The sequence below is a fragment of the Apus apus genome, chromosome 3, assembly GCF_020740795.1.
Source record: "Apus apus isolate bApuApu2 chromosome 3, bApuApu2.pri.cur, whole genome shotgun sequence".
In the NCBI taxonomy this organism is placed as follows: domain Eukaryota; kingdom Metazoa; phylum Chordata; class Aves; order Apodiformes; family Apodidae; genus Apus; species Apus apus.
This window is the reverse complement of record NC_067284.1, coordinates 101,790,207-101,862,295: the sequence shown is the minus strand read 5'-3', so window position 1 is coordinate 101,862,295 and position 72,089 is coordinate 101,790,207.

Genomic DNA, 72,089 nt, shown 5'->3' with positions numbered 1-72,089 from the left:
TGTGCACAAGCAAGGACTTCTTAGTATTCTTTACAGTCATGCTAACAGAAACCCAGTAAAAAGCAAATACTTTGAAGAAAGTAATACGCTATGTTCTTATTTCAGTGGTTTGGTGTCTTTATTAAAGCATTGTGTATAGTTTAGATAGCATTGATGATGTCAATAGTATGCAGGCAGAATTGTGTGGTTAGAGGGAGATGATATCTACCAAAAATTATCTATCATGCTTTACCTGTTGCAGCCTACCATGCTATTTTGTTCGTTTTTTTTAAAGTACTCTCAGAGTCATTATGTCTTGACTGCAGCTATGAATCTGGACTCTGCTACCCTCAAAAAAAATCAAACCCTAGGTTTAATTAGCTCTTTACCCTTTACTCCAAGTTGAATTAACCTACATCAAAACCCATAAGCATTATGGAACAGAGTTCAGATATAATTTTAAATTATGCCTCTTACTTTTGCCATAGTCATCTAAGGCCTTTAATTACTGCAGAAATATGTACAAGAAGAATATATAAAGTACACATTTTTGCTAATATTACCAATAATGCTATTTTATAGGGTAGAACCTCTTGCCTATGCTTACTTAAAATAAAGCAACTAATATGCCAAAAGAACATAACTTCCTGCCTTACTAATATGGCTGTTCACTAAAAATAACCAAATAAATACCCAAATAAATATTTGAAACTGTTTTTGCATCATTTTTCTCCTGGGATTTGGAACTGTTAGGTTGGAAAACCTTCATATTCTTATATTAATTAGGTTCTAATTTTTTTGTAATAAAGTCAGCAGTGATTTAAAGAGGGATCCTTGTGTCTTCTAAATTAATTGATGTTTCAAGTAGAAAACAAGTAAGCAAACAAAGAAAAACTTTAGAAAACAGTGTAGGGAAAGTTACCAGCCAAATAAATGTGAGTTACCCCTTTGTACTATGGTTTAGCTGCTTTTTATTACACTAATAAAGATCTGAAAAAGATTGCTGGTCTGTTTCCCTACAGACACACCCAAAGACTCTGCAATTTAAGCAACTAAGAAAAATCTGTAAGAAGAAAAACATGGGGGTAGATAAGCTGGTTTGCCTGCGGGTGAATGACAGGTCCCATAATGAACACTGGATTTCCCATTCTAGTGCCCCTCCAAAGTTCATAGTCTGTTAGGTCTTTCATCCCTCACACTCCTTTAAAGAAGATTGAGAGGTGACTTGATTATAGTGTAGATATGAGTAACTTCACAAGGAGAAAACATTGCCTACTGAAGGGTTCTTTAACCTAGAAGACAAAGGCGTTACAAAGTATAATAGCTGGAATTTGAAGTCAGAAAATTGCAAATGAAAAATAAAGTAAGCATTTTTACACAAAAGGGATTAAACAGTGAGGGAAGAACGTATCAGAAGAGTTCTCAACTTTCCCATCAATTAAAGGTTTCTGTAACATTTTCAGATGAAATAAAAAAAAAAAAAATTCAAAAGAAAATTTTTGTCCAGAGACATGTATGTTTTTTGCTGAAAGCAGAATCTTTCATCTGTGAAATTTAGTTTTGTTTACAGTTGTTTAGACTTTTCTTTCACCAGCTATTGCATTCAGATTAAGGAAAGACAGACAATAAATATTGCAACTGCATTATCTGTTTTATTTATTAATATAGAAGATGGCCTCCTGGAGTTATAAAATCATGTCAGAAACCCACCTTCAGAGCAAAACCTTTCAAAAACCATAAGGTTCCAGCCTTTTTAACTAAAGAGAAGACTACAAAAGTGACTCAGTATGTCTTGAAGTCTCAGAAAACTAAAAACAACAAACCAAACCAAGACCAAAACCAAACAGAAAGAAAGAAAGAAAAATTAATGTTTTAAGTAATATGAAAATGTTGCCTACATTAGTGATTTCTTGAATACTTGAAATGTAAAGAAACCTTGCTTCCAGATAAAAGAAAGAAGAGGTTTGCACTTATTGCAAATATGGGCACTTTTTCTTAATTTAACATTTTTTTTTTTTTTTTCAAATAATGAAGAAACTTAGAATGCCTGTTGTTAGGAAACATTGAATTATTGTAAACTAAGAGAGATAACTGCTTTTACATGTCTTTCCACTGTGGTTTAAAATTTTTGTCCTACCCTCAGAAAATAGCAGCTTTGATCCTTCTGAGGAAGTTTTCACCTTCTGAACTCTAAGACTGGCTAGATCTTAAATACCACTAATGGAAGGTTTGCAGCATCAGATGGGCATAAGTCTTGCTTGTTCTATTTTAACATTTATACTTTTCATTGGACTCCATCCTATAGAAGATCAGTCTAAAGAAAGTCCCAGAAAAAGCCTGAAATGCTCCAATTAACTTCTGTTATACCAAGAAAACATTCGTCTTAAGTTTGATTGCTTCAGTGGCTCAGATAAACACAAATCAATCTAGCACAGTGTCCCGAGTGAAGGCGTGAAACTGATCCCAAGATGTCAAAAGGCTGCAGCTGCACTATTTGTTTGTGCACTGCTGGGTGAGGATGAGAAACTGGAGGTGGAGAGAGGGAAAGAGTTCTGTGGTGCCACTGCTTCCATTGTTCTCCTGTTACAGCCTTATCTCAGTGTCCAGATAAAATGTCAAAGGCTCCAAGAGAAATGCAGAAGCAGAGTGGTCTGAGAGTGATAGTTGTCCTCGGTGCAGGCAGAAGCTGAGGAGGGGTAAGGTCATTTCTTATTTTAGATTGTTTATGGTCACTGTAGCTGCCCACAGCCCCTCAGGCTTTGGTAAGAGGGTATATTTTTCCCAGCATTGTCAGACTTTTGGGGGAATAAATCGGCAATCCTTTTCTTATATAATGCCCTGCTTATACTGAATTTCAAAGAAATTCAGCTTGTTGTGCATGAAAACCTGGTGTATTTATCTTGCATCTGAAATTCTGGACTTCTGTTGGAAGGATTTAATTTAGGCTGCAAATCCTACCACTCACTTAGTTCTTCCTGTTCAGCTCTTGTTCCTGGTGCCATTTGTTTGCTCTCATAGGAAAGTATGGCTCTTGTGAACAGCTTGTTGTCTCCAGGACAGGATCCTAAGCACAAGGCAGTAGAACGAGGGTGTACCAGAATGGATATGTAGGAGATGACAAGTGAAGTATTTTGAAAATGTGCAGCTATCTTTCCCTCCCTATTAAGAAAAGAGTCATAAAACATTCTTCTGTCTTGCCCTGATGGACTTAACTGCCCACTTGGATCAATATTATAGAAATTATTTTCAGAATCAGCCTACAACGATTCCACTTTCTCAGTCAAAATACACCAAGCTCTGCACTCACAGAAAAGCTGACTTTACTTTATTGTCTAGTAAATTGCTTGTCAAACTGGTGTAGAATACAAGGCAGAATAAGAGTGCCTTTCTGTTCTGTCATATTAGAGGTCACAGTGTGGTCACATTGCCTATGAAAACAAGTTCTCAGTCCATGGCCAGGAATTCACAGGCATTAATAACACATGAATAAGAAGGCATAATCATCAGATGTTGATTGAAATGAATGGAAGAGACATTTACCAAGTGTTCTTTAGCTGGAAGAGAAGGGAAAGAGAAAGAGAGAGACATTGTCAGCTGCTTACCAGGGACTCACGTCAAGGATGTCACTGAAAGGCTACCAAAACTTGTACGTCCCACTGACTATTATTCACTCCTGTTGTTTAGTGTGGGTAACAGTGATATAGTCTGGAGCAATCTGAAGACCATGAAGCCCTGGGAATGATGGTGAAGGACTCAGGAGCACAGGTGGTCTTTTCACCAGTCCTTCTGGTCAAAGGAAGGGGGCTTGAAAGGGCAAATCATTTGGGAAAATTGATAAATGCTTATGGGAGTGGTGCCGCAGAGAGGTCTTTGGCTTCTTAGACCATGGGACTTCAAGAAATCTGGCCTTCTAGGTGCTGTTGGGGTTCATCTATCAGAGAAAAGGGAGAGCATCTTTGGCAGTAGGTTTGCCAATTTAGTAAAGAGGGCTTTAAACTAGAGTTGCTGGGGGAGGGGATCCTCAACCCATTCCACTGCCACCACGTTGAAGTCAATGTCTGTAACAGATGCATTGGGCCTGGAAAAGGATCATAGGCCAGCAGGAGAACATCTGAATGAAGGAGAACGCAATTGCAGCCAGTAAAGCAGCTTCAATGGGGGCCCAACTTAAATGCCTCTATGCAAATGTATGTAGCATGGGAAATAAGCAAGAGCAGTTACAGAAGCGTGCATAGATACAGGGCTGTGATGTTATTGGCATCACTGAGATGTGGTGGGATGACTCCTATGACTGAAGAGTGGGAATGGATGGGTATAAACTCTTTATCAATGACAGGCTGGGGAGAAGAGGAGGGGGTGTCACCTTCTACACCAATGACCAGCTGCAGTCCATGGAGCTTTGCCTGGGGATGGATGAGGACCTGACCATGAGCTTACGTCTGACATATTCAGTGACATTTTATGATGGGGTCAGAGAATTGGTGGACAAGGGGAGAGCAACTGATATCATCTACCTGGACTTGTGCAAAGTATTTGACACTGTACTGCACAACATACAAGTCTCTAAATTGGAAAGGTACGGATTTGACAGATGAACAACTCAGTCTATAAGGGATTGTCTGGATTGTCACACTCATAGATTTGTGATCAGTGTCTTGATGTCCAAATGGAGACAAGTGACAAGTAGCATTCCACAAGGGCAGATACTGGCACTGATGCTGTTTAACATCTTTGTCAGAGACCTGGACAGTGGGACTGAGTGTACCCTCAGCAAGTTTGCTGACAACACCAAGCTGTGTGATGTGGTCAATATGCTGAAGGGAAGGGATGCCATCCAGAGAGATCTTAAAAGGCTTGAGAGGTGGGCCCACGACAACCCCATGAAGATCAAGAAGTCCAAGTGCAAGGTCCTGCACATGGGTCTTGGCAATCCCAAGCGCAATTGCAGGTTGGGAGGAGAATGGATTTCCATCAGGCAAAGTCATTATCAATATAAATCCCACTCACGTCACATTTTGTAGTTACCAGTGTTAATAAACCACATTCTTAATCTGAAAGAGCCATATGTTTACACTGGATGCTACGCATCAATGGGAGCTTGCTATGGGCAGAAATGAACTGGTTCTGTCAGTGTCCAGAACTGAGAAATAAAATAAAATATTAAAAAAACCCAACACCTCAACCCTTAAGTGACCCATGTCAGTGCATTACTCAGCCATCTCAATATATTCACCATCAACGTAACCATCTCCAAGAGCACATGCTGCCTTTCAAGGTACTGCATAAGAGGTTCATAGTCAATACTTGAGTCTTCTAGACATCTTTGACTCAATGGATTGGGTTTTATTCCTCTGAAAATGTTAATTTCTTCTTCCAAAAAACATCTTCATACACTTATTTCTCAATTTCTTGGGACTAATGAGGTAACTCTTAGCACTGCACTGTCCAACACAGTGTTAGGAAGTCACAACGTGTACACCTTTTTGGCTGGCTGATACTTTTCAGTCATATTCAACACCCTATAGGTACAAGGCAATTACACTGTAGTTTGGTTTCGTATCTCATATTTGTGTGATATATAGTTGTACATTGTAATCTGGGGTGTAAAAAACACCGTAATTATTCAGCACTGTGATTAGGCTAATTCATCACTGGTATAGTAAACTTTGTGGTTTTGTTTGTTTGTTTGTTTGTTTTGTTTTTGTTTTTGTTTTGTTTTTTTTTTTAGTATGGTGTTATTAAGTATGTAGTCAGCTGTATTAAACCTGGATTTTAACATATCAGAGTGTGGGATAAACGCTAAGATATTCTATGTTGTGTTCCATTTTTATTAGTGGCAACTGTCATATAATATGCAGTGAAACTGTCACATAACTGCGCTCTACCATGAAGCACATCTTCTTTCAGAGTAAGTTCTTCAATGGTTTTCCATAAGATCTCTGTGCTACTGGTGGTTTTCTGATAGGCTTATCTCCATTCTCATACATTAAGTATATTATGGCAGAGAAATTTCTTTCACTGCACCATCCTGAAGAGAGAAAGGATTTTATATTTTTTTCCTTTCCTAGCATTCTCAAGGAAAATCTTCTCTTCAGTTTTCCTTGAGGACGGCTTCATTAGAAAAATATTTCTTCTCTTCTTTCCTACTGGGCGGGGGGTGATGTCTATATTTCTCTTTTCATTTAGCCTTTTATCTCTTCCTAAGCTTTTCTCTTCTGTCCCTCTTCTCCTTGCCTTTTTTTTACCTCTTCCATTTCTGTTTCTCTCCCAGTGTAATCTGAGCTCTCTCAGCTCTCTCTCCCTGTCTTTTCTTAACAAAAAGTGCTAAAAGAAAAAGACTGCTCATCCAACAGACTGCTGGGAGGAACTTGTGTTTACGTTTTAAGGCTTTGCGAAGTGTACCCTTTGTCTTGTTTCACTAAGCATAACACAAGGATCACGAGGAGAGCTTCCTTGTGCTACCAAATTACACATAAATAATGATAGGATGCACATATGAGATCTGTGGTTGAAATCTCCTTATCAAAGTGGGTAAGGGAGCTGATTTGAAAAACTGGAGGATTCACAGAGCAGGTGCCTTGTACTGCTCTTAGGGAAATGAGTTACTTCCTCATTTAATGACTACTACAGTTCACTCTCCAGTATTCAAGTCTGGTCTGTAAGGGAAAGATTAAATCAATCTGGCTTTAAGGAGGTGATTCAGGACACTACAGGAGCATTTAACAGTGTACCCTGGGCTAAGATGCTTGTCTTCAGCAGGGTATTCCAGAAGGTCTTACATACATATCTGCCAGATTGAAGTATATTTGTGGATTTATTAGATCATTTAAACACCTAAAATCATAGAATCACAGAATGCATTGGGTTGGAAGGGATCTTTAAAGGTCGTCTAGTACAACCCCCCTGCAGTGTGCAGGGACTTTTTTAACTAGATCAGGTTTCTCAGAGCCCTGTCAAGCCTGATCTTCACTGTCTCCAGGGATGGGGCCTGCACCACCTCTCTGGGCAACCTGTTCCAGTGTTTCACCACCCTCACAGTAAAGAACTTTTTTCCTAATGTATAATCTAAATCTACCCTACACTACTTGAAGGCCATTGCCCCTCATCCTATTACTACATGTCCTTGAAAATGGTACTGGGCATATATGTTTAGTGTTCTGAATCACTTCCTTTAATGAGTTTTTTGATCTTTTGATTTGGACATTTTTACTCTGTGCGAAGACTTGCAACCAGGATCGTATGTACTATTTCTGTGTACATATCAATTGTTTATTAGCTAATAATGGCTATCAAAAGCTAAAACAAAGATACTACTATGTTAATAATTTTTATTTTTGCCACCTGATGCAGATATTTGAGCAGTCTCTGTTGGTGGGGCAGTCAAGGGGAAGCATTGGCCTCCGTTGTGAATTGGGTTCATCCTTGGTCTTGCTAAATTGCTTTCTTTTTACTCTCCCCTTTTTTCCTCAAAGTTCTTTTCATGCCATTCTTTTCTCTTCTAAAACTGAATCCATAGTTTCTTATGAACACAGTCTCACTTCTCCACTCTGTGCTCTCTTAATCTGTACAACTTCATAGTAAACATATTCTCTTGCTCACAGATAAATGTTGACAGCTACAACTCAATGTTGGCTGGGACATAGCTACACAGCAGAGCTTCACACAGCTGGTCACACCCTTGATCAGCTAGCTAAAGTTGACTAGACTGTCTCTCTGCAATACAAGGACATGAAAAGCCTTTCTGGAAAGTAATTCAGCTGTTTTAGGGTGGAGATCTATTCAGCTTTTTTAGAAATTTTAAGTTAGGTGAGATAAATCCCAAACATACGGAACAGATATGGATATCTGACAGACAGATAAATGGTTAACACCCCCAAATCTACCTGACAGCCAGCCAGGTGCTTAGATGTATGAGGCTGGCATAACCTGTTGTGCAGGGACCCCTATTGTGAGTGTGTGAGGGCATAAGGATGTAAGTACTGTCTTACTATGTCAGATGAAAAATGCATCAAACCTGCCTCTGGAAATAGTCAGTAGCAAATCCTCATGGAAGACTACATGAATTAGGAGAGAGAGAAATGAAATTCAGTGTTCCAAATTCCAGCAAAGATGTCTATTCTCAAAGTGTTTGAATTTTCTGAAATTCAAAAATTCTTTGAAACTTAAGAAGTATTTACTTAATTGCATTCCCTTAACTTTATTCCCTTAAATGAAAATGTAGTCCCTTAATAGTAGGAATGTATGGCTTTTACATATGGTGTTTACATGTATTTATGCTCAGATTTTACTGAAAAACAAATTAAAATGGAAAATAATATTACTGCATCTCTCGGTGTCTATTGGTTATAGGAATACTGCAATTTGGCTTTGGTTCATGTATTTATTATTTATTTGCTTATTCCAGAGACTTAAGCAGCCGTGGAAGATGATCATATGCTTGCAGGGCTATGAGCTCTGTGAGCTTGCTGCTCAAGTTATTGCTTTCTGTCTCGAAGCAGTTCTTCCTAGCCCTGCTCCATTTGCTCCTCTCAGCCAGTTCACTACACTGGAAAGTGCTAAAAATTTTGCACAGTGTTTATTGTTCCCAGAGTAAAATTTCCCATTGATTCCCATGACCACTGGATGAGGACTGGAATGAATGGAAAAAAAAAATAAAAAAAAAAAATGCTGAGCTGATGGTTTATTCAAGAGAGCAAATTATAGATGAAGTGAGGGCAATTACTAGAATGAAGGGTCCTGACCCGTGCCCAGCCTTGACTCAGGAGTGACAAAGATTATCTAAACTGATCAGAGCTTGTGTTGGATTAAGGTATGTTGAGACTGGCTGTGGTTTGCCAAAAGGAAAAACAAGCCAACATGGAAATGATTTATACAAGGAAGAAAGATTATCACAACAAGCAGCAAATGAATGAATTATTAATTATTCATTCCTGGGAGGAAATTATAACAGTCTTTAAAGAAGCAAGCATGCTAAAGAAATGGAGCATTAAAGAAAGCTGCTCTCAAAGAAACAGCAATATTTATTTGACAAATCTGCCAAGGAAATATGAAGCCAGCCTCCTAAATTAAGGTAGAAAGTGAATAATTTGAATGGCACTATTAATACCATTAAAATTGATTGCCTTAAGATTTGTTGTTGTGCTGTTAGATTAAAAGATAGATCAATGTCAGTTTTGTATGGGAGCCCCTCCTGCACCAATCAATCAGTGACTCTACAGCTGCTGCCCTCCATCCCTCCCAGCACATTCTTATTTCTATTCCACCCCCTGAGCTGGGGGATGCTCCTGTCCCTAAGCCTTTGTTTTTCCATGAGTGCAATCTGCTGCATGTGGGGGATGGCAAATAATCCTTGCTATAGAGTCCTCCCACACAGTACTTACACTATATACGCTGTAGTTAGGTGCAAAGTTGCCCCATCTGTGCCCTGAATTGAAAGGAAAAAAGATACATGAAGGCATTAATAAAGTGGTGAGCTAATGAAAGCTGTTGAGGCACTGGGATTATTAGCACATGATGGGTAATGTACTGACATGGGTCACTTAAGGGTTGAGGTGTTTGGGTTTTTTTAATATTTTACTATATTTCTCAGTTCTGGACACTGACAGAATCAGTTCATTTGTGCCCACAGCAAGCTCCCATTGATGTGCAGGATGTGGTGTAAACATACAGCTTTTTCAGGTGAAGAATGTAATTTATTAACACTGGTAACTACAAAATCTGACTTGAATGGGATTTATATCGGTAATGGCTTTGCCTGATGGAAATCTGACCTTGAATCCTTAGTGTGTACTCCTAAAGCCTGTCAACAATATTGCTGTCAATAATATCCCTTACATTTCCGCTATCACAGGACTGGATTTGTGCCTTGCTACAAATACTCCATTAAAGTGTCTTTTTACATACCGACTGGATTCAGTCTCTTGGCTCCTCCATGTTCAAAGCTGTTCAAAAAACTTTGTACATTATGCAGGTGTAAACCTAAAAAATAAGAGCATGCAAAGCCATCCCCTGTGAACTCCCATGGCCAGGAGAGGCATTTGTGGCATTTGTAGCTGCCTCTGGGCTTGTTGTGTGCTGCTTAGAAGAGTTACCCTTGAGAGATTGCTTCTGTCTCCAGGATACCCCTGCTGCTGTGAATGCTTGGGATAGGAGGAAATTTGCCCTCTAGAGTTTTAAATCTACAGCAACATCTTCTGATGCAGCTTTAAGTGCTGGTTTCTATACTTAGTAAGCACAAATCCTATCACTAATTTGCAAGAAGGTGTCATGAAAGGTGTCTCAAAGGGCCAAAGCCACTGGAGAGGATATTTTCAGTGTAGCCTCAACAAGTAGCTTTGAAGCTGGATTGTAGACTGCAACTCAAGGTATGACTAAATTATGTAGGTATACCTGATTTATAGGAATTTAAGAACAGATTTTCTCTCTGCATCAGTAGTTTCCTACAGTATTGGACAAACCTGCCTTGAAGTTCACGCAGAAATAACTTTTAATGGTGCTTGTTCTCGATACAGCCACATTAAACATTTCAAGACTGAGGGACAGCAACAACCTTCCCTGATAATATTGTTGATTCAACCTGACAGAGAGCTGCAAAATCAGTGGAAAATTTGAGATATGACCACAGAAGACAGCAAAGCCTGTGGTCAACATCAAGAATTCTTCATATGAGTATCTGATCTCACCAAAATCTTTTAATTCCTGATAGTACTATTAAGGCTGATGATACAAACAGAATTACATGAAATCCTGTAAATTAATGTATACAGAAATGGAAAGAAATTGTGAATTCTCCACTAAAATATTCAACCAAAAATGTAATCCATTTTAAACTGTTTTTTTTGTTATTGTTGTTCTTTTTTTCCCTTGGAGTTTCCTTTCTCGTTGCACTACACAGTCCTCTAAACTGCTCCTAACTTCAGAAAGAAAGCTCAGGGTCAGTGCTCATTGAATTGCTTTATAATGCACTACATTTACATTAGAAGCAAAGTGATGGATTACATCCTTCAGAAATACTGAACTGCACAAAAGAGCATATAGATACATAGTCCACAATTCTGTAGGAGCTGTTGTAATGTTTTTCTCCAGTTAGGATATTTTGGAAATAGGAATACCTTCTTCCTAATGTTAATTCGATTTCTCTGATTGGACATAGAAGGTATCTGTACTGCCATATTCTGTCAGTGTTTTGAGAACTGGGTATGCAAGGTCTAATAAATATGGTGCTAAAATGCTGACAGAAGTCAAAATAGGTTTTCTAGTCTAGGTGTGAAATTTCCCCTAAAACATCCTTAGTGTAGACAAGGTGTGAAGTGAAAGGTACAGCCAGAGCATGGTAACAGACACCTTCAAGTTTTATATGTTAACTTTCTTCTAGAACACATACTTGTAAAAGAATTGGCCTATTTACAGGAGGTGGAGTTCTCTTGAAAATCCTCTGGGAACTGCCTGCAGTGAATGTGACAGAAATATAGATATTACTCAAAAATGAGAGGAAGAAAATATACCCCATCAAGAAGTTAACCAAAAAGGACACACTTTCCTCATCTTACACTGTAATTATTTTGTCTGTATTATACCTGTTATGGAGATTATGGCAACAAAAGAAAAAAGAACAATGTGACTGGCAATAAGAATAGGAATATTGTTGCTATTTTATCGTCCTTTAATATTAAGATCCACTCATCCTTATCCACAAAAGGAGGTAATACACAGGAATAAGTAAGGAAAAACAGAAAGGCATACTTACATCTCTGTTTGGCAGAAACACCTAATTAAATGAATCCAAACTACTGCTTGTTGCATATAGCATATTATAGTGAAGGACACTTATTTTCAAAGTACTATGCTAAAAGGAACATCCCAGAGAAGTTAAACATTGATAATAAATAGACTACTGTGTGTCAGAAAACAAATATATGTACATCTTAAAAGAAACCTTTCTAGTTAGATAGCAGTTAAAAATCTCTGCACCCAAAAGGTTTGTATGGTATAAAGTATTGAAGGTTTATTCTTTTATGTGTTCAGAAAACGCTGTTCTCTTGGTAGCTTATGATGTTATTTGGCTTATTGATTTATCTTTCATTGATCTGTATGAATCTAGATTTCCTGAGAATGTACTCAGTCTTAGGAGTTGTTTTGGAAGGTATTAAAATGATGAAAGCTTTTGTTGATAGCCTTGGGGACTGAAGACATCTATTGATGCACTGTTGTTTAAGAAAACCTGATGTAAATTTCCCCACACTAATCCATTAATTTGTTTCAAATCTTGCTGGGATGAAGATTTTCTGGGGTCATATTTTATCTTCTATGCCCCTTACATCAGTGAGCCTGAAGCTGTCATAAAGTATTTGTGATGACCAGACTTCTGATACATAAAAAAGGATTTTAGCATCACTACCATTGACCCTAAACATCCATCAGATTAAAAGATTCCTTTCAAAATATTTTTATAGATTCTAGTGATGAATTAAAGAAAACATTCTCCTGCTTTCAGAATATCATCTAGTTCTTTTTGTTGTGTTCAGCTGCTGATTTGGAAGTGGATGGTTTGGTAGCCTAGTGTTGTTCCCCTGAGTCATCTAGTCTCTGCATCTGTGAACCTCTCTAGAGCAATTCCATGGTCTGTAGCAAAACACTTAGAAGGGGAATAAAGCTGATTAGATACAGAGTTCCTTGCTCTGGAATTTAAATATAAAATGATTTGGCTTTTAAATTTTCTTCCCAGAAACACTGCTACGAAAAACCTTGGTATGTTTTCTGTAATCTTACTACGAATTTTATTCAGTAGCATATTATATTATTTCCATTGGTAAATACATTTTTTGCAATAAATGTGGAAGACTCCTTGACATGGTTTAGACAGTTGGTCTATCACCTGACTCCACCTGAGAAGTGGAATCAGGAAAAGGAAAGATGACCTCTGGGTTGCAGTGAAAATTTATTTAATAGAGTAGTAATAATGAATTAATATTAAGCCCAATACCAAAATAAGATACAAAGTTATGCTTAGCTCCAGATGGTAGTCACAAGATGTGCACTTCTAGCAGTGAATGCTGAATTTCCAACATGACAGCTCCAGAGAGAACGTGGCAGCCACTGCAAGTGGAGGAGCAGGATTCAGGTGTGGGAAGACCAACAAGACAGATGGGATCCTCTTGGGAAGGCTGCTGTGGTAGAAGCTTCCAAAACTTCCTCATATACAGGGAGGGTGATATTTGTGGTATAGAATACATTGGTTTGCCAGGTTGGGTCAGCTACTCTGGGCTTTGCTCCTTCTAGCTCACTGCACCTGCATGGTTTAAAACTATCCTCGACCTTAGTCACTACAAAATCCTGCATACAAGAACATCTTATATCTTCTGTTCTCACAGAACTGGACTTTGCAATCTCTGAACAGAAACTACAGTTTCTCTGAACAGAAAAATTATTCTGTCCCAGCAAAACCAGGACATTCCTGCCTCTATCAAACTTATTGAACTTTTGACATATTTCCCCAGGGAAATATTTGCTCTTTTTGCAGGAAGAAACCCCAGAATTTTTGCAGTTAAATTAGACTTCAAGAGTGAAAGGACAATTCACCTTAAACAATTGTGACAAAAACCAAGATTTTTTTAAATCCTGCCAAAATGTATATGTATTTGTATATTTTTAAACCAGCTTTTAAATTTAATATATAATCCTCTCCCCCTGCTCCCCCATAAAACTAATAATAAATATTTTTGACCTAAGTATCTAGGTAGAACCTGGATTACTGATCTATATGGTTTCATGTATCAGAAGTTGTTTTGCCCCTTAGGGCAGACCATGACTTAAAGAGTGAGAGGATATTGAGGACTAGGGTAATCATTCTCTCCTAAATTTCAGAATGTGAAGGACTTCAGGCTATCATAATCTCACTTTTGTCAGGTACTCCAGGTGGAGTTCCTAAGACCAGCGGTGTCCTTTAGAAGTTTTATTAAAACAGATTTGAAAAGGTTACAAACCTTGTTTTTATGGAAATACAAATATATTAAAAAGATATTCCAAAAACAGGTCTTTGTGATTTCCAAAATAAATGAACCCTTAAGAAAGTATGCTTGAGAGTCATGACTCAAATGGTATCTAAGAAAATGGATAATAACTACAGTGTCAGCATTTCTTTTTCCACTTTGCTACGATTTCATTTAGTTAACAAAGGATTTTCATAAAATATAATTTATCTTTGACTGTGCATATTTATTTTTTTTTATAATGAGGCTTCATTTGGTGACTCTTTCCTTCTCTGCCTTCACTCCACAATTTGAATGTGTGCTGCATATCATTTTATGTAATTAGCCCATATTTAGTTGTCTCTGTGTGATGGGAGGTTCTGAGACACATACTTTTTCCTAGAAAAAATATTTCTCTTTCAGCTTTTCTGAACTTCATTTGGACCTGATTTGTGAGCAGAGCCTAGATCTATCTATTGTATGATTTGCAGCACCATTCTGTGCAATTTTAAATTATCTCAGTGATTGAGAGTCCCTGGATGTGTTTTAACTAGAGACACATAAACAGCTTGTTTAAACTGACCTTCAGATGTCCTTTCCTTTACAGTCCTGAGCCAATTTCATTGGTGAACAATATAAACTGTATGCAGGCTGTTACTATCGGATACAGCAGGGAAGTGGCATTCCCCTTTCCCATCGTTGATGCCTGTCATGCTTCATCAGTGCTGACAAGCAATTATTAGTCTTTGTTTTTTTTATACTATATGTTGGCAAAACAATAATTGCAAAGGATTGTAGAGGTAGAAACCATTATCTTTGTACTGTAGTGGTAACAGAGCTTTTAGGCTTACTGAAAATATCCATTAGGTTCTGTTCTCTTATCTACAAATGTTTTCTATTTTGTTTTGTGTTATTCCGGCAGTTGAATCACCAACTTTTGCTGCACTAAAAAGGGATAACTCTATGCTTTCATTGGGTTATTTTCATTTTATACCAGTCTTTGTTCAGGGCTGAAGGCACTCTTAATTTGTTTTTAGTCCCACTATATTAAATATAATTTGGATGCCAGTTTTAGCCTCATTGACTTTGAAGATTTTGTTTTCCTCTTAGCAGTTGTGATGTGATATGACATTCCTGTGCAAGTTTAAAAAATAAACAACCAAAACACAAAAGAAAAGATGAAAAACCAGACTGAACTAATTTTAGTTTCTGAACTGGGAGGGATTATTTTGAACTTCACTTTGCCAGGTGGTCATATCTATTTGACTCATAAATCATTGTCTTCAAGTACTCTTAATAGCCTTCAAGAGCTTAAGCAGGATGCAGCCATGGACAACAAAGATCTTTTTTGCAGGTCTCTGAGCTACCAGCACACCACAGTTATGTTCTCCCACCTGAATTAGAACAGACACAAGTTATCAAAGGTCTTGTCTCCTGTAGGAATTGTTCTTGGTTGAAGACATACAGTTGCAATAAAACAAATTGTCAGTGCAGGGAAAAGAAACTGCCTTTTGTGCCCATAGAATTTACTTCTGCACAGATCTCTGGAGAAGTCCAATACTGGTTCTGGTGTTGGATTTTTATTTTCTCAAAAAAACCCAACATGACTGTGAAACATTTTCTACCATCCCCATCAGAAATTAGTTTCTTCTGCTTGCTTGTTCTTGCCTCCTAAGTGTCCCTGAAGTTTGCCCTGCTGCCGTTCAGGGTTATCTGTTAGTATATTTTGTCGAGTGAGATTGTTTTCAAAATATCTTTCATGCTGCCATGCTTGAAAACCTTCGGTAACCTTAAGTGAAAACTTCTTCACATCTCTCCTTGTGATTAATTAACATGGGGCCTACAAAATTAAATCCCATTAGTGAAGGAGGAACGTGGGAATACACACAGTAGAAGTTATTTAGAAAGACAGACGCAAAAAACTGTCTTCAGGAATAAGAAAACATTTTTAATGAAGATGGAAAAGGGGGAAAGTATACGCATGTTTCCTGATTTGGTAGCACTTACTCTGTACTACAGTGTTGCAAGAGTTACAGCTCGGTCACTGTGCTTAATGTTCATTCCAAATTTTAATCAAATTCCTTAGGTGTTACTTAGGATGAGGTTTTCTTCTTGCATTTGCTAAAGCTACCAGAACTATTCAACTCGTATAAAACCGAAAAATTGCTTTTCCACACCTCATTTTTGACACAGTGTATGGATGGTTATTATGAAAGTAGTTATAGTCACCCATTGTTACAGTTTTAAAGGGTTTATTCTCTTTTATCTCAACTTCTGTTTCTTTTCTCCTGATATAAAAGAAAGGTTTTATAATCCTATTAGCTTTTGTACTGGCACTTGACATCTTTGTCTTTGACATTGTCAGTGAACGAGGAGGGGTTTTATCCAATATATACCTCCAGTTCATCCCCAGAACGAAGAGGTAAGTTGTGCCTTTTTTTTTTTTTTTTTTTCCTGATGATTTTCTGCTGTCATGTTGTCTGACAGTAGAGGAGTGAAGAGACTTAGGCCCCTTCTGCTCCATACAGACTGAGATGAGAGCTGTTCCAGCAAGAATGTACTAGCTTGTCAGTACTTTCTAAACATTAATTATTCTGCCCCATCATTCCAATCCTTATGTGTTCGAACACCGGCTGCTCCCTGCTCCTGTTCCCAGGCTACTTTTACCTCCACATTCAATCCCATTCTCAGCCTGTCTCAAATATAATTTCTCATTTACACATAGTAGAAATAAACTTCTTCTGACTTGGGACAGACAGCTCTATTTCAGAAATAGCTATTATACTTAAGTCTCTGTCAGTTGCAAGGTACTCTTTTCTTATAGTTGCTTTTAGACAGGACAGGAGACAGCTCAGCTGATTGGGCTGTCTCTACTGTCATCCCCTTGTGTAATTTTGCAGGAAGACTACTGCCTGTCAAAGAAGGTTGTCCCTTTTTCTGGATCACACAGAAGAAGCCTGGAAGCTCACATCTAGTCACTTCTCCAAGACATCAGGCCATGCACTGAGCAGCTGCTCTAGCCTGTAACAGTCACCAAGTGGCTAGGGAAAGTTACAGACCTGCTTGTCATGAGCTACACATACAAAATACCTCTCAGACAACAGACAACTTTCTGTCCTGCTCTAGTCTTTTTCACCCATTATCTTTTTATTTTATTTAAGTAGCAAAATCTTATACTGCTGCATATCTCACTCCCTACACCAGTAAGTCCAGTGTCACAGAGGGCACTCCAAGCATTAGTATTTTACTACTAGTAAATACATGAATATGCTTCTTATATCAAAAAGAAGTATCCGAACTTAACTCCTTTAATGACATATATATTGCTTATAAGTATCTGACATAGTGCTCAGAAGCACTGAGCTCTAAACTTGTCCCTTTCTTTAAATTTTTTTGTGGAAGAGTAGGTGTTGGCTGCAAACCAGTTCCCAACAAAGCTTCCAAGTAGTATCTGGGCTCTGGTGAAGCTGATCACTGATCCTGCATGAAAAATAACATTGATATATATGTAAATATTATTTTAAATAATAAATAAATATTATTTTAAATATTATGTAAAAAAATTTAACAAATGGAGAGACTAAATCTACCTCTTATAATGAAGATCATGTACCGAGAACTCTTTTTACATATAAATGTCTCCCAAAGTAACTCCTTTGTATTAAACTTCATCCTGTTTTATTTGAAACTGTAAATCCATGTCAGCAAGGAAAGTGAAATCCTTTCAGTGTTATGTTTAAAAATCAGAACAGTTCCTGTTCATATGTATCAACAGAAAATTAAGATTAGGTCTGTGTTACGGGACAGGACAGTGTTTTCCAGTTCCCAGGTTTGTGTTTGCATCCATATTCCTTTGCACATTTCTGTGCAAAGGAAATAAAGACCTGTCCTGCTTTGAGCCAGAACAGAACCCATTTTCTTTTTAATTATTTTAATTTTCAGTAAAGTCTCTTCTCAGTGACTGCACTTTCTGAAATTAACAGCATGTTTTTCAGTCCGTGTCTGCTTCTAGGACTCATAACACTCAGTATTCATAGTTACTGCCAGAGAACCAAGGCCACTGCTTGATTCTGGTAAACTTCTTGTGTGTCAGAAATGAAAATGAGGAAAAAGAGTCACACCTGTGACCCTCCTGTGAGGAGGAGCAGAACAGAGATGTGACCTAAAATGGATCAAAGTATTCCATCCCATATGCGTCATACTTGGTGTAAAGCTGGGTGATCATGAGGGTCATGCTCTCTTTGCCCATGGCCAGCATCCCTGGAGGACTCCATTCCTTATTCTGCCTTTGATCCCAACCTGTACTTTTCTGAATCTGTGTATTCGTGCATCCAGCTCTCATCTTCTGCTGAATCCAGAAGCCCAGACCAAGACTTTTCCAGGTCTTGTCCTGCAGCTTGGGTGGTGATGTGAGTGTTATCAGGGGCAAGGGGAGCATGATATCGATTTTAAATATATTTGTACATATTTCATTATTATTTTTTTTCATCATTATTGTTTCATTAAAGCTGTGTAGTTTAGTTTCCAAAATGTAAGGGTCTAATAGAGAGCATCTGTCACTTGTGTTGTTGCTAGCCCAGTGTTAAACCTTAACAAGACCAAAGAGAATCAGGGAGCACTCGTTTGTACCAACTCCTACCTTCACAGATCTCAGTCTTTATTCCTCACAGATTTTTGGTTTTGCTTTAAACATCAGCCTTTGCAGTACTTCTATTGCTATGCTGCGTGTGTCCATGCAATTAGTCCAAGTACCATTTACTTACTATGAGTCACTGCCCATCTACTGACTTAATTCTAGGTCACCAGACTACTTTTTAGCCAACATGTTTTCTCCATTTTTCAGACTGACTTTTGTTCATATCTTTCTTCAATTCTTGTTCTAGAAGCAGGAAGGTGAAGAGAACACTGAGACTGTTAAAAGTACAAACAATGTGCAAAAACCAACCAAACAAAAAAAATTCTGCTTTCTTGCTCACTGTGTTTTAAGATTAATATTTGATACTTGATGAACCAAAATATCCTAAAAATTCATGAGAGAAAAGCAGCTGATACAGAGATTTTCAAATATAAAAAGGGCAGCTATGCATGATGCACTTACCAAAATCTATCAAAGTTTTATTGCCCTTTGTGTTTTAGAGAATCTCTCTATAGGATCCTTTTTTTCTAAGTTTAAACCTGAAATCTATTTTTATGGTCATATATGGTTATATGGTTATATAAAACCTGTGAGCAGGGACTTAAACTAAGAAAAGGCGACATTCCCTCTAACTCCAGTGGCAGTAGCTAGCAGATGCTGCTGTAATAAATACTTAGAAATGTGTACTAGCAGCCCACATTGAAGTTTTGAGAAATCTTTTGTATTAATTCCCATCTGCTTTTCAAGCAGAGGGGGTAGGAATTTATTACATTAAGATGTTCCCTGCTGGCTCCTGCTGTTGTCCGCCAGGTGATTGTATACAATGTACACATTCACCTCACTGCTTCCAATTACACCTTTTCTTGAAGCCATTGGATGCACTCTCATTCAAATATTTTCTCTTGATTTGGCATTGCAGAATAGACTGTGGTCTACTTCGTCGTTATCCTACATTTGATTTAATGATCTTAGAATTTTATGAACCGTAAGGTAAAGTTTAAGATAACTACTGGCAGAAGCAACTTGGGCTTGTATATGTAATTTTTAACCTTCAGCAGTGCAATCATAGAATCATAGAATCATAGAATCCTAGGGGTTGGAAGGGACCTCGAAAGATCATCTAGTCCAACCCCCCTGCCAGAGCAGGGTCACCTAGAGTACATCACACAGGAAGGCATCCAGGCGGGTTTTGAATGTCTCCAGCGAAGGAGACTCCACAACCTCTCTGGGCAGCCTGTTCCAGTGCTCTGTCACTCTTACAGTAAAAAAATTTTTCCTGATATTCATCTTAAACCTCCTATGCTCCAACTTGTATCCATTACCCCTTGTCCTATCACTGGTCTTCACTGAAAAAAACTTAACTCCATCGTCTTGACACTCACCCTTTACATATTTGTAAACATTGATGAGATCCCCCCTCAGTCTCCTTTTCTCCAAACTAAAGAGACCCAGCTCCCTCAGCCTTTCCTCATAAGGGAGATGTTCCACTCCCTTAATCATCCTTGTGGCTCTGCGCTGGACTCTTTCAAGCACTTCCCTGTCCTTCTTGAACTGAGGGGCCCAGAACTGGACACAATATTCCAGATGTGGCCTCACCAATGCAGAATAGAGGGGGAGGAGAACCTCTCTTGACCTACTAACCACACCCTTTCTAATACACCCCAGGATGCCATTGGCCTTCTTAGCCACAAGGGCACACTGCTGACTCATGGTCATCCTCCTGTCTACCATGACCCCCAGGTCCCTTTCACCTACACTGCTCTCCAGCAGGTCAGCCCCCAACCTGTACTGGTGCATGGCGTTTTTCTTCCCCAAATGCAAAACTCTACACTTGCTCTTGTTAAACTTCATCAGGTTTTTCCCCGCCCAAGTCTCCAGCCTGTCTAAGTCTCTCTGAATGGCAGCACAGCCTTCTGGTGTGTCAGCCACTCCTCCCAGCTTGGTGTCATCAGCAAACTTGCTGAGGGTACATTCTGTGCCCTCATCCAGGTCGTTGATGAAGATATTGAACAACACCGGTCCCAGTACCGACCCCTGAGGGACTCCAGTAGTCACAGGCCTCCAACTAGATTCTGCCCCATTGACTACAACTCTCTGACTTCTTCCTTTCAACCAGTTCTTGATCCACCTCACTGCCTGATCATCAAACCCATACTTGATCAACTTATCTACAAGGATGCTGTGGGAGACGGTGTCAAATGCTTTACTGAAATCAAGATAGACCACATCTACCGCTCTACCATCATCTATCCACCTAGTAATTTCCTCATAGAAGGCTATGAGGTTAGTCAAACATGACTTACCCTTGGTAAAACCATGTTGACTGCTCTTGATGACCCCCATCTCCTTGATATGTCTAGAGATAGTGCCAAGGACAAGTTGTTCCATTACCTTTCCAGGGATGGAGGTGAGGCTGACCGGTCTATAGTTACCCGGGTCCTCCTTCTTGCCCTTCTTGTAGACTGGAGTGACATTTGCTATCCTCCAGTCCTCAGGCACCTCTCCAGTTACCCATGACTTACCGAAGATGATCAGTTTATATAAGTGACCTACACACTGGTCAATTTGGAAATATAAACAACAATTTGCTTTAAAATTTCATAAGCACAAACCTCATATTTTACCATGGTAAACCTCTGACAACTTTTAGCTGTATGATGTTTTTCTGTATTTCAGCCATGTAATTTAGCCCAAAGTGGCCTAGGTTACAACAGTAGCATGATATTATTAGAATAGCGCTCTGCACAAAGATATAGTTAATGGAGCGAATGTAGAGGTACTTGACTTGTCCTTATGAATGTTTTGAGTATTATATTCACAAAAAACTGTTTTTAAAACATACTATCTATTTTCCTCCCACAGTATCTGTGTAAATTCCACCAAAATGGTGATGAAAAACTGGATATCCAGCAGGGAATGTCAAAGTAGCTGGTAGACAGACTACAGAAAATTGAGAACACAATAATATCGATGATTTTCATTTTATACACTGTAAGATATATATATGTATATATTTGTGATAGATAGGTGATTTTTCTAAGCTGATGGTAAATTTTTAGTAGCCTCCCTACTTTTCAAGTTTTCACTTCGACAGCAGTGCATTAAATGGCAGAGATTATAATAAATTCCTATGGGAAGAGTTTGCATACTTATTCCATTTGCCTTAAGACAACAAACAAAACTGATAAAACGATAATCCATATTTTGGTAGTAAAATAATGAATGAATGGGCTGAATTATTCATGGTCATTCTGCCCTTTGAAACAAAATTAACTTGAGGAGCACATAACTGTTCTCAAGAAGGTAATCAGTAAAATAATAGACATATCAAACAAATACTTCACTTTGAATTATTCACTGTACTCTAACATTTAATTAGCAGATGAACACAATTGTCTATGCTGATGTCCAGTTATAGGAAACCTTTATGTGTTCTCTACCATGCCTCCTCATTCAGGCCTACCTGCCTGCACTGCAGAAAAATCTGTATTGTGAGGAAGCTGAAGCCATCGATGTTTATTAATTCCTGACTGGTGCTTGTAACAGTGACCACAGAAATAAAGCCATGAATTTGAGAAGGATCTGCCCATGTGTTATAGCTGGCCCTTACTGACGGTTTGGTTTTTGGCACAGTGTTTCTGTCCTCTGCAGACTGATGGTGTTTTTTAAAAGAGAAGCTACCATTTAGAAATGGAACAACCCAGCTGTCTGATTGCTTTTTGGATAATTCCTTTGATACTTTGTTACTGAACAAAGCAGTCAGGTGTATGGGCTGTGAATAAAGACATTTCATTTAACACATTGTCATGTTTGGAATTTTTGGATCCCTGGAATTTGCTTTTTCTTTGTCAATGATTCCTCACTTCTGTCAATTCGTGTTGTCATCTACTGCAAATGAATTCCATTTCATCCCAACAAAATTGTAACTGGTAGATCTAATCTGAAAAGTCACATTTTGAACTCTGGACCATTTGCTTCTGAATTGCCGCAGAAATGACACACACTCATTCTAAACTGAGAAAAAAAAAATGTTTTAAAGGCTTGAAAAATATTAAGCCTCAGGCTACTTGTCCTTTATGTATCTGGCAATAAAAGGAAAATACTTTAGGGGATGGTTCTTCCTGCTTTTTCTACAGACTGACAATTAAAAAGGAAATAAACTAGAAATACTGTAGAAATAGCTCGAACCAGGCTTGTGGTGTGTTTCAAAGAGATACTATCTTTAGGCTAGTTATGATGAAAGTTTACAGCTATCAGGTGGCAGTTCAGCTCAGCAATCCGTACAGCCTCCCTCCTTTAGACATCATACATAGTCTTTTTGTAAAAGTATTATTATTATTGATATTGAGATATCTGTGCACCTTTAAAACCACTCAACTTCTCTTCTTCACACTTTATTGGCAAGTAGTTATGATGCCACCTCATTTGTGTCCTGGGTAAGCAAATGAATGAACAATATAAGGACCCTGTTGGTTGGCACTGGGGCAGTTAATCAGTGATAGCAAGCAATGCATTGCAACATACTTTATCATGTGTATTTTAAAGGATCTTATTTTACTTTGGCAGAAACACTGCAAGCCTATGTAAAACAGAAGTCAGTCTGGACTCAGTGCTGTCTTGGGAAAACTTTATTATATTTCGGTCTCATTCAACTGTGAGTCAGCTGCAAAACACAGGCACTGAATCCATTGGTCCATGTGAGGAGCAACCAATGTGGAAATTAAAGTTCCTTTATCCTGATAAATGATCATGAAACCCCCATTTTAGTTTGCTTTAAATTAAAACTAGAGTATTTTAACTCAAAATCTCTCCCTGCCAAGACCCTGGGAGCACATGTAGGGCTGATGTGGCTCTGCTTGTCCACAGCCCCTGCCATTTGCATTAACCTTGGACTTAAGACCTTACTTTGCTTTTGCCAGAAGATTCCTGGACAGTCAGTAGGAGCTGCTGCCCCCATCATCCTGCCCTGCTTGCCCTGCTCCACTGCTGTGGGACTGTCCCCCACTGGCAGGGGCTTGGCTCTGCCTGAGCAGGGGCTGCTCCTGCCCCTGCTGCCCTCTGGAAGCCACCTGTTCTTGATGCTCCCTGACAATTCTTTCTTACCTATGCTTGTTTCCTTGCCTAATAAGGAAATATCTTATTTAAAAACTTTTAATTTTCTTCCATTTTTGTTTTTCCAAAAATGAACACATGGTTATTGCATGTTAAAAAAAAAAGTTATATGGTACAACTACATTGTTGATATTAGTGAACAAATGCAAGTTCTGCTTTTGAATGGATGGCCACCTTCATGTTTTCCTATGAGCTCCATAAACTCTTTCCAGGATGAATTTGGCCATTAGTTCCTGACATGCTTTTTATAGAGTTTGGAAGATAGATGATGAAACAGCAGGTGAGTTTGTTTTGCATTAATAGTCATAGATTTTCAAATCCAGAAGGGACTGTTGGGTCACCTACTTTAGCTCCCAATGGTACTGCTAAACTGTAAGTTACTGCCTGGGTCCTACCTTTGTATCTTATGATTGCCATTCTAAAACTCACACTCCAGTTCAGGAGTGTGATTAAATTGGTACAGTGTCCTTCATGTCCCTTTAGTTACATTGGTTACATGGTGGGCAGAAAAACTTACCTGCAAATCCATATGCGTATGTATTTTCACTGCTTTTCACTCAGACTGATTCACCACTGACAGTTTTGCCCTCTAATCCTCTGCAATGGACTAGCAGTGCAAAGGTGTCACATTTCTTTAGAAGATGTCATCCCTAGTCAAGTTCACATTTGATGAAGCTGGACATGGCATGATGAAGTGCCAGTGTTAGGTGACTAAGACCCCTTCATGAGCTCTTTGATATACTAGGACAGAAAGGAATAAGCACTCTTGAAAGACTGTGATGCTTAATGGGCTTTTTAGGAAGCTGGAAGCAAGAACTTCACCAAATCTCAATGTTTAAAGAGAGTATAAAGACAGAAATTCTTGTTCTGTGACCTGTGCTGTGTCTTCTCCTCCATCTGCCTCCAACAGAACTCTATAAGATGCCTCAGAGACCAGTACTTGAGTTTCGATGCTGGTCCTTCCTGGGAAGCAGACTTTAAGGGCAATACTTAACAGAAGCTATGAAGGAGCTTAGGAAACCTTGGGGAAGGGTGGTGGGTTGATTTAAGCTGGCCTGGAAACAGTTTGTTTCATGCTGCACAGCAGCTGTTTTGCATCCTCACTAACACTGTCTTTTAGGTTCTACTGCAGACTAGTAGACTAGAAGTGGTGACTGGTTGAACCTGAACCAGAGGCTTGTCAGTCCCATATTTGTGAAGGGTGAGACAGAACAGTCTGGGCTGGCAAAGCTGGTTACAGCCAAGACAGACTGGCAGGTACACCTGGTAAAAAATGTTCTGTCATTGTTGTAATCTCAGGCCCAAACAAACTTTGGTTGTGCCCCTTGGCATTCACCTGGCAGTGGCAGAGCTGGGATCCAGGATTCCACCCCTAAAAGTGGGACATGGATTAGGCAGCTACTTTGACCTTTTCAGGCTGATCTTTACCCAAAACTGTGACTGTGCCCATGAGGTCACACTTAATTAGTGAGGGGTTCCTCTTTGCTGTGATCAGCATCTGTTCTGCAATGTGTATGGGTGCTATTGTGGTAGAACAGCAGCCCAGGAAATGGTGTTCTATGTGCCTGGGTGTTTCTGGGTATCAGCTTAGACAGCTACAGCTGAGCTGTAACGTAGTCCTGATGATGGTGGTGTGGTGTATGCTTTATGCAAATTCCCCAGGAGAGGGATTGTATTTTAAATTTTTCCACTGGCACTTTAGGGAAAGGATCAGTGTCCCGTCAAGCTAATCAATATGGATAGCTGAGAAATTTAATGCTCGTGGTGTACCAAAGTGTCCTCTTACAGATCAACTCAGGCCCAGCTGTCACACCAAACTCATAGAAAGACATCTAACAGGGTTAATGAGACTTTTCCCTATTTAAAGAACAAGAGATTGGGTTAAATGTGCAACCACCAGCAAAACAAAGCAAAACAAAACACAGACTTTCAGGCTAGGCTTATTGCATTACACTAAAAGGTATTAGGACTTGTATCCAGGCACTGGAAGAAAATCTTCTGCACAGACACATTGCTAGAAAAAACTCTTTGGATTCTGAGTTCAGCCAATTTGTACTCTAGTAATTTCTGGGGGTAACATTGGGAATTAGCAGAGACCACGGACCGTTCCTGGTACTAAACTACAGAATGGAAAGGATCAGACAGACTATACCACTGACCTCAGGGCCAGGGACTAGGCCGTGTCATCTCCACTATGTTTAGAAAATAAACATCTCATGGATGGGTTTGAACAAACTGTTCTGAACTCTCTCAGTCTTTCAGGTTTGGCAAGATGAAAATACAGTATAAATATTTTTTTATGGTATTTTGTAATTTTGTTTCCTGGAATTTATGCAGAAAAGTAGATGTAAATAACTTGCTGTGAATGTCTGGCCTTAAATGGAAGGGGTTAGCAAGCATTTGCAAACTGTAGTAAGCCTTGCTCTGATTCTCAGTTAAAGGGGCTCGATCACTTCTCAGTTTCTAACAGGCCTATCCTACCCAGCCTTCTTCACACTCATAATTATAACACCATACTGGTTGAAAATATTTTAAAAACTAGATATCCAAATCATAATGGAAATTTAGTGGTTTTTTTTTACTTTTCATTCAGTCTCTAGCAATCAGGTTTAAACATGGGTGCAATGGCCTCACTGCATTGGGATAGTGCCTGTCAATAGTTGATACACATAGTACAGCAAGAACAATAATATTTTGTTTAACCATAGGAAGTATTTTTGCCTTCAAAGTTTAGGCTTTGAGTCACTGTCAGATCTGCTTCAAGTTACCAGATTGTCTGTTTCTCCTGGCAAAGACTGGTTCATTGGAAAAGTAAACAAATGCTACATATGGGTTTTGAAAAACATTAAATGGCACAAATCAGTTTAGCCTGCCATCCCAATGCAAGTGTCTGGATGTTAAACTACAGTGCTAGGAAGAGGTTTTTTTGGGTGAATCTGGAATTTACCTAATTTTACAATAATACGGTTAAGCTTTATCCATTATAAAATAGAATTAACAAATGTGGTCTTGTGGAATGCTTTTCCTTCCTTTTACTGAACATAAATCATTAGGGACCATTCTGTTTAAAAACTGGAGACATAACAAAGTGACCAAAGCACAACACCAGAGTTACCCAAATAATGTAATATTGTGCTCTGTGGTCACTTTCATACAGAAACATCAGAGGAGACTGATGTTATCATGCAGTGCTTAATCTTCAGCAGAGTAGGCTGCTCAGATGAGGATGGTGCACTGCATGTCAGCACCAGTCATCTCTGCAGATTGTGCTGAAGTGCTATAAAAGAGGGCAGGTATAAAGTCTTTGTTATTGAATTCCTGAGAAGCTTTCAGTGCATCAGTCTTTTGTAGGAGTTTTGGATAGAATATATCCCTTTAAGGCAAACACATTCCTAACTGAATACCAGCTAAAAAGATTCCCTGTCTGCTAGCTCTGGTGCTTGCAGTGGTGGTTCCTGCTGCTTTGCCTGCTTCTCTCACAGGATGTGTGGAGGGGATCTCCATGAGTCATGAGGACTCCTTTTGGGAAGCCCACTTGAAGAGTGGGCTCCCAGAAGCGGTGGTCTCTTTGGGATCTAAAAGAGGTTCTAGGGTGGTAGAAAACTCATGAAGTAGCGTATGGTAATTAACACTATAGTGCAGTGAGAAGGATTTTGCTTCCCATTAACCCTTGAACATATTTCACAATTGTGTTTAGTAACTGTGTCTACATAACCGCAATTTGGTGTGCATTAAGCAATAAGTTTCTTTTCAAATTCTTTGAATGGTGTGTATTTTCAAAACAGTTTACTAGGCGCTCAGCTTGGCCTTATAGCAGCCAAACTTGTGGTGTATCTGATATAAGTGGAGAGAGAGAAGGAAATGGAAAGCTTGCACAGCTGGACAGTTCTAGTCCTCTGCTGGCTGTGACCCACTTTAATTTAGTACTTGCTTACAGGCCAGCAAATTTACAGAAAGGAATGGTATTTTAGGTTTGTGAAGATAGCAAGGTCACCTCTTCTTGTCTGAATACCAAAAAATGTGTAATGCAAGGAACACCAAAGCTTACTATGTTATCTGCCCTTATTTCTCTGAATAGAGTAAGAAATGCTGGGTGTAAAATGGTTCATATTGTAATTGATAAACTTGTCCATCATTGACTTAAGATACTTAATTTTCTGTATTTTATTTCTAGGTGCCTTCTTCACCACATTGTAAAACAGTGCTCCAAAGAGGATCTTGATACTTCTCTCAGGAAATTACTGCAGATTCAGCAGGTGAAGCCTATTGTGCATGACTCTTACAGTACGAAGGCGAGTGGAGAGGTGCTCTGAGCAGCTGAAGCTCGGAGATATGGGTAGGTAGGGTTGAGTTCCACCTCTGCTTGCCCTAGAGAAAGCCAATGTACCATGTATCTCGAAAGTAGTTCAACTTGACTTACTTTTAGAAACATTTTGCAGTTCTCCCCCTCTACTCTGCTCTTGTGAGACCCCACCTGGAGTACTGTGTCCAGCTCTGGAGATCCCGACAAAGAAGGACATGGAGCTGTTGGAGCAAGTCCAGAGGAAGGCCACAAAGATGATCTGAGGGCTGGAGCACCTTTGTTATGAAGACAGGCTGAAAGAGTTGGGGCTGTTCAGCCTAGAGAAGATAAGGTTCCAGGAAGACCTTATAGAGGCCTTCCAGTACCTCAAGGGACTACAGGAAAACTTGGAAGGGACTTTTTACAAGGGCATGTAGCAATAGCACAAGGGATGATGGCTTAAAACTGGAAGAGGGGAGATTTAGATTAGATATTGGGAGGGAATTCTTCACTATGAGTGTGGTAAGACACTGGGAACAGGTTGCCCAGAGAAGTGTTCAAGGGCATGGTGAATGGGGCTTTGAGCAAACTGGTCTAGTGGAAGGTGTCCCTGTCCATGCAGGGGGGTTGAAGCTAGATGATCTTTACAGTCCCTTCCAACCCAAACCATCTTGTGATGATATAAATGTTGCTTACTTAAAATCTATTAGTTCCACCTATTACCACTGAATTCACAGAAAATACCAGTGGGGTTGGGTGAATTGAAAGTGTCAGTATATCAAATATCCTACTCATTAGATCTATTATAGGATGCTTAAGAACAAGAAATAAATTTTACTTGTGACCAATTAAACCCTGAAACAGTGACAGGAAATGAGGGTATCATCTCCACCAAAGTCTGCTTTCTACTGCTTTGGATGAAGCGCGAGCTATGCATATTTTTAACAAATACCATCTGCACCTCACTTTTCCTAATTGTTACTGTCTTGCTTGACTGCAAAGGGAAACCCACATGAAAGAGAATGACAAAGTCTCAGGAAAATGTCCAAGGTCCTTGTGGGAACTAATAGGAAAGCTCTGAATTAGAAATTGCCTCTGCCAGAGACCAAATTGGTGGGCAAGTTTACCCTTTCCAGGCCAAAGCAGGACCCTAAAGCTTTTTAGATGCTGATTCAAGAGAGGAAGTGAGGTTAAGTGGGCTGTCAGCAGCTGCACAGGAGGGAGATGATGACTGACTCTGAGGGACACATAAGCAAGCTGAAACAAAACAAACAGTCTCACCTATCCCCACCTAACCTCGAGATGGAAGTACCAGGATAAAGGTGAATTTACTGAGGCTCAAATGGAAAGATGAAAGCTGAGGTAAGGGTCTTTTGTTTGTTTAAGGCCTTTTCTCTGTGTTTGAGTGAATAATGTTTTGTTTTGGAGAAGCTGGCTTGGGGTCACTTCAATTCATCTGCTGTCATAAGCTCTTGGAAGAAAAGGCGTATTGATGACAAACACAGTTGGGTCTGTCAGTTCAACATGAGTAGTAAATGAGATATTGCCGCCAGGATTTCCAGTCTGAGAGTGGTGGAACCATATGGCTCTATTCACAGAAATCTGAAGGTAACAAACCTCTTCTCAGGAAAGCATGCTTGAGAGGTACAAAAAGGCACTTCAGTGTCTCTTATTTGTAGTTGCAACTGATCTTACCATACTTTCCATTTAAGAAAGCAGAATATTCTCTACTGGAAATCTTTTCCTCTAATTTAAGCAATCTAAAAAAGAATGTAAGCAATCTTAAAAATGTGCAAAATGCTAGCTTCTTTGGCTTCCTGCCAGCAGTTGATGTGCACAACAAATGATCCAGAACTTGCACATCTCAGTTCAGTGCTCAAAAAGGAATATTTGGTAGATATATCACTGTACGGAGTTAAGTTTTGCTCCAAATAGCTGGATTTCTGCTCTCATGGTTTAAAAATATTTGAAGAAATGTGATTTGCAATGGCCTTAAAAGATGAAATTTTTATATTTATTTAAGGATATTATCTTCCTTGTAATTTTCTTTGAAGCATGACCTGTAAACACCTAGTAGCCAGTATCGATTACATGCTCCAAATTAATGGAATGCTTCTGAAATCAGATACCAGCCCTGCAGGCAGAGGTGGGTGTGTGATCCAGTAAGGTTTCAAATCACTCAAATCACAGACCAAGATAAACGTCATCATTTGAAATGACATGTAGGAGAATCTTTTTATTTGTGTCAGTAAACAGAAAGAACAGGAAGATACGTGGAGTCCTCATTAACATGTATGAGGCATTAGAAAATGCAGCAAAAGCAGCAAAATTGTTTCAGATTATTATTAGTTGCTGCTGGAAAGCCACTGATTGGATTATGGGAAAGAAAAGGCAAAGAACTTCATTCCACTCTTACTTTCATATTTCTAGTTATAAGGGACCTGCATTCTTGACTGTTATAGAAAGAAAATTTGATCTCATTTTCTTAACTTTGAGTTGCTCAGTTTGTTTCACTGAATCTAGAAATAGACTGTTTTCCTTTTCTTGATAAATGCACTGTGAGTAAATGTTTAAACTGGAACCTGCAGGGATAGAAATTAATATTTAATGTTTTTGCAGGTTCATCAGTGTATCTCTTATTCCAGGGTTGATATGCCAGATAGCAGATTTTTCTTTCCTTCAAAGAGAGGAAGTGAGGTGTAAAAACCAGAAAAAGTATTTTCCCCCTGAAATACGTTTTAGAGTTCATGATTAATCATTAATCTGAAAAAAATATTTAACAGCTTCAGAAGGGAATAGATCTAAGGTCTGTTTAGAATTAATGTCCTACCACCTTAATAGAGAGGAAGGGCCACAGACCTTGAAATACGAACAATGCCAAATTTTTGTAGATCTCCTTGGTGTTCTTTCTTTTGGTTTTAGGTGCCAAATAGTGGGAATTATAACAAAAGGGTTTCTTGCTGTTGAAAATTGTTGAATAATTTTCTCCTATGCATGTATATATATTGTCATGTCTTGATAATGAAACTCGTTCTTCAGACCCACTTAATTTATTGGAAATTATATCTTTCTCCAATCCTCTATCAAGTTTGGCTGAGTCATGAGATACAAAATCTAAAATTCACTGAAGATGGAGAGAATTCAAGGCAAACTCACATGCATGTGAACGCAGGAGTTTCTAGGGTGATCCTTTGGCCTTTGCTAAATTAAAAGAGCTATAAATGTGACTTGTATTATGCACCTGGCTGTTTATGGAAATCAGACTTGAAGATCCTTTTTCAGACATCTCACTGGTGTTCAGTGTTTCCTCAGAGAAAAGAACACCTAGAGGATTCTCTGGAAACCATCTGTGGCACTTAAGGCAGATCCAAGTTCTGACCTGATGCCAGAGCTCAGACAAGTCCAGCTGTGTGAAGATCCTTTCTTGAAGACTGTGAGGACGTACTGTCCATCATCAGCCTCTGACTTCCTGGAACTCCTAGCTCTTTGTCAGGAAGCAAAAGATATTTTCCTAAACATGTGTGATTTTAGAACAAGGGTCTTGAACCTTCACATTCTGAAAGTTTGGTAAATTTGCAACAAAGTCCAAAATCTGCTATTAGATTATTTTTTTATAGTGTATAATAATGCATGTTAAAAAGTATGGTTTCTGTTTTCCCCTCCCCTTTATTCTCATCATCAGACTCTACTGATGGTACATTATACTATCCTTGCATTTTTCCATTGTAAAACTACATTAGAATACCAAAGAAAGGATCTTCTTTGCTCATGTCACATTCAGTTCTTCTTTATTATGGTACATCTCAGACATGGCGTGTCACTGGGGTGAAATAAAATGTCAAAAAATCTCAATCCCTTCATCCATCAGCCTGTATAGATACTGGGAACTTCCCTGGCCCAGGTGCAGGACCTTGCACTTTGCCTTGTTGAACCTCATGAAGTTCACACAGGCCCACTCCTCCAGCTTGTCCATATCCCTCTGGATGGCATGCCATCATTCAGATGTGTTAGCTGCACCAGTCAGCGTGGTGTTGCCTGTAAACCTCTTTGTCCCTTAACTGCAGTGCTAGTCATATTTTCTGGAAGTGACTTGCCTGCTCCTCTGCATTTTGCCAGCATGAGTTGAAGTAGTAATTCAAGACAATCCTTTTTTCTTTCCTTTCTCACCGAACATTTAAACAATATTTCCCAAGGAACCAGTTGACATCCTGTAGTCAGCTCATGTGCTTTCTAGGCTGCCCAGAAAGATCACCAAAGATGTCTCTGAATGTCTTCTTCCAAACTTCGAGTCTTATCACAGCTGTTTGTGAACTGGCTGTTAATTTGTTTGGTTTGGGTTGTATAATCTTATTTTCAAACTCTGGAGGTACTGTTCTGAACTGGGTTGAGGAAGAACAGCCTTCTTTCTGGGTCTCAGAAAGAGAGAGAGGCATGATAGCAAGAAGAAGAAGGTAGAAGTTAGGAAGAAAAATAGAGATAGCAAGCTAATCTTATGTTCCTTCAGATTATAGGAACACCACTTTTATGCAGCATCGGGCAGTCCTGGCCCTTGGCATGCTGTGCAGGACTCTCATTTGTGTAGAGGTTTGACCTTCCTCTATATGGTGGCTCCTTATATCTGCAGTGGCAAAACTTCCTAACAGGTAGGAATGTTACCTCTTTCTTAATGTTCACTAGAGCAAATCTATCTACACACACCTAGGAACTGTATTCAGGAATTCTGTATTCCAGAATATGTTCTGTATTCCAGAACATTGCTATATGCAATATAGCAATATATGCTATATACTGTGGTCACTCATGCTGGCACACATATTTCTCAAGCCTTAAATGGAAGGTTCAGTGTAGCAGATGTGGTTTGCTCAAGATCTCTAGTTCCCTGAATACACTGCCTTCTACAAGACTCCTAGTCCAAGTACTTACTTGTATCCTGAAGAGCTGGTTTCCTCAAGTTAATAGAAACAAAGATTGCCATCTCTGTCATTGCAATGTAGCAATAACAATGGAACTATTATGTTATTGGAGAATAGAGGCCTTCATAAATTTATAAAAATAATTCTATAAAGGTTTTCAGTCTTCATATAGGCTGATGATCAAAACTAATGTCCTTAAAAATATCCATTAGAGATTCTGTGTTTTGGAGGGAGTATCATTCTCCACTTTTATTTACCAGTAGAACAATCCATCAAATACCTACTAGCAAGGAAAATTCTCATTCTTCCTTACCAAATAAAGAAATGAATGATATTTAGAAAAAAAATATCAGGACCTTTATAAATTGTCACATTTGTTTGTGGTGTATTTGTGTGTGAGGTGGCTGGGAAAGAAGAGACTGTCAAGGTTTAACACTGGGCTGGCAACTAAACGAATGCGAATGACAGATGCTCTCTATTAACTCCTCTCCCTTCCCAGAATGGGAAAGGAAAGAGAATAAGCAAGAGAGGTTTATGGGTTAGAAAAGTAAACTAAACAGCTTTAATGAAGCAATAATGGTGAAAAAGAAAATAATGAAATATTTACAAATATACAAAAATATATACAAACCCTCTATCCTGCTCTCCCTCATTTACACCCAAGTCACCACTGAAGCTGCAGGACAGGCCCTAGAAAAGTTTCAGACTGGGCTCCTGGACTCAGAGGGAGACAGGAGCTGGATTTACGAATGCACAGATTCAGGAAAGCACAAGTTGAGATCAAAGGTAAAGAATGGCTGGAGTCCTCCCAGGAATCTGGCCATGGACAAAGAGAGCGTGACCCTTGTGATCCCTCAGCTTTATACCAGGTATGACCCATATGGGATAGAATACTTCATTTGATAAATTTTACGTCACATCTCTGTTCTGCTCCTCCCCACAGGAGTGTCAAAGGTGTAATCCCCTTTTGCTTCTTTGCATTTCTGGCACACAAGAAAGTTAGCAAAACCAAGAATTGGCCTTGGTTCTCCACACCATTCCCCAGCAATATCTATAAACACTAAGTGTTATCAGTCCTAGAACCAGACACTGACTGAAAACCATGCTGTTAATTTCAGAAAGTGCAGTCACTGAGAAGACATTTAACTGAAAAGTAAAATTACTGCCAACAAATTTGTTCTGTCCTGGCTTAAACCAGGACAGACACATATGAGGTGAATAAGAGATGACCTGTTTTCTGTGGAGTTACTTCCACTGGTGAGATCAAAAAGGGTGATTTTTGAGTTTTTTACCTTTTTTTCCCCTGTCTGCTTCAATTGTATTTTCAACTGGATGCCTTTTGGCAATTTCACTGTGTTACTTGTTTCTGGTACCACAAGGTAGAGAAGAGGTGATCCACTAGATAAATTCAGTCCTTGAAGGAATGCAGTTTTCTGTTATTGCAGGGTAGTTAATTAAAAAAATACATCTTTCCGTAGGCTGGTACAGGATATGTTTGTTGACAGGGGCTTGTGGGAGAGGTGCACTTCAAAGTGAAGGCTTGTTCAGATCAAGAAAATCTGCCTATGAGGACAGATACTGTCAGAGCATAGGGCTTGTCGCTTAAACTCAGCTGAACTTTCAGCTGGCAATTTACAACTTTACAAAAGTGAGGGAGGTCAAGCCTCTTTCTTCTTCAGGGGTAGGAGAAGAGCAGGTTGGGTTTTTTTCTTAATTCTGAAAACATTTTTCACTGAATGACTTTAACATTTAAAATAGTCTGAAAAGTATTATTTTCTTCTTTTCTATTCCCATGCCCGGCTGTGCTACTAAATATGATAAGGTATTTTAAAGTCAACAGAGAATTACTTACCTGCAGTTTTATCAAAGGGCATAGCTGCAGAAAGTAATGACAGCTTCACATTTTGATACACACTGTCATATTTCCTTATTGGTTTTGATACATCATTGACTTAGTTTCATATTGCATTTCTGTGGTTTATAAACTAATTGACTATTCCTTGGAATGAAGCAGGTAATATTTAAAAAAAAAAATTCTAACATATTATAAGCTATAGTGTGACACTATTTGTGTATCTGCATGCAGTGATAATGACTGAGCTGTACTCTGCTAATTTACAAGATTGCTTTTGGATACGACGGGTGCTTTGGTCCACCTTCTGCTTGGACACTCTCCCTCCGCTGTAAAAAGTAACCTACGAAATAATATGCAATATTTTGCTTTTTGATACACCAGGTAAAACTCAAACTTAAAAAAACCCACAAACTTCTGACTTAAACAGGTTCCACTTGTTTAAGTGAGTTCAGAATGATGTCTTATGACATGACATGAGGCTATGAGGAGACCTTATAGCAACATTCCAGTATCTGGAAGGCCTTACAGGAAAACTGAAGAGGGACTTTTTCTAAGGGCATGTAGTGATAGGACAAGGAGTAATGGCTTAAAACTGGAAGTGGGTAGATTTAGGTTTGACATTAGGAAAAAATTCTTCACTATGGGGGTGGTGAGACACTGAAACAAGTTGCCCAGGGAAGCTGTGGATGCCCCATCCCTGGAAGTGTTAAAGGACAGGTTGGATGGGGTTTTAACAACCTGGTGTACTGGGAAGTGTCCCTGCCCAGGTAGGGTGTTTGGAATTATATTATCTTTAAGTTCCCTTCCAACACAAACTCTTCTGTGATTCTATGTATGTAGCAAAATCAGAAGTTGACTTTTCTGTAAAAAAACCCAAAAAACTAACTTATATTTAAAACAAAATCTAGAGTAAGTGTCTGGATAGTATTTTCTTCTTCTCCCCATAAATACTGGTGTTTTTTTTATATTATTGCAAATTGTGCATTACAAAAGAGTGTGACAGTTACAGGTAAAGGTAGAACTTGTTCTCTTCTCCCAGGGTCCACAACTTCTGAAAAACATGAAGGAACTTCGGTTGTTACTGTAATATAGGATGCTCAACACTGTAAATGATAGAACAAAATACACATTTAACATCTCTCCCTCCTATGTGGATTAGATTTCTAAAGCTAGAAGGAATAATTAAGCTGACCTAGTGTATAACAAGGCCATTTAATGTCACCTGGTAATGACTACACAATTTTCAATAACTTGTCTTCTAGAATAAGCCACTACACTAGATATAAAAACTTTAAAGAGATACTTATTTTACCACTGATAAAAAAAGATTGTCTTTGGGTATTCCTGACTGGTAAAGTTTCAGAAAGATAGAGAAAAATAGGTAATTTCCATTTAGAGTACAAAGAACTTTGGTTTTCTTGTCTTTGTTGATTTCTTGTACATTGCAACAGCTATCAGCATAAGAATTACCCACCAAAAATAAAAAAATACTTAAAGGAACTTGATAAAAGACCTGTGTTAATTTTAGACTGAAATTGCTTTTCTAAACTTCAGCCTGTAATACATATATAAGAATGACTTATTAGCTACCATAATCACTGAAGATAGTAATTTAGAACAGAAATGCTGACCTAATCTTAGCTGGAAAAATATGAATGCCTGCACAGGAACCTGCTTGCAAAGACTTTTTAGGGTGAAGAGAGAAATGTATGGGTCTTAAAGTAAAGGAAATGAATACTCTTATTTTATTTAAAAATATCAACATCGCTTTCTTGCTATTACACTTTTCAGGGAATTTAATGAATAAACATTTATAGCAACAAGTGCACACATTCTCATGGCCTTTTCGGATTATCTAAAGTATTAAATGATGTTCAATTGAAGTTGTAAACCCATATCCACATTTTTAATAAATATCTACTGTTCAGAACCTTGGAAGGGCAAAATGAAAACTTTTCTAGTTTATTATGTGGTCAGATTAAGATGTTTATCAAAGCTTTAATTCCCACTGACTGTTGTTCTCCATTTTCACACCAATTAGAACGTGACACTCAGAGCTGTTAAAATAAATGAAATCTAAGCATTGTACATAAAAGCAGACTTGCTTGTTTTGTTTCATTATGTTTCCTGCATTTAAAAAAAAAATAAAATTATTTGCTCATGTACATCTTGTAATCAACAAAATCATACCATACATGATCTTCCATAGTTTTTCCACTATCTATTAAAAGCTGTGAGATGGGACTGCAATGTAATGTGAGCTTTGTTGTAATAGGCACACATACATGTAAAATGTTTGTTTTGAAGTCTTCATAAAGGTACTTTGCTCACCACCAGAGGAAGTTTTCAGTGATGCTCACTGTCTAACTCCCATTGTCTGGGTGCCAATAGTACATTTGAAAATTGACATTGTAAGTATCGTTATTACACAATTTTAAATAAATGAAGTATAGCTGCCATCACCTTTAGTTCATCTTCCAGTCTTGCAGTTCTGAGTCTTTCTGTCTTTTGCCATGTTAATTTTTAAGTTAATTTTGTCAGTACATTCACAATTCATGGATTTAACATTGTTCAAAGTACAAAGTGAAATGTTCCTTCTTGTCTGAAATAAGTGAAACAGTATTAATACATTTACAAAACATTTTGTTCTTGAAATTAAGTGGATTTCAACAGATAGGAATGGTGGAGAGGGATTTCATCTTCACTTGTCTTTCTATGTAGCAATGCTGAAAGTAATTATTTAAATGCTTTCCTGATCAATTGAAGTTTGTCTTGTTTTCTTAGGATCCTCTTTCAACTGTCTTGGCACATGCTTTAGAGATTGCATGTCACCTCTTATTTAAGAGGCAGAAGAGTCTTTTAGAAGCCTGTGAATGGGTATTAATTTTTCCAGTTTTGACAATGCTCAGTCGTGACTTTTTGGTCTTTGCTGTGGTCAACATAGAGCTAGATCTGGTAGACGAAAAATCGAGGAGATTCTTCAAATATAGGAGAGTCTTTTTTCAAGAAGGATAAATCCATTCAGAAATTCACAAAGGACAACTGACATACAATCAAGATTGTCATATACGCGTACCCAAATATTTTCAGGCAGTACTTCCTGCAGAGATCTGTGTGCACAGAAGCTCTACATATGGAATCATAGAATCATAGAATGATATAGAGTATAACACAATCAAGCTTGCCCTTGAAGGAAGGAAAAAAATATCAGTTCTTAATTTTCCTTGTGCAAAGCAGATCTTGTCATATAGTGTAGTGAAACAAAAAAAAGTCTCTAAGACACTGAACATGACTAACTTTCATGCATTTCTAATTTCTTTGCTTGTGGATAGAAATGTAATTTTTTTGTCTTAATAGTATTTTCTGTACCAATTCTTGGATTTTTTAACCATGTCTACTTTCACCACGTCATAGTTTCATGTTGCTTATAATACTGCAGAAGAACATTATATTCCCTAACTTAAATAATCTGTAACGTCTATCTGTGTTAATGTCTGGCAGGAGTCGTTGATCCTATAGTACTGATAAATTGTTATGGAGCTATGTAACCTAAGGCTGCCAGTGTAACTGCAGTACCAACACTTCCTTCGAAAGGGTGCTAGAGTACAGAGAAGGTGTGTTATCCTTCTTCCCTGGAGGTATCAGTCTATGTGTGATCTCATGGAGTTGAAAAATACCAGTTTTCCTTTGGTACTGACTTTCCCATGAACAGAATAATTAAAATGCAGTTGATTGGTGGTTGAATAAAGATGCAAATATCAATTTATTGAGTGTCACTGTAACTTTCCAAGGACTGTCAGTGTAAGGAAGCCATAGAAATTTCCAGGCTGCACTGTGAAGTCTACTGAGCTCATGCCACAGATGATACAGAGTTACTAAATTTCTCCTTGCTTTATATCCACTTTAGTAGAAGTTTACTAATTTATGATTCCTTGTAGTCTATGGAAAGCAGGCACTGCATGGCTATACAGCTGGTTTATTATCCACATGTATTATATACACATTTCCTCAGATACTGAGAAGTGGTAGTTATCACTAGATCCATTTGAAGCAATTCTCACACAGAAAAAAGAATCCAAATGCCATTAATGAAGTAATATTCTTTAACTGGAAAATATCTCCCTGTTTTCTCTTTCATGAATTCAATTTTTGTCTCCTTTGCTGCACTGTGTCTGTTTGTGCAATATTCAGTATCTGTAATGAGTTGTTAATGAGCTGTTGATTATGAATGCAATTTATAGACAAGAGAGATTGAGGACTTGAGGTACTCTCTCAACAAATAGTTCTGTATCTGAGCTCCTTCATGTACTTTTCCTGTTACAGCATCTGTTATACTAAAATCTTAATCTGTGTCACTCTGACTGTAGTTATACATTTATTGAGTTTCCTTTAATGATATATTGACTACATCCTGAATATTTTCATGGACAAAAACTACAGCATAATGAAAACTCTGTTATGCCAAGAGCAGAGTCAAAGTATTATGCTTGTTAAACTGTGATCCCTAACCAATGAATTTAATGTGAAATTTGACATAAAATTCTGTATTAACAGAACCAGAACCTAATTTCTTAAGGAACTCAGAAATATGGTCTTTAAAAACAGTTTTTGTAATACATCATGTTACGAAGAGAATTAGCTACAAGCAATGTAATTATACTGGAGAATGAGTTGGCTAAAGCTCTGTACACACAGCTAGGATTCCCCTATGCAGAAAACTTGAAATGATTTGCATAGTCTGAGTTTTTTTCTCCTTCTTTCTATGGTCAGGATTAATTGAGGCACGCATGTTAAAGCAAAAATCAAGATTGTGTATAAACAATGGCAGAAATGAACCCAGATCTCTCAGCCGCTAACCTGTATAATCATGTTGAACACAGCAGCAAATCCTAGTATAAGAATGGGCATCAGGTGGACTGAGCAGTCACTGAGGTCTAGTAACGCCATTACCATTAATTACAGTTTTAGTGATCTGAAATTGGGGCAGCTCATGAAACAGAACTTTTCATGAAGAACAAGTTCATAGACAGATTACCTAGAATGAACCTTGAGATTTTATGAGCTCCATTCCTTCTCTGAGTAGAGGAATTCCAGCATGAGCTTTTTCCACTGTCAGAGACTTAAATATTTTTTAGAGACTGGATAGAGCTGCTTCAAGCAAAATCAGTTATTGATGGTTAGAAGAGAGACGCAGAAATCCTAACTTGGTTACTTAAAGCAGGAGATTTAGCCCTCCAAACATCCGAAGCAGTCAAATGCCAGTTGGGTGTGTTTTCTTTTTCTTATTTACTTTATTTTCATGGATATCTTCCTGCCAGGTCAGGAAATATTACTTATGCACAGTAATTTTCCAGAGCTGAAGCATCACAGATTTTATTTATATTTATTTGTTTGTTTTGCACTAGCTATTATTCATCCATGCTGAGGTTTTGGAAAGCCTGGTACTTTTTCTCCTGTCAGGATCAACATCTGGAAAAAGCAAGGTTATGGAGGCTTTTAAATGTTTGCACTGAGTTTGAGAAATGCAGCTATGGTACTATACTTACAGCCCTGCATTGCTCTTCTGAAACCTGAGGGGAAAAAGAAAGGAGAAAAAAAAAAAATTAAAAAAGGAAGCTGTTTAAAATCGTATGACAGGTTATTATTTTGTTTAATGTGAAATGTTCATCTGACAAACTTATTGAGCTTGATTTGTGTATGGAAGCCTTCTGAAAATCTACAGTCTATCTGATTTCCCTTCCCCCTCTCCTTTGCTCCTGCCTCTGCCACTAGCACTCACATCAACCATTGTGCCATCTGAGGAAAAAAAAGGTACCTGGAGTATTAAAGTGATTTAACCAGTTTGATTTATGTTAATGGTACAGAAGAGAATATTTTTTGGTCCTCAAAAACATAACAGGCAATTGATGTGCCATATTGCAGTATGGTTTTAGCTATCAACATGTCAAGATTTAGTTTTGCTGTTAACATTTTACGATTTAGAAGGCTATAAGAATATGTGCAGCGTAGCAACAACTCAGGCATCATTCCCCCAGCTATATTTATTGGGCTTTCATTTTTCCCTTTTATAGAAGAAATTGAAAAATAAAAAGAGGAAGGGGGAAAAGACAGACATTTTCTGCCTTTCATTTTCTTCAGCCTGTCAAGTTGTGGGAATAAAGAGAAAGAAAACTGACTTCTAATGGTTTGTTTTCAGACCAAAGTACATTCAGGGCAAAAGAATTAAAATGTACAGTATGTTGATTTCTCCCTAAACTAAAGCTAAGCTGTGCATAAACTGTAGCTTCGCTTCTTCTGCCCTCTTTATTTATCCCTATAGTTGAAAGCTGCATGTTTAACATGTAGAGATGGTGATCCACATAAACTAATCGTTTGAAAAACTGGAAGTACCATATGCAGTGTCCATGGTCACATAAGAACCTGTTTCTCTTCCGAACCTTCATTTCCTTCTGCTCTGCTGTGGAAAATCAATATGTTGTGCTTCTTGGTGTCTAAGTGGGAAACTAAGGTTTTCATACTAGAAGAACGCCACAGTGGCTAGAGTTGGTAAGGTGAAATTTAAATTTCTCTGTGATGCTTAGTGTGTATTTTACTTCCCCTAGACTTACAGTCTCTGGTCACTGGATAAAAATTGTTGCTAAACATTTAAAACTGGCACTGTAAAATAAATAAGGTGCATAATAGCTGAAATTCACCTCCTGAAATTTCCATGCTGGAATTTCCAAATTAAAAAAGCGACATGAAGCACAGATTATAAGTGACAGTACAGATTTTCAAAAACATTTCAAACTATTTCCCATGTAAATTTCAAAATTAAAACTCAATGTCAGGAAGGTATTGAAATTCTCTGGAAGGGTCTAATTAATATTTTTTATTTTTCCAGCTGCTCTGAATGATGAAGAAATGGCTAGTATTCAGGACATGACACTGTATCTGTCCAAAGCTGTGTGAAAGGATGTGAAAGTAGCCCAGAACTTTGTAGACATGTGAAGTTTGGTTTCAGAGAACTGAACTTTTGTTTTCAAACAGTGATGATGATTATGTCATATTTCTTTTATGTGATGATCTATGAGCTAGAGTTGTTATCTACAAGAGGAAGATCTGGACAGGCTCAAGTCACTTTTCCCATAATCCAAGTGAGTGAACTGCTTTATATTTTTTATCTTTCCCTTTGAATCTGAACTATTGTCAAGCTGAGCTGCTTTGGTGAAATGTTAAAAAATTAGGCAAAGGTACAGAAAACTGCATGTAAGATTGGAGAAAAAGTCTTCTATCTCTGGTGAAGTTTAAACTGTGGAACCTGGGGTGCAACTTGATCCCGCATTGAAGGGGGCCTAGACATAAGCCACTCCTCCACTTCTTCTCTCCCATTCTGTGGTTTTGATGGAAGTCTAAGAGTAAGACCCAAAAGAATGGTCAGGAGAAAAGACTTTCAAGTCCTGCCAGTTGTTCCTGAAGCCTTAGTTATCCAAAGGTTTTACTTACTGAGGATGAGGCGAAGATGAATTATTTGCCTTTGATCCCTGTTGTGATGACTTCACAAATAAGTCTATTGAGAAATAAATATTATTCTGCTGAGTGAAGTGACTCTGGAATAAGTAAGGTCAGAACTACGCAATAAATGGGAGGACAGGAAAAAATATTGATTAGCTGCTCAATGAAGAGAGAGCTAGTCATCTTGTGCATCATGTTGAAAAATACCAGGTAATTACCTAATTAAAGGTGGCATCACCAGTGCATATAAACAGCACAGTTGAATTAATACTGTACAGGCAAAATTCAGATGTTAAAGTGGATAAATATGAAAAATTCTATAAGATCTGCGAGGATTTTGGTATTCATATTGATTTTGTATGCAAGATATTCAGCTCCCACAATGAGAGATTTTTATTTAAAATATAAATTAGAAAAAACCTGATTTCCAACATTTTTTATTATTTAAGGGATTAAATTGCCATCTTTAATGTTCATTGAGTAAAGCAACATCTTTCTAATGCAGAAGAATGTGCACAGCCTTTTATTTGAAAAATAATTTGTATGAGGAAAGGTAAAGTAGGCCATGGAAGTTTTTTTTTTACTAGAACGTCAGATGCCAAAAAACTTCTTTTATTATTTATAAGAGCAATTACTTTCCTTTCAAAAAACTGGACCTTTGCAGTTATTTAACATTAATATTTACTGTAAAGAAACTGGTGTACTTTGACTCAGGTGTGTGTTTGAAGAGGGAAGTTTTATGGGGGTAAAATAGTCTGTTCCTTATGCATCAAAAAGTTTGTCCTATTCCACATCACTCAACTGAGCTAATGCTTAGGTTTGAAAGGCAGGATTTTTAGTTGGTTGATAGTTTTTGGAGTAAGTGATGCCATGAGGCAGGGTTTTCATAATAGTTTTTGTTTATAAAAAAATTAAATCACTCAAACATATCACTCGAAATGGAGTAAGTAATAAGTCTAAATGGGCAGGTGACACAATTGAGATTGCAATCAGATTGGCTAAAAAAACGGTGTGATCTAAATTTTAACTAGAAGTCTGATTTGATTTCTCCTTGGTACCAAGTTACAGTATCTTCTGTATAATTTAAAAAAAAAATACAGAATAGGTAAGTATGATAATCTAGAGAAGTTCTATTAACAGAATATATTATTTTGTATGGAAATTAGATTGTCTGTTTTGACTTTATGCATGAGGATTGGTACTCTTGGGTATTCTTTAAAGAACAGGAGCAGCTGATTTCTTCATTTGCAAGCCAGAAACCTGACAGGCACAGATGCGAACTAGTCCAGCTTAAGATGTGAAAGCTGTTTTATAAAGTCAGAATCCAGGCAATTAAGCAGGTTCACCCCCTGGTAGGCTGGTATTTAGCCAGTCTGTCAGTACTGAATAAGCTGCTCCAGGAACAGAACACCTGAAGCATATTCTTGGGAAAAAAAAACCCACAAATAATTAGACATTGAGATTGCATATTATTATAAATACATTTGTATCTTTGGTTCCTCAATATTTCCACCAAGATCCTTAGAGGTATACTGCACAAGTGACACAAACATGTCGAAGTACCATGTAAAACAGATTCTAAATTGAGGCTGTTCATAGGGTATCAAGTTGTTTAGTCAGAGGTGCATGACTAATGCATGGCAAAACAGTCTACTTCAGTCCAATTTCGTATCAATCTGGCTTATTGAGCAAATGCTTGCTCAGGTGAATGTGTGGTTTGATAATAGATTTTTGTGTGTGTGTAACAGCTATATACATAGCCTTTATTATGTTTGTTTTAAACATGTATTAACCTTTTCTGACAAAAGCATTGAAAAGTTGACATTCATACCTGGGAGAACTTTCTGATGGTTGGTCTTGTATGCTGAGTGGCTCCCAAACCCTTTCTGTGCCTTTGGCCCTGGGTCCGAATACATACTTAGAATATATTCCTCTCTGCTCTGATGTATAGGAAAGTGCTCTAATGAAAAAGTCTAATGGTGTTATGTCAATGTAAAACAGACGTACTGAGTGGAGTACCACTAATTAATTTAAGGCCTTGATTCTCAGTTCAACTTAACCCTTCCGCTTATATTGCATGTATAGTATTACACCTCCTAACTTAAACCTAAGATTGTGAGCACAGTTGTTCTTAGAGTGCTGATTTTCTGAAGTCTAGCTGTCTGTGAGTTTATGCACTGCATGCTGAGGTTTAAGAAAAGGATTTCCCCATGTGCAGTGTCATCTACTGGAGACAACTCCAGTCCTGGATTGTGTGACAGGTCAGCAGTGGATTGCACAGCAGACAGGCATAAAATTTTGAATGAGGAGGGTATCTTGCTCCTTGTGATGACCCTGGCTGGGGGATACATTGCCTGATTGGAACAGGGAGGGTTTAACTCCTCTCTTATTTCAACCTATTGCTGCCAGTGTGGCACTTGGCTTCCAAAGTGAAAGACAATGACAATTCTGTCCTACCCCTTACATGAAGTAAGAGGCTTTAAACAAATCCCTGCAGGATAGCTGACCAGTACACATTTAGTCTTTTGCCTTATCTAGGTGAAGTCAGGTAGGAAGTCAAGTGCATGACTCCCAGTGCTAGAGGTTAAAAAAACCATGAAGCCAAAATTAGAGTGTAAGCATCCAAGTTTTTGTCTGGCAGGCTTTGCAATAATATTAAAAAAAAATAAATCCAATTAAATTGGATAAAATAAATATTAAAAAAAATTAGGAAAATAAGCAGATTATCTGTGTGGTATAGCAGACAGAATAAAATCTAATCCTGTCTCATATTTTATATATATTAGTATATAAGTGTGGGTATCTATCTATCTATCTATCTATCTATCTATCTATCTATCTATCTATCTATCTATCTATCTATCTATCTCTTGAGTCCCTGCATAAACCTTTTCCAAAATAGCCTGAATCAATCACCCATGCAAGAATCTATTGACAAGCCCATTTGGTTTCAAAATAGATGAGATAACATTTTTGGATGTCGATAGAGGTTTGTTATCTGAATAGAAATGGATCATTTAGCAAAACATGTACATAATTTTTATTGCAGTCTCTTTTTCAAGAGCCCTATAGTGGTTCAGAAGCAGCATATACTTTTGTTGTGAGATTAAGGAGTTAATTGTTTCAAAGGATATTAGAATGTAGTTTACTAGATCTAAGATTTCGGTCATGTATTTTAGAACATCCTTTGAAATTTTAGAATTTTAGAACTTCCTTTGAAACCTGTCTAATAAACCTACCACTCTCTTACACATACAGAACATTCTTTTCTGGAGCTTGTTTCTGAAAGAGGACAAGGCAACCTGCAGACAAGCTTTCAAAGAAGTTTTATTTTTTTGCTGAGAATTCCTTGAGGACAGACAAAAATTTGGTGGTTAACAATGTCTACTTACTCAACCATCTTAATGTGCATCATAAGCAACCGATGGCCTCTGTGTGTATCATCTCCCCTTACTGAAAGTATGTTTTCAGTGTAAGAAATTCAGTGGACTTTTGAAAGGATGTAACTCATATATTGTCCAAATTATTTTGCAGCTAATATATATGATTGATGAGGAGTGTGGTGACAGACAGATTTTATTACTGTGGGTGATTTCTTATTATGAACCTGGAAACAAGTTGGACAAACCTCTCGCAAATTGATCTTGTGATGTAGAATTTCTTTTTCTTAGGGTGAAAACATTGTTGTCGGGGATCTGTGCACATAAGCAGCTTGAGGAATGGTAGTGACTCATGCTTATCAAAGAAGGCTCCGTTGTCATTTCCTAGTCTGAAATTTGAATAAGAGCAATCAAACAAAAAAGCTTGTTGTAGTAAAAAAGACTGCACTTTGTGATGGCTTTAAAAAAAATATGGTTTAGTAATAGCAATGTCTGAACTGCTGGAAACGTGCAATAGATCTTTTGAGAGTATAAACTGGCATCGTTCCCCTTATTGCTCTGCCACTGTGAGACAGCTAAGGTATAATGCTATTTTAACCGTTCTGTTGCTTGACATTTTCTTGTTTTAATTGTGTGACCTCTGTGTTGGATTGTATTCTGGCATTAAAAGCCTCACCATACCCCCTTTTGATTGCTGCTTTTTAAAGCAAGAGGAATAAAATTAATTGCCTCTGATCCACCACAATGGTAATTACATAGTCCCAATTGGGACCTGACCAAGGATGAGCTGCTGTTGTTGCTTTTTGGCTGGAGTCTCTAAACAGGGATAATAAAGAAGTATGTCTGTTACAGACCACTGGTTGTTTCCTGCAGCAGAGAATGATGGAAACCTCTTGCTTCACAATTATGTGCAGCATTTGCAGGTTGCAATAGCATCCAACAAAGACTGAAAAGGAAAAAAAAAATTCCATTGTTGTATATCTCACTTTGCTAAGTGTCTCAATGAAAACAGTTGGCCTGCTGCCTCTTTACTCCTTGAACCTTCATTAAAAAGTCATACTGGTACTACGAACCCAGCAAAATGATGAAAAACTCAGCTTGTTTTACACCTGCACATCTCAGGATGAACAGGAGGAATTTTGCAGATTTTTAAAAAACTTTAACACTATATTTAAACAGAAAAAAAACATCTATCGAAGCAGTATTGTTAAGTGTAAAATTAAAGCATCACATTGAGTTAGGTCCCTAAATTCATGCTGCTGACTTAGAAATGGTAGGCTATTAAAGAAAAAATATTTCATTTAACTTTCTGATTTCTGTACCCACAGAGTACAGTTTTTTGTGTTGAGCAGTGGTGGTCAGGAATTTTTTTATTATTTTTTTACAGCTGATTTTCTTATAAGGTCTATTGACTTAAATAATCCAAACTTCTGAGACTTACCATTAAATTATGTGGTTGAGCAACAAGAATATAACAATTACTGTCTCGACTATGGCCAAAACTGGAATAGTTCCTTACTTCAAATACGTGAGTTTTGCCAAGAAGCTTTACAGAATATATAAGATGTAAATGATGGTGTGAAATATTTTGTTGACATACAGTCTTCAGAGAAAGTACAATATAAAGACATCTAAATGCTTCTGTATTTGAACTAGGGCTTTACACGACATAACTGCATATGTTTTCAGATACATGTCCTTTGAAGATCTTTGTTTGGATTAGTAAAAATATGTATCAAATGGAAGGTAAATTTTATATAGGAAAGAGTATAAAAGGATTCCACAAAAATCTTCAAATTACTGTGTAGATGTGACTGAAGTTCCACAGCTTTTAGTCTCAGCAACCTAGCACTGAAATAAAATTTGCCAGTTTATTTTCTTCTTCCTTTCCATGAGATTTTGAAAAGTAATTTTATTTTATTAGATTTCTGATTTAGGCAGTTTCAAAGTGCACCTCAGGAATAAATTCAAGGTTTTCACTGCAACATAAAGTTAGAAATTTACTTACAAAAATAAAACCTGATTTTTCAATGCATTTATTTATCCTGGAGGTTAAGACTGCAATCAAAGTTGCAAACATTACTGAAGCAAGTATTATTGAATCTGATACTCATCCTTCAAGGTGACAAATTTCACTCAATGTCTGTTTTTAGCATTTGGAAGCTGTTTTTGTAGTCTGTGTTGTTCTCATCGCATGGTCTGCAGTTACGTTTTTAGTCTAACTGAAGCTTCAGTTAACAAAGCAAATACACTGAAACACTGTAATCTAACAAATATCAGACATTTTATCAAAATGGAATTCTGGAGAAACCTGATTTTCATGCCATCATAAAAAATTATGAAGTGAACAGTGACTGCTGTATATTTCAGGCAATTATACATATACTAGGACTTTGTTGTCAAAACATTATCTGCTTATATAAAAAGCTGATTTTCTCTCAGTGACTTCACCTTTACTATGACCAGTTCTGCTCTCTGGAAACAGGGCTACACCTCAGTCCTCAGGTGAGTCCCCTTTTCTGGACCAGATCACCTCTACCAGATTCACTGGCCTCGGAGGTGTCTCCACTGTTAATGTCCTCCCATTCTTGTGCCAAGAGCAACTGCAGGCTCTGAAATGGTCTTTCAGGCCATCCACTTGGCTGCCGGAAATCAAACACACTCAAAAAGCATATAAAGCAAATTTAGAGGATATCTTGTGCAGAGATTCCTAAACAGTACATATAATTCAGTGTCAGCCATAAATATCCAGCTACTTACTAGAGAGGTTGAGTGCAGTTCAAAAAGCGTACTGGCAACAAAGAGATTTTTAAGTGGATGTTTCAGGATTTGCCAGGGATTCTCAGGGCAGTCCAAATCCACAACCCACATGAGCACAGCAGGTCTCTCTGAACAGTCCCATCACTCAGCTGCTCAGCATTGCTAAGCTGATGTCAATCAGGAGCAAGGGATGTCACTGAAACCTGCTCAGATGTGCTAAGCAGGACACTTGCAATCATTCCCTGCAAGGAAAAGCAGTGAAGTACAAGGGAGTGATTGTGCATTTCATGGTGCCTCTCTGTGAACCTTCGAGAAGATAGGCTGGTGTCAAATGTTTTTCTCTATATATCCTGCCTTGGAGATAACAAGTCTGAGTGAGATCCCTTCCCTGTCCTGGCAGAGGGATCAGAATAATTCTGGTTGGAAAAGACCATCAAGTCTAACCAGTAACCTAACTCTATCAAATCAAGTGTTAAGCCAGGTTCCTGGGTACCACACCTACAAGTCTTTTAAACACCTCCAGGGATGGTGATTGAATCATCACCCTGGGTAGCTCATTCCAGTGTTTAATAAACCTTTCAGTGAAAAAGTTTTTTCTAAAATCCAATCGGAACCTCCCCTGATGCAACCTGAGACCATTTCCTGTTGTCCTGTTGCTTGTTACTAGGGAGAAGAGACGTTGGTCTCCAAACTCTTTTCAGGGATTTGTAGAGAGCAATAAGGTCTGCCCTCAGCCTCCACTTCTTCAGGCTAAACAGTGTTGAGTATAGGGGGACAATCACTTCCCTAGTCCTGCTGGCCAAACTATTTCTGACACAAGCCAGGATGATGCAATGCAGACAGCTGAGGCAAAGAGGTTGTTGGGAAAGCACCTGCACTGCTGCTGTGCAGGCAATGCCACAAGTCAGAGAATGTAGGGAGGCAATTAGGAAAGCTAAGGCCTCCTTGGAACTTAACCTTGCAAGTCAGGTTAAGGATAATAGAAAGAGCTTTTTCAAATACATAGCTAACAAAACTAACACTAGAGGCAATATTGGCCCACTGAGGAATGAGGTGGGAGCCCTGGTGACAGAGGATATAAAGAAGGCAGAGGTGCTGAACACCTTCTTTGCCTCTGTCTTTACTCCTGCAGGATTTCCCCATGAGCCCCAGATTCATATAGCCCCAGAAGTAGTCAAGATAGGTGAGGACGTAGTAGATGAGTATTGGGTTAGGGATCAGTTGAGTAATCTGGACATCCATAAATCGATGGGTCCAGATGGAATGCATCCAAGGGTGCTGAGGGAGCTGGCGGAGGTCATTGCTAGGCCACTCTCCATCATCTTCAGTAAGTCATGGGTAACAGGAGAGGTGCCTAAGGACTGGAGGATAGCAAATGTCACTCCAGTCTACAAGAAGGGCAAGAAGGAGGACCTGGGTAACTATAGACCTGTCAGCCTCACCTCCATCCCTGGAAAGGTGATGGAACAACTTATTCTTGTCTCTATCTCTAGGCATATCAAGGACATGGGGCTCATCAAGAGCAGTCAGCATGGTTTTATCAAGGGTAAATCATGTTTGACTAACCTCATGGCCTTGTATGAGGAAATTACTAGGTGGATAGATGATGGTAGAGCGGTAGATGTGGTTTATCTTGATTTCAGTAAGGCATTTGACACCGTCTCCCACAGCATCCTTGTAGATAAGTTGATCAGGTATGGGTTTGGTGATCAGGTAGTGAGGTGGATTAGGAACTGGTTGAAAGGAAGGAGTCAGAGAGTTGTAGTCAATGGGGCAGAATCTGGTTGGAGGTGTGTGACTAGTGGAGTCCCTCAGGGGTCGGTACTGGGACCGGTGTTGTTCAACATCTTCATCAACGACCTGGATGAGGGTATAGAATGTACCCTCAGCAAGTTTGCTGATGACACTAAGCTGGGAGGAGTGGCTGACACACCAGAAGGCTGTGCTGCCATTCAGAGAGACTTAGACAGGCTGGAGACTTGGGCGGGGAGAAACATGATGAAATTCAACAAGGGGAAGTGTAGAGTTTTGCATTTGGGGAAGAACAACACGATGTCCCAGTATAGGTTGGGGGCTGACCTGCTGGAGAGTAGTGTAGGTGAAAGAGACCTGGGGGTCCTGGTAGACAGGAGGAAGACCATGAGCCAGCAGTGTGCCCTTGTGGCCAAGAAGGCCAATGGCATCCTGGGGTGCATTAGAAAGGGTGTGGTTAGTAGGTCAAGAGAGGTTCTCCTCCCCCTCTATTCTGCATTGGTGAGGCTGCATCTGGAATATTGTGTCCAGTTCTGGGCCCCTCAGTTCAAGAAGGACAGGCAACTGCTGGAAAGAGTCCAGCGCAGAGCTACTAAGATGATTAAGGGAGTGGAACATCTCCCTTATGAGGAAAGGTTGAGGGAGCTGGGTCTCTTTAGCTTGGAGAAAAGGAGGCTGAGGGGTGACCTCATCAATGTTTACAAATATGTAAGGGGTGAGTGTCAGGGAGATGGAGTTAGGCTCTTCTCAGTGATGACCAGTGATAGGACAAGGGGTAATGGGTGTAAATTGGAGCATAGGAGGTTCAAGGTGAATATCAGAAAAAATTTTTTTACTGTAAGAGTGACAGAGCACTGGAACAGGCTGCCCAGGGAGGTTGTGGAGTCTCCTTCGCTGGAGACATTCAAAACCCACCTGGATGCGTTCCTATGTGATGTACTCTAGGTTACCCTGCTCTGGCAGGGGGGTTGGACTAGGTGATCTTTCAAGGTCCCTTCCAACCCCTAGGATTCTATGATTCTATGATTCTATGATAAGTCTAGGCTGGCTGGCTTAGTTTTTTAGTATCCTTGAAGCTGAACATCCCTTTTCACAGAATCACAGAATCACAGAATCCTAGGGGTTGGAAGGGACCTCGAAAGATCATCTAGTCCAACCCGCTTTCAGAGCAGGATCACCTAAAGTACATCACACAGGAACTTGTCCAGGTGGGTTTTGAATGTCTCCAGCGAAGGAGACTCCACAACCTCTCTGGGCAGCCTGTTCCAGTGCTCTGTCACTCTCACAGTAAGGAAGTCTTCTCTGATGTTTACGTGGAACCTCCTATGTTCCAGTTTGCACCCATTGCCCCTTGTCCTATCATTGGACATCACTGAAAGAAGCCTGGCTGTGTCCTCCTGACACTTACCCTTAACATAGGTGTGAACATTGATGAGGTTGCCCTCAGTCTCCTTTTCTCCAAGCTAAAGTGACCCAGCTCTCTCAGCCTTTCCTCATCAGGGAGATGTTCCACTCCCTTAATCATCTTTGTGGCTCTGCGCTGCACTCCTTCAAGCACTTCCCTGTCATTCTTGAACTGAGGGGCCCAGAACTGGACACAATACTCCAGATGCGGCCTCACCAAGGCAGAATAGAGAGGGAGGAGAACCTCCTCTGACCTACTAACCACACCCTTTCTAATACACCTCAGGATGCCATTCGCCTTCTTGGCTACAAGGGCACATTGCTGGCTCATGGTCATCCTTCTGTCCACCAGGACCCCTAGGTCTCTTTCTCCTAAACTGCTCTCCAGCAGGTCAGTCCCCAACCTGTACTGGTACATGGGGTTGTTCTTCCCCAGATGTAAGACTCTACACTTGCCCTTGTTGAATTTCATCATGTTTCTCCCCACCCATCTCTCCAGTCTGTCTAGTTTCACTGAATGGCAGCACAGCCTTCTGGTGTGTCAGCCACACCTCCCAGCTTAGTGTCATCAGCAAACTTGCTGAGGGCACACTCTGTTCCCTCATCCAGGGCATTGATAAAAATACTGAACAGTACCGGTCCCAGTACCGACCCCTGAGGGACTCCACTAGTCACGGACCTCCAACTAGGTCCTGTCCCATTGACCACAACTCTCTGACTTCTACGTTTCAACCGATTAATGATCCACCTCACTACCTGATCATCAAGACCCACACATCCTCATTTTATCTACAAGGATGCTGTGGGAGAGTCTCAAAAGCTTTACTGAAATCAAGATAAACCACATCTACAGCCCTACCATCATCTATCCACCTAGTTACTTCTTCATAGAAGGCTATAAGGTTGGTCAAACATGACTTCCCCTTGGTAAAACCATGTTGACTGCTCTTAATGACCCTCTCATCCTTGATATGCTTAGAGATAGTGCCAAGAACAAGTTTATTCCATCACCTTTCCAGGGATGGAGGTGAGGCTGACCGGTCTATAGTTACTCGGGTCCTCCTTCTCGCCCCTCTTGTAGACTGGACTGGCATTTGCCATCCTCCAGTCCTTAGGCACCTCTCCTGTTGCCCATGACTTACCAAAACGATAGAGAGTGGCCTAGCAAGGATCTTTGCCAGCTCCCTCAGCACCCACGGGTATATTCCATCTGTACTCATAGATTTAAGGATGTCCAGATTGCTTAACTGATCCCCAACCCAGTCCTCATTTACCAAAGCAAACTCCTCCTTTATCCTGACTTCTTCTGGAGCTTGAGGGATCTGAGGCTCCTGGGGAGAGTTTGCAGCAGTAAAGACAGAGGCAAAGAAGGCCTTCAGCACCTCTGCTTTCTTTATATCCTCTGTCACCAGGGCACCCACCCAAGTTACTGCCACAAACAAATAAGAGGTGTGAAAAGCATGTGCTATGTACAGAAAATGATGAGATTCTTGTTAAAAAATATTGTAGGCTTTGCTAGGACTCTGTTTTTCAAAACAAAATCTTGCTAATGAAAAATAAATATTACAGATGCAAAAATGGATATATAATGAAATAATAATTGCTAGTATGGCTTTGTAAGTTTATTATGAAATCATTTCTACTATCATTATACTGTCTGAAAAACCCACTGCTGTCTATGATTCAGATTGCCATATTTAGATTTTTTACATTATTTTTTCTTCAGTTTCTTCATTACTGGAAGCATTTGCATGATAACAGGATCTTTGCTTTTAAGAGTTCATCAGCTTCTGCCACTTAGTTTCCACTTGAAGTCATAATCTTCTGTTTATAATTTCATAATTGTTTGCTGCAGAGGTGATTAAAATCTCACAAACATAGCATTATTGTGACTTCAGGCAGGGAACAAGCAGCAGATGAACTCTTAAGGAACAAAGATGATGTTTTCATGTAAATAGCCCAACTAGTACAAAGTAAGGGGGAAGAAATGAGTGAGTGGAACACATCCAAATGCAATGTTTTTCACTGTTTTCTTTTAGGCAACAACAGCTCTTTGAAACTCATACATTTCACAACCTCTCATCTTCCAGTAGAACACTTCCTTCACCTTATATGAAGTTTTCTTGCTTTCCACTCTAGGTGCATGTTTCTAAGCACAGGAAAAATATTAATTAATGCAAAATTAGGTACAATGCACTTTCCTATGCATTAATTGACACAAAGTTCAGAGCTCTTCCAAATAAGCCAGTATTTCAATTGCACCCTTGGAGAAACCAAGTGGGTTTGGACAGGAGGCAATGAAGTTAGGAGTTTGTACTGCTGGTCTGTGCTCCTGTCAGGGCTGTAGAACTGGCTGTTGGGACCCACACAGTTGTCACTTGGATCCTTTTTTCTGGCCCCAGCCACTCACTGGTGCTCACTCTATGCACCCTGATGGGACAGGGGCACATTTCACACTATGTAAGAAGGCAATACTTGGAAATTCAGTACATTTAGGGTCTATCAGATGGGTGAGGAAACAAATTCAGGGTGACTTTTTTCTAAACTTACTCCTTCTTCTGGTACTAGACTGCAATGGAAAAAATACAATTTTATATGCTGTTGAAATTTAAGAAAATTAATTTCTCTCACTTTCAGAAACCCCAAAAGAACTTGTAATCCAATGATAAGGGATTATCTCTCAGAAACAGTAAGTAGAGAGATATTTGCCACTCTTTTATGCACATGCTAATTCTTTAATTTCACCAAAAGTTGTATAGATTCAGCCATTTTATTATTGAAATAGAAACATGGAAAATGTTGTCAAACAATAAGGCATTTTGGTTTTGCTCTACAGTCACACTGGTTTTGCCAGAAGTGTTACTTCCAAGAGAAGAAGAAAACTATAAGAATGGGACATGTTTCTCTGGGAAATGTGCAAGCTGATGACACCTTCCATCCCTTGTGTATTGATAATGCCTCACAACTTTTTTCTACAAAAAAATCCCCTCAAAGGTAGATTTGGAGGACTAAGTAATGGAAATTTTTAATTATCTTCTTTGCCTGGTGAATTTTCATTTCAATGGAGAGAGGGCAGTCAAGTAGTTACTCAAAAGCTAGATAACTGAAAGCATATTTCAAGACAGCACCATAAAACAAGCTTCTCCTGGCTGGTCTTGAGTCATGTCAGGGACTTTTGAATGTGTGGTTTGTCAAAGCCAAGTTCCCTGTAAAGTGCAAACATGTGCCTAATCATGGCATTCACAGGAACCAATTACTTCAGCCAGCAGCTACCTTGGAGGGTAAGAAATTCCTAACAGATGTGCAAAGAGGCCCCCCAGTTTCGTGGATGAGTTCAGATCTTCAGATGAAAAATCAGAGGCTGGAAAGGCTGTTCCTGGTGTGGGCAATGGCAAGTGCCTTTGTGCTCTCCAGGGACCCCACACTCTGACACACTCTGTGAGGACATGGCCCAAGTCCCCTCTTGTTCCTTCCTAATCCAGTCACCTGGCAGCCTCATGCCTAGGTTTCACTTTGGGATTTGCTGTCTGGGCAGATGTGCTCTGTGAATACCTGACTGCCCTCAACCCTGAGGAGGTTCAAGGAAGGCAGTTCAACAATCAGCTGGGCGTACACTGAGCAGCACCTGGCAGAGTGATAAAATGAGGCACTTGTGCAATTTTATAGGCAGATTCTGAGGTGTTAGAAGACTGAACTACTGTTCCAAACATTACCTCTCTGTGTTGGACAATATTGTTTAAAATGGTAGATAAGTGACAAAGTCCCCTGTGTAAATTTAGTTTTGGACTCCTACAACTTTTTTTTCATTCAGAACATATTTGCTTATTGTAACATGCTTTACCTCTGTTAGTATGAGACTTTCCAGGAAAAAATATGGAATTGGAGAGGTTCCAAGTTTAATTTTTTTTAAGGAAACTTGAAACACGGAACTTGAAGAATAATCCTTAAAATACGAGTAATTTTAAGTGAATGATTAAAATAATAGATTTAAGGCAAAGTGAAAAATAGGAATGAGGGGACTTATATTAAAACCTACCTAGGTTATTTTTGCTTGATTTAGCTGAAGTTATTTTTTCCTTGGTGAATCTTAGTGTCCCATTACAACTTTAGCAGGAAACAATAACTAGAACCTGCTAAGTCTTTAGAGTTAGATTGTGAATATGCAGTTAAGAACAAGTGGAGAGGAGAGAAGAGGAAGTAATGTAGAAGATCTGGGCAGTGTGTATGTAGAACTTCATCTCACCAAATGCAGGTCACTTGTGAAAGCTGCCTTTCTCTCCTTATTAAAACAACACAATTTTCCAAGCATAATTGAGAAGGAGATACAAATTCTTTTGTGATGACCTTCAGGTCTGAAAACCAAATAATTGCAAGTGCAAATTATTGCACTTTTAAAGACATTTTATGCTGATTTATTTGAGCTGAGGTCTTGATCTGAGTTCAAAGTTGTTGCTGGTGGGAATTACTATTCAGCTTGGAAATGTGTTCTCAGTTTTGTCAGCATACATATTTTTTTTGCCTGTGGGGCACTGCTTAAAAAGATATGTAGAGAGGAAGAATAGGCTGGTGGGCCTATATTTCAACAGGTTGTCAGTTCTGGATGAAGGACTTTGGGGAAGTAAAGGGAGACTGAAAAAGGTGAAGACCTTTTATTTCTTATTGTCATTAATGAGAACAATTATGTAGTAGCTAGGGACAGAGACACAGCTATCTAAAGTTCAATAGCTGATAAAGGTAACGGGTAGGATATATTTACTGGAACTTTGAATGTGAGAAATGTGAACAATTGTAGCTATTTTGGTTTTGTAACTTTGTTTTAAATATGTTGTAAAATTGATGATGGGGCATGCACTGTATCTGCATGCATTAATTCTATCTAATTTTAAGAGAAAGCACATGTAAAACCTTTTGAGATGTTGATGCATAAACCAAGGGTTTTCTTGTTTCAAAAGTACCAGCTTAGAAAGAGAAAAAAAGTGCTCTACTTTTGTTGGACAGATTTGCAAAGATCTTTGGAAGTGTGAAAGAAAGGGTAAGAAAGAAAGATCTTCTTTACAATCTCTTTATGGCTTTGGGACTCTGTTCTATCTTGACAAATATGATAAAGATCATTTGACAGCAATCCACTTATCTTGCTAGCAACTTAAAAAGTGAATTATTTATCCTCAGTGTGAAAATTTGTGTTTACCATTCTAAATTCAGCTGCTTAGTTAGCACCTAGCCTCCACAAGAAGGTATCCAATGCAATAAAACAAACTTAGGTCAAATTACCTCTGTAAGACTAACATTACCAAAACTGATAAGCATTCTAAGAATTAAAGAGCTTTAATGAAATAGTAATATGTCACATAAACTTACAAGTGTTACATACAACATAAATGTTTCTCTGGTATTTTTCAGTATCTTTCAGGTTTGAGGAGGGTCACAAGCTTCACTATATCATAGAGGTATTTTCCTCTTCTTAAGAAGTCTCTAAGTGAACTCACTTGAGCCACATGAAGTTGTAAATATGTGTTAACCTGGGACATATCACTCAGGTATGTGAACAGGCATGGTTCCTGACTGCCTATCCCAGACTTACAAATCCTATATTACAGATACTTTTTTTTTTTCTAGAAGGTTTTGATGAAGACTAACATAAGCTTTGACAGTGCTATTACATTATTAAAACAAAGAAATAGTACAAGTCTTCTGTAACAAAAGTGGTGCTTTGCAAATACAACATATCTATAATCTATCTTGAGTGCTATTTAGAACTGATCCAAAATATGAGACTAGACAGTTTAAAATGAAGTACAAGAACTGCATGTAAAAGCTAATAAACCTTGCTAAGAACAGGTCTTTCATGCATCCCAGGAATGCTGAACCACACAAGGCTTTTCCTCAAGAACTTGTTTGCACCTGCATACTCTTTCTGTTGCTTGTTTATGTATGTATATGGATACATTAGCATCTCTTGAATTAAAATCAATTGGTGAACACATGTAAGGTCAATAAAGTTGTCAGAGCAAATTCTAGTCACCACTGTGCAAAACTCACTTCTCTGACTTGTTTGAATGTCTACAGCGTTACATTTTTTCTGCAGTTTTTAATTGAATGGTAGGTCTTCGTTAAGGCACTCTTTCTCAAATCCGTTGCATCTGTGCACAGAGGGAAGGGGAGCAGTCTCAGCTCAGGAAGAATGTGATTTGGAGAGGTATGAGTGGCTGAGAAGGGATTGCCATGGGCACAGCCTTTGAACAGAAAAGTGGTGGCTATCTTTCCCACTACAACAAAAAAGAAACCGATAACAATGGTGTGCTATAAAAAGCGAAGGAACATTCTTTGTCAAAGAGCTGCACCTCTCCGGCAGTGCTGCTGCTGCAGTACACTGGGTGACATCCACTCTGTGTTTGAACTCTGCTTTTACTGAATTTCAATTAAAACTGAAAACCACACAAAGGTAGCAGGACCAGAGGCTAACAAAAAAACCAAACCAAACCAACCAACCAACCAAAAATAAAAGAAAGAAACAAGATATTAATTTCCTTGGTTGTTTTTATTTTACTGCTTTTCTTCTTGTTGATTATATGAAATAATCAAGAAATCAAGAAAAAATGATCTAAATTTGATGGTGAGGGTGCTGCTATCTGCTGTTTGCATCAATTTCACCTCATCAAAGAAGGATAAAAATTATGGTAAGTTTACCCAGAACATCAGAGTTGTCATTCAAAAGCAAAAGTCATACTGGGGTGCAAAATCCCTCCAGTTCCTGCTTCACTTCATTAAAAAAAATACATATTTGAAGCCCAGGGAACAGTACAATTTAAGAGAGATTACTTCTTATGCAATGAACCCAACAAGGCTTTATGTATGCTGCAGCAAACTGCAGTACCTGCAGGGTGCTCATCTACCATGAAAGTCTTCTATTATCTCATTCTTTACATGAATGAAATGTGAATATAGTTCCTTCTTTCTCAAAAACCATTACGCTGATTGGATTGTGTCTGGAAGCAACAGAATGGGTTTTTCCACACAATTATTTTCAACAGATTGAAAATCTATGGCTCTCCTTGTAGGTGCTGATGGAATATACTCTGAAGTTTCAAAGACTGTGTAAAAAACAGTAGCTCCAGTAACCTTTAAAAATGTTCTGAGTGGAGGGGAAAAAAAAGGAAAAAAGGAAAAATTTTAAAATACACGCTTTTTTCTGTGTGTTTTTTACTGAAACTCAGGGTTTTTTTATTACTGCAAGTTATTGGTATTGATTGTAATGAGATCGTAAGCTACCCTCATAAGAAAACAAATACATTGTCATAAAATTAAGAAAACAGAGGAACTATTATTAATAATAAAAGTGAAATCTAACAAGACCATACAAGTCACACAGGGATACCAAATACATTGTTTTTGGAATTGCTGACTGTATTAACATAATATAAAACCATTTTCTGAGAAATCTTTGTTTTGAGTGAAGGATAATATGTAATTTTTTAACTAAACAGTAGTTATCATGTTATCACAGGAAAAAGACTTTAGAAAGAAAGACTGTTTCACATCAGCTGAGGACATACCTGTGTTTGTGTCTGTGCCTGTATGCATAACCATATATCTGCAAACATATTCATATGCTTACTGGAAGATTTTGAACCAGTAAAATGTTGAAAGAAGTGAAGGAAAACTTAGCTTGACTAAAATAAAGCAGCTAACTACATTTTTTGTCTCGTTATTCATCATACCAACAATTTAATAATATCTCATTCCTATTTTCGTCTTTGGATTGTCTAAAAACTATTTTTTAATTAAGTCCAGCATTTCATATTTTAATGTCATTTTAATAGACCTTGTCTTGCTTTCATGAAGCAGTAAAAGCAAAGGTTTAATGGTGAAAGAAAATCTCCTCACTTGCACGGCTTTTTCTAATTACTGTATCTGGTGCCACCATAGAATGTTTGGAGAAGGGGAAAAGAGAGAGGAAATAGAGATGGTTATTAATCAACCCTTTTTGGTAATTAAGGTCTTCAGTGTCTCTCTCTCTCTAACCCCCCCCCCCCCCCCCCCCCCCCCCGGTTTTACATACCTTTATGTCAGATAAAGCAAATGACAGGAGAAAAATCTCAGCTGCATAGTCTCCTTCACAGGCGAGTAACTTATTTTAAAAATGTGAAAATTTTATGACCTCGCAAGAAGTAGGATGCAGGTCTGTGGACCTGCAAACACGCCCAGATTTTCCAAAAACACACATCACTGTAAAGGTGACCTTTTGGCAAGAGTAAAGATTTTAATTTGTGTAATATTTTCCTAGAGTCATGGGTTAAGAAGAAGAAGCTGTGAAGAAGTGTTCCTACCTATGTTAGGAAATACATAAACACTGATCCAGAAGGAGACAAAAGCTCAAAGGGTAGGTGCAAGGGGTCTAGGACAACTCTCTACTGCCAGCTCCGTGCAGGAAATTCCACCACAGACAACTCTTCACTGAGACAGCTCTCTACTAGAAAACTTGTTGCTGGGACATCTTTACACTGGGAGATCTCTACACTGGGAAACCTTGTCAAGACCCAAGTAGGGCAACCCAGGGAGATTCAGATCAGACCCCCTTGCTTTCTAAACTCCTTCTCAGAGAGGAGCGCAAGTTCAGCTGGATCCAACCTTTGTCTCAGACCTGGCACTCCCAGGGAGAGTGATTAAAATGTAATGGTCCGAGGAAATGCTCGACCTTCCAATACCCCTTGATCAGATTAAGGTGAAATGACACTCAAGGTCTGTATTTGAATATTAGGTTTACTTAAAGCTATAGAAGGAATATGGATACTTCAATTATTATCTTAGGCATAAAGACTAACAATTAGATCACAAGAGTACAACACGTATGCGTTTGTGCTGCACAACCTGAGAAAAAAATCATGGCTAGGCCTTGTGTTACTTAATGATGATAGGAAGGGAGAGAGAGAGTAGGAGAAGAAAAGTTTATAGAGAGATAGATAATAGAAAATCACCAGTCCTGGATCCAGCATTGGGCCAGCCAACGGGGAAGAGTTGGTGTCAGTGAGGCTCCCAAAGCCCACCATTGCAGCCTCCTGTTTTATAGGCCTAGTTACCTTGTTTCACAAGGGTGAGCAAGTGTGTTTGAGTCATAAGCCTGAGCAGCTGGAGTGGACCTCCACCCCCTCCACCCCTTCGTCCTTGTCTCAATCCCTATACCTGCAGGCTGCAGGCCGTATGCAGACCATCAGTGCAATGTCCATCTTCTCAGACTTTTTTAGGGGTTACAATGGGGTTTCAACACCAATTCCAGCAAGTACAGGTCCGGAGGGCTGGTCCCTCACAAACCTCTACACCATCACATCTCTATGTCAGGACACACATCTCCGTGGGGACAACTCTCTGCAGATTGGCAGATGAGATATGGCTGTGTCACTCCTCATCTGCCAATCCAAGAAGTGTTGTCCCTACAGAGGGCTGTCTCTGCATAGAGATGTCCCGGTGTAGAGGTGTTCTTGCATACAGAGGTCCTGGCAGTGAGTTGTCTAGCGGGGAGTTGGTGGTAGAGAGTTATCCCTTCCTGCAAGGGCAGGGGAAATGTTATATTTTGCCACAATTTACTGCTCTTGTTTTCCTAATTTCACCATTTAAAATATACATAAGTGTCCTGTTTTGAGCATGTATGCAGGGATCTGGTAAAAATCTGCTCAAAATTAAATAGATTAATATATTACTGAAGAAAAGCTAGGTGGGTAGGGAAGAAAATTTATTAATGCTGCAAAACTATTGATGCCTGCTGTTTAATCTATCTCTAAATTTATCACACTTTTTTGTTTCACCAGGATTACCTGTCAAATGTGAAAGTCTCAGAATACGTAGTGCACATCTTCCCCCCCCAGGAAGTGTTGGGGCCTGCATCAGCACTTCACTTTTTCATCATTTTCTCATGAGATCGTAGTACAGTGAGGACAAAATATTAAATGATATATAATTTGCCTCTAAAAGGAAAAAAGGAGCCAGGTGATTGCTAGGAAAGCATAATTTGAAATTTAGAAAAATGTAAATAAAATTTATTTTGGTTTTCTTAACCCTTTTAGAAGAGAAGAATTAAGACCAATAAGTTGTTTAACTGTGTGTAGAGATCATGATGGAATTTATTTTGATTGGATAACCTCATAAAATTATTCACCACTTCTGTCATTTTTTTGAAGGCAGCTCGATAGAGTTTGACTCCCAGTACCCATTAGAATTTAATGAGAGCTGGGCCTGCAAGTCCCCCAAATTCCTTTGAAAATAAGTCAGCCTACGATAAAGTAATACAGTTCTGTGCATCTTTAATTTTTGACAGTTTGTTCATGACTGGAATATTGATTGTAACAGCTACTGCCAAGCACACAGCTCCCGTCACTCTCGCCTCTTTTTCCATTATGTCATAAATAGATCACCCAGCTCAATAGATTATACAAATAGGTGGGCCTGTGCTACTTGCGTAGGTTTGCTGGGAAAAAGATAGAACAAAACAAAAAAAAACAGCCTAGTAATAACCAAGCATCTAAGTTCCTTGAACAAGTTAATTGTATGAATTTTTAATACTCTGAAGTTTGTAACTTCAGAGTGGATAAGGACCAAAGCAAGGCTGGGTCCAACAGCAGTAATTAGGTTCAAGTCAAATGTAAACATGATTGGACATCTTTAAAATGTTTGTGCTATGCAAGAAACCTGGTAGGTGTGTGGTACCAAAAATGGGAGTTCAAATTAATTTTTGGAAACGCACAAAAATATTCAAGCAGAAACCTTTAATATAAGCTGAATAATAAGCTGAAAATGTTTTCAAACTAAAACAAGAACTGAGGTGACTGAACAAGCAATAGGAATAAAGGAAGTAAGTTGTCAAATAAAATATATTTGGGAATGGCTTGAGTGAAATTTTAATCCTTGACTTAATATTCTTGCATATTTTGTACATTTGTTCCCAGCAGCAAAAGCATCATGAAGTTTGACGAAAAGGTAAGGTAAGGAAAAAGAAGAAAAAGAGTTGGTTATTCTGCTTCCAGGCTCTCCATAAAATTTATTGGAAAGTAGGATGTAAAGTTGTGTTTGCATGTCCTGCTGTTGTTAGTCATGGTATTAGAAGCGACTTGTTTACCAACACTTCTGAGGGAGAACTGGAACAACTCAAGTTAGTTATTAGAACACTTTTGGGCATTATACTTCCATGAAAAAATATTTTTAAATAAAGCTGTGTCTCTCAGTAGTGGTTTACAATATTGTACCAAGGCTAGATTATGTATTCATTTTATTAGGAGGCCATTACGTCTACAGGACATCTTGCTGTAGTGAGAGCCTGGCAGGTCCTGCTGTATGCAACCACTCATCAGTCTTAATAAGCCAGATTGATTTGGATTCCTGACACTTCAGGAAAGATTTTAGAACTACTTTATTGAGTTTTGTTTTCTCTTGTGGTGTTTTTGGTTGGTTGGTTGTTTTTGTTGTTTTGTTGTTGTTTATTTGTTTGTTTTTGCTTTTTTTTCCTCTGTATTTGAAATATTAACACTACCTAGAAACCTGTCAGGGACAAGGACCCCATTGTATGCACAGTGGATGAGTGCCAGTAGGACCTGCTGTACAACTGCAAAACCAAGAACATGGTTTGTGTTTCTCAAGCACTTCTAGTAAGGATGCAAAAAGATAAAACTGGAATACAGGGGGAAAGGGTGTCCAAGAAGTCACTGGTACAACTAAAATAATTGTAAAGCTAACTTAAATATGCTTATACAGGCTCAAATAACTCTTCTGGGCACATTTGGTGAGAGAAAATTGGTCACCTCAGCAGTTAGAATTTTAAGTATAGCCACTGTGTACCTGTTGCCAAAGGGTGCTTGTGTGTTTGTTTGTTTCAAAGCTATTGTAGCAGAAGTATATTAACCAATGACTTAAAGACTGATGAGATGGTTCATAAATGATGATGATGAAGTTCTCTCCAAAACAGGTGGACTAGCACCAAACAGATTACAAATATGCTTGCTGGAAAATGCAATGACTGCATAATATCATAGGATGGACAGATGTTAAATAGAACTCCCGAGCCCAAATGAGAGATGAAACACAGCTGGAAGCTCACAATGAATGTGTTTGACAGTGAAGTCAGGAGCCTACATATGACAGATACCTTTGTATGCATGTAGATATAAGGGTGACAAGGGTGAAATTATGGAACTTCAAAATACTGTCATCCAGTACACGTATATTTTGAGTCTATTGACTTGAATGGAGATAGTGGCTGCAAAGTGAAGACTAGTTTCTAGTTGTGAATTAGCTGTAATCATTCATAGCAGTGTGTTGGACTTAGTTAATGTACGGGCTCAGGAGGAATTGTTAAGTTTTCACTCATATCATGGAATGAGTGAAACAGAGTATGGAAAATTCTTCAGCGTTTTTAACATATTTGGAAATGCTTCCAAAAAAGTTTCATTTTTTTGAGGTAAAGTAATTTCTTCCCTTGCAGAAGACATGCTCCTGTTACCATTTATAGTCAATGCTATGTTCCAAGGTCAAAACCTTAGCTGGAATTGCAGAAAAGTACACACCAGAGTGGTGCCTCTATTTGAGGATCCATCTGACTGATGGTGATTTTGTATCTGTGGACTTTTTGTGCTTTCAAGGTACTTTTGGATCTCCTGCAGGACGATGGTTCTGATCTCTCTAGCTGCTGCGTGTAGGCAGCCTCTGACACCAGAGACAGCTGCTGCTGGAGTCAGCAGGGCTGCAGGCAGATGGAAAGGTCAAGCTACACAAAATAGCTTGCAGGTTCAGAGGCCTGGCTGAAAACACTCTTTAGAACAAACTCAAATTGCCTTGTGAGTGCAAGAGGCATTTAAAATGAGACCCGGCAAAAACTCTTCAAGGGGTTTTGTTTTGTTTTGGTTTGGTTTTTTTTGTATGGGATAGTCTGACATCAGCTAATTTGAGGCTTGAGCAGCCATTAATCAGAGTAGCTCTAACTTACAAAAATTCTGGTCTATGACATTAGTAAGAGCAGCTTTAATGTTGAAAGGCTTGCTCTGTGTTTGCTTTATCCCTAAACACTGCCCCATCCCTTTGAGGAGACAGTTCTGAACTGAACACATATGAACCAAACAACCAAAAAACCCACTTCATTTTCCCGACAGAAACATATATTTTTGTGTTTGGATCCTGGAAATGTTGTAGCTCCCTTTTAACTCTCTTAAGAAACAACATTATTTCTGTTTCTCCAATTATTTACTTACCAAAACTCCAGAGCATGTGTCTGTGCTGTATAATTTGAACAATGCTTAATGCTGCACTGTTCAAATCCCTTCAAAACCTTTAACTCAAAATTTGTATGAGGACTGCTTTTAAATAAATAAAATAAAGTGGACTTTAAAAGCTCATCCTCAGGATAAAACAGACTTTCAGAATCCTTAGCTGCCCACATTTAAGCAGCCCAACTGATGCAAAACTTCTTTGGATTGCATTTACCTGATAATGCATTAAAAAAGAGTAGATGATCATGGAGATATTATACGGTGGCCAGTATAATCTAATTTCTAAAAATAGTTATCCCAATACAGCATATACTAAGGATGAAGGAAAGTTCTTTTTTCATAGCGTTAAATTCACCTCAGCTTTTGCACATTTACCACAGTAAAATGCAGAACTGGGTCTGTGTTTGAAATGAAACAATGTGGAGAAGGGGAAATGTCTAAATGTGAGGAACAGCCTGAAAAATATGGACAACATATCAGAGAGAGAAACGCTATTACAGGAACACCATGAATAAAAGGAACAAAGATGGTGAAAGAGATAGAGATAAAACTAAATAATACAAAGACAAACAAGGTGGTGTCAGTTTCGCTGTCTATTTAGTAATTTGCTGCTGGAAATATGTTTAGTCACAAATTATATACTAATAGTTAATTAACTATCTATTGCTAGATTCTCAGATAATTTTTCATCTTTAAAAGTATCTGATATGATGGTCATTAATGAGTTCCATATTTTTCTAATAGTTTTGCAAACCCTGTCATGACTGCTCATTTATTGACCTTTTTGCCATGTGGTTTGATCAACTTTGAATTATTAGCATTTAAATATGCTAACAGAATATTGAAGTCTCATAATACCCTGTTGTTTGTAGGAAAATCATTAATGTGATAAGATGAAGATCAAAAGGAGTGTTCACCAAAGTGAATACAAATGATACAGTAGAGAATTAATATGAAAAGATGAAACACAGTGAACAATAGACTCCCATTAATGTATTAGAGAGCATATTAATGACAAAGTTGCTAAAAGATATGATGGAAAGTCTCTACTAAAGAAAAATAAGGAGCATTTCCCTGAATATAAATACTTCTCTAAATGAGATAGTTTAATGCTCAATTTGATATTTTTTCCTGCCAGCGTGTGTCAGATTTACTCATTTGTCAAAAACACTAGTTTACATAAATAATAAATGCTTATGGTAATAAACAGTGTTCCAAATGCTTCTTTAAAGTGATCATGAAACTGCTTTCTTCTGGGCTGGTGAGTCATTCAGGGAGTGATACAAACTCATCCCCACAGATTGAAATCTAAGCCACAGATTCACAATTTGAGGGTTGCTGAATCAAACGTGTTCTTTCAAAGAGATCTTATTAGGAATCCTCTTGATGAGGCAGCTTTGCTGGTCAGGGTAATCCCTATGTAAGTGATTTAGAAACATTTGTGGACATGGAGAATATAACCTTTCCAGTCCAAGCCTGATTTCCAAACTAGTGAGTTATTAGACATTCTCTAGTCAATGGGCAGATCTTTCACTAGTGCTTTTATTAAAAAGTTCAGAGTCTCAAAAATGGCATTGCCCACAGTTCACAGTTTGATTGTGCTATCAGGAATGGTATGATACTGATGTCAGCTTCCTGATCATTTCTGAAAAGAAACAAGGAAAAACATGATATGTACTAATCTTTATAATTAATGTAATGTTTCTTTATATCCCCTCTCTCTTAGCTGTCCTCAAAATATTTCTGTTTGCATCTGGATCCTTAAAGTCTTTTAGTATTTTGTAACTACATTGTCAATATGGCAGATGTTCTTGTGTGTATCACAGAATCATGAAATTGTCAGAGTTGGAAGGGACCTCTAGAGATCATCTAGTTCAACTCCTCTGCTAAAGCAGGATCCCCTAGAGCACATTACTCAGGACTGCACTGAGGTGGGTTTAGGATATCTCCAGAAAAGGGGACTCCACAACCTCCCTAGGCAGAGTGTGCCAGTGCTCAGGGCTGAGGAGGACTGGAAAAATGTTTGAAAATTTATAAAAACCAAGCAACAACTGTGAGAGGAAGCCAAGAGACTCATACCTGGAACTGTGGCACACAACCAGCAACTAGTGCTCTGTCTTCCTGAGTATCATTAGACAGTTAAAAGAGAAAAAAATCAACTCTAGAAATCTCTTAAGAAAAGGAAGGCCTCATATATTTATCTTTGTAACATAAATACATTGTAATGCAGCTCAACTTCACTCAGATTTTTTAAGACAGAGACTTACAAATACAGCCTGGAATATCTCAGAATATCTGATCCTCCCTTTTGAAAAATAACATTCTTGGTTGCAAATCACTGTTGATGTGGAAATTGAAAAATAGAATTACCTGAGCTGTGTTCATAAAATAGGCCAACAGCATAAACAAGAAAAATCTGAAATATTCACTTTTTAATAAAGGAAACCTCTTTTATGATTAATCTATTTACAGAAATTGCACGGAAGTGCATTTGCTTGTGTTATAAAGAGAAGATTGCTCATAAAACCAGGGAGAACAGTGTTTTGATTTCTCAAGTGGGACAGAATGATATGGTTCTGGGCAACATATGTCTATAAAGATTTGAAACTGTAATACATGTAGTTCCTGGAGAGAGGAACTAATGAAACTGGTTTCCTATGGATTTGTGCCCTAATTCCTTTAAATACACACTGCCAACTTCACAATTACTCCTCTTTTCCCTGTGGTACTCTCCCCTGAGCAAGCAACAAAATTTGTGGTGGGTGTGGGAATAGTAGTGCTAGAAGTGAAGCTACCTCAAAACCCAAAGTGCTAGGCTGTTTTGTTTGCAGCTCTGGGGAAAAGGACCTCGAGATCCTGGTGGACTGACAATGAGCCGATAATGTGCCCTTGTGGCCAAGAAGGCTAATGGCATCCTGGGATGCCTTTAGAGGAGTGTGGCTAGTAGGTCAAAGGAGGTCATCCTCCCTCTCTATTCTGTCCTGATGGGGCCACATCTGGAATACTGTGCCCAATTCTGGGTTCCTCAGCTCATAAAGGATAAGAAGCTACTGGAAAATGTCCAGTACAGGGTCAGAAAGATGATTAGAGGAACAGAGAATCTGCTTTATGAGGAAAGGCTGAGAGAGCTGGGGCTGTTCAGCCTGGAGAAGAGGAAACTGAGGGGGGGGTATATCAGAAATGCTTATAAGTATCTAAAGGGTGGGTGTCAGGAGGATAGGTCCAGTCTCTTTTCTGCAGTGTCCAATGACAGGACAAGAGGCAATAGGCACAAGCTAGCATGTCAAAGTTAAACATAGGGAAAACCTTCTTTACTGTGAAAGTAACAGAGCACTGGAACAGGCTGTCCAGAGAGGGTGTGGAGTCTGCTTTGCTGGAGACATAAAAACCCTCTGGATGTGTTCCTGTGTGATCTACTGTAGGTGATCCTGCTCTGGCAGGGAGGCTGGAGTAGATGGTCTTTCAGATGTCCCTTCCAACCCCTACAATTCTGTGATGCTGTGTAACCTGGAGCTACAGGTGTGCTCCCAGCCCAGATCAATCCCTTGCTGCTATGAGGGTCCTTTGGCAGAGGCAATAATTCTGGGCTTTTCTCCACCTGTTTTCTGACTTTTCCTCACAATTCTTGTAATGACTTATCTTTCAGATTCCAACCTCTTTTTCAAATCTTACTGATTGCAAAGTAATTAGAAGGGAGTCTACAGACTGACAAACATGATCAAGCAAGCCTTATTTCCTTAGAAGAACAGGATAAAAAATGAAAATGTAACTATGAGAAGTAAAGCAGAGAAGGATTGTTTTCTTTATACAGTACTGAATAAAAACTTATTAAGACATGTTGTTACCTAGGAATGTACTACTAGTCATGTACAAATGAGCCAGAGACTGAATAGCAGGAAGGGTAAACCAGGCCAAGGTAAACCAGCATCAACTAACCTTTGTGAGTAAAGGTAATATGAGAAAGACATGACCAGATGCAATTCAAGTTAAGCAGAAACAAACTCAATAAAGGCACTGATATGAAGGAATTGTTCTAAGCTCTTCATTGCTTTACTGAATTTATACTGGTTTTTGTATCCCATGTGCTTGGGCCAGCCTTTCAACTGTAACAAATAAAATTGGTGGCCTAGATTCTGATAGTTCTTACACTATTGTCATGGATAAATCAGTCCCCAGAAGTCATGGAGTTATTTGGACTTGCAATTTAAACAAGGGTCTGGCCTGGGGACTTTTTACACCAGTGTCTCTGATTCTTGTTGTAAAGTCAAAGGCTAGCATTTCACTTTGCTTCCTTCTTAAACCAGAAATATGACAGAAATCAGGTAAATTTGCAACATTAGAAGTCTACCAACAATATAACTAACTAAATAGTGCAAAAATAATATGAAATCAGAGCCTTTGCCTTTTTTCCAAATATCTTAGTCAATTTGAAATGTTTGTCTCTCGTCACACAAAAAGAAATAATTCTCAGTTAATGCAGAAAAACTTTAAGGTTTCAACTAGTGCAAAGCTTTAGTAGGGTTGATTACTCCTGTTGTGTAGCTTTTGCAGTTTCAGAAGTATATCTGTAGCAAGCATGTATGCACATATAGGATGCAGGAAATTATTATTCCTTACTCCATTCCACTAGAAGTAACTCTATATGTGGTGTATACATATATATGTGTGTACACATATATACACATATACACACACATGTATTTAATGGAAATAGTGTCCAACTGAGCAACAGTTGCTGTTATTTTAGTGGAGGAAGATAGCCAACCTTTCCGGTTTTGATGCCTCTACTTTCTATATTTTAGAATAAATTACTGAGTCAGTTGCTTTCATTGAACACATTTTTCGGTATCTTGTGCTTATTCATGGTTTCTAGTTGTTCTTAAGCTACTTCAAAGTAGCATTTTGCTGGAAGTCCAGAGTCTGGGGGTTTTCTTAACTTAAATGAACATCAGTTGTGCTCTGACAGTGTACATATCTCACAACATGTTTGAAATTAGATTTATAAATCTGAAATGCGCTGCAGCTGCAAGACAAACTCTCAAATAGCAATGAGTTCTTTGCCATGTTGCTACTAATCCAGTGCTGCTTGCTACGATGAACTAGATAAGTGGTGTTTCTAGACTGTTCGTTATGTCTTCTTTGTTGATTTTTCTCATTCTGTGTATTTAAACTACTTTAGCTGGAAGTACTTAGCTGAGAGATTCACAGAAAGAACATGTAGCACAGGGTGTGTGACCTATGAAGTCAGACATGAAAGGTTCCTGTTTGGCTGTTTTTCAATGCTTTTTCAGTTGAATCTGAGGCATTACTAGCTGTGACACCACACAGCAATCATTTTGTTTCCTCAGAGTAGCTAGACAGATTTATCAATTTCTTTTTCCTTGTTCTTTAAGATTTTTTTTTCTGTTGCTTTTTTTCTAAAAAGAGAGAGGAAAGAAAAAGCAATATTGGAATCTGGAAAACAAATTAATTATCAATTTTTTTTACAATTGGTGCTCTCAGAGGAGGGTCACAGTCCAGAAATATTTGAGTTTGGGGTAGAATACCTATTTAACGAGTTTGTTCACAAGTGCAAAGCATTTGTTGCTAGCAAAATTTTTTTTTCCTTTTTTTTCTTTTCTTTTTTTTTTTCTTTTTTTTTTTTTCTTTTCCTTTTTTTTTTTTTTTTTCTTTTTCCAAGCAAAAGCTGTGCAACAGAGTGGAACTGAGGGTCAAAGTTTAAATACAGTTTGCTGTGCCACCTGGTTTTGATCTGAAGCTCAAGTGTGTGACTGGCAACACTCACTGTCACAGCAGGGAGACCTCGTAAGGGGGAACAGAGCAACATTTCTCTTTTATTTCTTGAATTGTGAAAGGTATGAGATTGACAGCCTTGGAAAAACAAGTCTCCTGTTTTATTCACAGATAAAAAGGATGGCAGGACAATCATAATACAATCTTCTCCCACAGTGCATTGCCCATTCGTTTCAGGCCTCCTTCAGCTGAACTGTCTGGAGGGGGTGAGGAGATCACTTTTTCTTTTGACTGATTCAGTCTTTGTCCCACTGCTATGGCTCCCCACCAGGGTGCCAATTGTGTTTGTGTCTTTTCTTGGGTAGTTGCCACCTGTCCATTAGAAACTGGCCAGAGACCAGGAATTCACTTCGCATTGGCCACAGAGTAGATGTCATAGGCTCAAATTAACATTTTAGACACAAGATTCGGATATGAAATGGCAATTTAGAGGTGAAAGGCAATGTATCTCTCTTCCTCAATTACTTATTTATGGAGTTACTGCATATTTGAGCTACATCCACTTGACTAGTCTCCATCTATTGTAAGCGTTCTATACTTACTATTACATTTGTTGTTAAAGAGGCAGATTAGGATCCATTTTGCTAAAGTCTGTGCAAAACTTGGTTTGTCTTCCTGACAGAAGATATTTGCCTCTGAACCCTGTGGTTGGCTTAAGCGTCTCTTACACCATAGAGGTCTCAAAGCACAGCTTGGCCCAAGAAATTAAGTAGCCCATCCTTAGTAATCAATGAGAAAATGTTTTTTATTGAGTAATCATGACCGTGGGAGGAAGACTACATGAAAAGCAAAAGGGATCAGTATTAGATATTAGATTAAACATACAGATGATCCAGAACATGAAAACAAAATTACAAAAAAAATGGAGACCACGTATGTTTTATTCTCATGAGTTGTCCGATTGACTATAACAGAACTTTTTACAGGATGAGGTACTTGTCATTGTGTATCAGAATCCAGCTGGTGATTTAGAGACTTGTCAAAATTGCACAGCTCTATCCATAATGTCTATGGTCATAGTGGTGATTTGTCCATAAGAAGGTGGGACTAAAGGAGCTATGATATGTAAGGGCGTTGATAATGCCCTATATTGTGGACAACCAGAATGAGATAACAGATTTACTAAATATACCACTGTTCTGTCACTGGGAATAGCTAACATAATAGAAAGCCATAAACCAGGGGATAAAATCTTAAAAAAACTTATCAAAATAAACATTCCTGCCATATTTGCACAAAACCAGGCACACTCTTTCCAGTTTTAGTCAGTAGAAGGAAATTAACATGAACTGGGAGAAAAAAATAGCAGTGTTGACTCATTTTGGAAGACAGACAAGGGGACACTTTTTTTCTTTTGGTTTGGTTTAGTTTAGTTTGTTTGTTTGTTTTGCTTATCCTTTCTCAAAAGTCAGGGATTTACAATGATTTATACTTAAGGAACTAAATCTGCAGAAGCACATGGTGCTTTGAAATAGTTTACTTTGTGGATCAGTGCAATCTTTAGGTGCAGTTTCC